General features: G+C 31.2%; 5 protein-coding genes across 9 annotated transcripts; 2 read left to right on the top strand and 3 right to left on the bottom strand.

Annotated features, from left to right (window-relative positions):
* Positions 1-39,850: 39,850 nt before the first annotated feature.
* LOC126768763 (uncharacterized) lies at positions 39,851-50,886 on the top strand. Of its 2 annotated transcripts, none has more exons than XM_050487056.1 (9): positions 39,851-40,156; positions 43,416-43,468; positions 44,015-44,266; positions 44,348-44,464; positions 44,711-44,752; positions 45,151-45,299; positions 45,373-45,473; positions 45,565-47,778; positions 48,039-50,886. In XM_050487056.1, exons 2-9 carry the CDS (start codon positions 43,460-43,462, stop codon positions 48,362-48,364), a joined length of 3,210 nt encoding a protein of 1,069 aa, XP_050343013.1. In that variant the 5' UTR covers positions 39,851-40,156; positions 43,416-43,459; the 3' UTR covers positions 48,365-50,886. The 2 variants fall into 2 exon arrangements, with proteins under 2 accessions (XP_050343013.1, XP_050343012.1); XM_050487055.1 differs by having other exon boundaries at positions 39,851-40,272.
* Positions 50,887-51,695: 809 nt separating this feature from the next.
* On the bottom strand, positions 51,696-57,243 carry LOC126768379 (zinc finger protein 782-like). Its single transcript, XM_050486404.1, is given in 10 exon segments — positions 51,696-51,904; positions 54,283-54,450; positions 54,775-54,860; positions 54,975-55,189; positions 55,501-55,578; positions 55,691-55,875; positions 55,957-56,048; positions 56,148-56,272; positions 56,489-56,628; positions 57,198-57,243. Coding segments are annotated over 10 exon segments (1,344 nt in total).
* Positions 57,244-62,536: 5,293 nt separating this feature from the next.
* On the bottom strand, positions 62,537-68,160 carry LOC126768296 (tRNA-dihydrouridine(20a/20b) synthase [NAD(P)+]-like). 3 transcript variants are annotated; one of them, XM_050486307.1, is made up of 2 exons: positions 68,093-68,160; positions 62,537-63,903 (listed from the first exon to the last, which is right to left on the bottom strand). In XM_050486307.1, the coding sequence occupies exon 2, from the start codon at positions 63,873-63,875 to the stop codon at positions 62,850-62,852; it is 1,026 nt and encodes a 341-aa protein (XP_050342264.1). In that variant the 5' UTR covers positions 63,876-63,903; positions 68,093-68,160; the 3' UTR covers positions 62,537-62,849. The 3 variants fall into 3 exon arrangements, with proteins under 3 accessions (XP_050342264.1, XP_050342265.1, XP_050342263.1); XM_050486308.1 differs by lacking the exon at positions 68,093-68,160 and adding an exon at positions 64,747-64,913; XM_050486306.1 differs by lacking the exon at positions 68,093-68,160 and adding an exon at positions 64,036-64,290.
* Positions 65,306-68,273, top strand: LOC126768298 (programmed cell death protein 2). Its single transcript, XM_050486309.1, has 6 exons — positions 65,306-65,565; positions 65,633-65,812; positions 65,938-66,096; positions 66,237-66,332; positions 66,459-66,758; positions 68,112-68,273. Exons 1-6 carry the CDS (start codon positions 65,386-65,388, stop codon positions 68,262-68,264), a joined length of 1,068 nt encoding a protein of 355 aa, XP_050342266.1. The 5' UTR covers positions 65,306-65,385; the 3' UTR covers positions 68,265-68,273.
* LOC126768308 (transmembrane protein 242) lies at positions 68,096-70,531 on the bottom strand. Of its 2 annotated transcripts, none has more exons than XM_050486322.1 (5): positions 70,331-70,531; positions 68,743-68,844; positions 68,540-68,676; positions 68,298-68,457; positions 68,096-68,217 (listed from the first exon to the last, which is right to left on the bottom strand). In XM_050486322.1, exons 1-4 carry the CDS (start codon positions 70,464-70,466, stop codon positions 68,299-68,301), a joined length of 534 nt encoding a protein of 177 aa, XP_050342279.1. In that variant the 5' UTR covers positions 70,467-70,531; the 3' UTR covers positions 68,096-68,217; position 68,298. The 2 variants fall into 2 exon arrangements, with proteins under 2 accessions (XP_050342279.1, XP_050342280.1); XM_050486323.1 differs by lacking the exon at positions 70,331-70,531 and adding an exon at positions 69,066-69,255 and having other exon boundaries at positions 68,104-68,217; positions 68,743-68,846.
* Between the last annotated feature and the right edge of the window lie 1,558 nt (positions 70,532-72,089).

The following is a 72,089-nucleotide window of genomic DNA, read 5'->3' as shown; positions in this document are numbered from 1 at the left end:
TGGCAAAAGTTCATAACAACACTTGTCAATCAATCAATTAAATATATTTTATAAAAACAAAAATGACTTTATATTCCTTCCTCCTCCTCAAAACGCCAATTTCGTATGTAAGGAATAGGTCCTTACATACGAAATAATTATTAGAAATATTTGCAATAATATCTTAAAATATATATTGAAATATCGACGAACAGTACATGAAAACGAAAAGTAAAATCGACTCGAAAGATCAAAATATCTTTCTTATCGTACCAATGAATAAATGGAAAGTTTTTCTCATAAAAATAAGGCTAATTATTCTTCACAATATTTTAAAAATAATAAAAAACTTGGAGTTAGTATTCATTGATTTTCGTAAATGTTATTATAATTTGAAGAAAAAGAGTAAGAACTGGCTTTATCTTTAATTCTAAAATCGACATTCCGAAAAATAATTATAAAATTAATTCATCATCTACTTGAAGGAAGCATATTTCTTACTAGAGATTTTAAAATCATCACTACATAGTTATTAAAAAACGGCGACCGTTTTTTTAAATTTTTGATGCAGTTTTTATTTCTGATTTGACTAAAAAAAATTTTTGATTAAAAAAAATTAAGAAGTCCTTCAGAATTATGTTTTCTAAAATTTAGTTACAACGCCATCTACAGTTCATCAGGTTGCACTACGTCTCTTGCTATGCCTTTGCTTAACTAGGAAATCTTAGCCGTCAAACACGTTGATGTAGTTTCAATTTGATCATAGAGATGGCGTTGTTTTCGCCGAATTAAGCAATATCAATTTAAATTCACTCACTCATCTACTACACTGCTAGCGACTTTTAAACATTTTAACTTTAGAATGCATTTTTGTATTTTTCTGAATAAAATTTTTTAGTAAATGACAAATATATAATATCCGATAAGAAAAGTATGCAAGTGTACTTTTTTATTATAATTATTTAGTCAGTATTTTAACAGAAAGCTTTGCAAAATATGAAATACCTACATAAATCAAAACAAATATTCTATTCTAAAAGATTCTAACTAAAGTACAAGGATCCCTCGTGATCTACCAACATCATCCCGGCAAGCTGTTAGGACGAGGGCCGGCTAACGGTAACGCGTGTTTCGTTTTCGTAGAGCATTTCTCCGCGGAGTCCCGTTATTCGCCCGAAAGTACTTTTGTTACTTACTCGCTCCGCGTGTTCAGCCGCTCGCTATATGACCGATCGCGAGTTCACCGTATTGAGAACACCGTTTAGTTGCGATTATATTTGTTCAAAACAAAGGCTGCCTTTTCAAAATTCGTAGCTACAATAAATACGCTAAGTTCAGCGAAGAACAGTGACCCCGTCGGCTTCGACAATGGTCGTTGCCGTTCTAAAATATGAACAAATTATACAATAACGAGCATTCACATTACACTTTGAGATAAATTTTAAAATTGTTTTCAAGATAAATCGAATTGTATCCATGATTTTTGGTCGAGAGCTGTAAAAGCAAATGGCCTTGCGAGCAAAGTTTCGGGTCGATGACTGCGTCGCATTAACTACGGATGATGTTTATTTTATTGAGTGAACGTAACCGGCAACATTCGAAAAGATTTGAATAAAGCGGTTAAAACTTGTTTATTATTACTACCGCTTAGATACAGAAGAAACATGAATATGATCAAGAAGTTATTCGGTAAATTAGCATATAATATAACAAAACAACAATCTGTTAATTTATTAATATATAAATAATTTATTTAATAGAAATATCTTCTTAATTTCACTATTTCAGGAATAAGAGATAGGGCTGCCTATAATTACTATAAAGCTGAGCTTATTTATATTAAATTCTATAAGATTAAAACTATAATATCGTATCGATTAAATGTGTCGTAAATTATTGTGATATACAGTATATTTATATACTGAACTACCGAAACAGCCTGTGAATGTCCCACTGCTGGGCTAAAGGCCTCCTCTCCTCATTTTGAGGAGAAGGTTTTGGAGCTTATTCCACCACGCTGCTCCAATGCGGGTTGGTGGAATACACATGTGGCAGAATTTCAGTGAAATTAGACACATGCAGGTTTCCTCACGATGTTTTCCTTCACCGTAAAGCACGAGATGAATTATAATCACAAATTAAGCACATGAAAATTCAGTGGTGCTCGCCCGGGTTTGAACCCACGATCATCGGTTAAGATTCACGCGTTCTTACCACTGGCCCATCTCGGCTTCCACTGAACTACAAAAACTATAAATGATATAATATCTTAAAGATCTCCAAATGTTTATGTGATGAACAGCAGTTGCTTATCAAATTTTTAACTTCAATAGGATTGTAAGAGATAGTTTTTTTCTCATATAAAATTTCGGGATCGAATCCTGTGATATAAAGTTTACTTGGACAAAAACCGAATTTTATATTTCATAAATTATATTTACTTCTTAAATACAAGATTGACTAGTTCAAAAACTATAAATTTAGTTGGGTTGTTTTAAATATCGAAAAATATTCGTCACGTGTATTTCTTTATACTTTCAATGAGAATACTATGTTTTTTTAAGTGACTGGTAATATCCGTTAGTATTTCGTAAAAGCGTAAGTTATCAAAAAGCTTAAAACCAGGAACATACCGTAGCGGCGTAGGCTTCACGGTGGTATGGTGGGAGAGAGGCTTGCGCGGATGACGTAATGCATGCGGTTCGATACTCTCGAAAGGCTGCGAGGTCGACGCCCGCTAGACGCAGAATGGCCTACGCCACCACTCAATTAAATCTTCGTACTAGCTAATCTGCTCTATGCCGTATCTGCAATGATAATAATTATCGCATTTATCTTTGTTTTATAGGACAAGTTTGGGGATACTCATGTAAACGAAATAATCGTTTACAATTATTTATTTATTTACCCAATTGTTTCGCATCAATACGTGTTGAGCGTGCGCATTAATGCTTTAAATAATACAAAAAAAACTGTAAATATACAAATAAAAAGTAAAATATATATTACAATACGAGTATAAGTAAAATCATCTCGATAGCCTGCTATAAACGCATCAGGCAAAAGTATTATTTAAAAATGCGGAAAATAAACTCGCAATATCGGCTACAAGTGAGAGGCGAGCGAAGGGCCACCGAGAGCGAGTTACACAAGAAGGGTTACAAAACTATGGCAATGAACCCGAGTGAACCTGAACCTTGCAAACCGCTATCCGCCGATGGCGACAGATGCCGCCAACGCTTGGCATATTGCTAGTTGCATCCCATTGATGCACATTGTCATCGGTCTGCAATTATTACAAGAAAGCTTACACAAGTTATGTTCCTTGTGGCTTATATTTATCATAGTATCTAAATATACAAGATACATCTAGTTACTCATATGTATATTTTAGTCGGGCTTTAATGTATAAACATATTTTCAATCAAGTCTTCAAATTGTTTTCTATATTTTAATAAACTCTAATTTTTAATTTAATAAGTAGTGTAATCGAACAATATTCTTACTTCTGAAATCTTACACATAATTATTTAACCATATTTTTTTTTATTTTATAATAAAATAAGTCCTAAAACTGAGCCACGAGGCTCAATTTTAAATCCTATTTATTTTTTAGTATATTATAGTATTATAAATGACCTTTTTTTTCAATGTTAAGGGTGTGATATTGTATTGTTTGCTGACTAGATTTAATTTCAAAGTTGACCCAAATAAAACAAAGTATGACGTGATTGTAAGTAGTGCATAATCACTGATACACAATAGGCTTATAAAAAATACCAAAAAAACTAAATTTGTAGTTTTTGTCAAATGTTAGAGAGCCAAATTTTAAAATAACATTATAAACAGTAGTAATAGTATTAGTAATAATCTTAATTTAATCGATCTACGATATTATTTTACTTTACAGAACAACTTTAGATTTGAAACTCCAGTTGTATCCTGATTTTTACGCGGTTAGAAAAGTTAAACAACTAACTGATATTGATACTTATATTACTATTTTATGCCTTACTTATGGCATTTTAGTTTAAGGTACAAGCTACAGACACTGAAATTGTGTTCACTATATAAACGAGAGCGGTCCGGTCTATTTATAATCTCGAAACTCGAAACTCCCTTCGGGAAGTTTTTCACAATATAGGAATATTGACAGTTATGTCACAATATATTTACAACAATATTGTGTATATTTACATTAACATTGATCATTTTGATAGAATCAGTGAAAATCACTGAACAAACGGAAGACATAAGGAAAAGCTTATAACTGAGCTTCTAAGTTTCTGAGTCCTCAAAGACAATAAATAATTCTTAATAAATCCTTCCTGTGTCAAGATATTCGTTGTTATATAAAATTTTACAGATATTTCTAATTATCCATATTAAAAAATGTAAATCTTTTTCTAAAAAAACATTTATAAATAAGGAATATACTCATCGCAATATTATCTAGATGGTAAAAAGAATGGCGTTAGAAATTGTTTCCAGGCAGGATATACATACATTTTATTGCATTTGATTGACATAGCTTTGTAATGGAACTATGGAAAAAGTAGCTACTGTATCTTTCATTTTCTTCTCGGTAAAATGCCGAACCGATTGTAACTTTAAATTTAATATAATCCTGTAAATTTACGATTCAAAAATGTTTGTAAAAACCTATTTGATTGTGATTAATAAATTTAAATTTAATTTTCTTTATTCGAAGAAGGTATTTTTTTCAAGTGCCTAGATTTTTACACGCTTAATTAAATATCTCGTTATATTACTAAAACGACTGCTTCCAATTGCAAGAAGTAAAAAAAGTAAAGTATCAGCCAGTAAATGTCCCACTGCTGGTCGATGACCTCCTTTTTTTGAGACTATGTTTAGAAGCTTAATCCATAGTGCTATTCCATTGATAGATGTGTATCGATCACATGTAGCAGAATCGTTAAACACGTGCAGGCTTATTATAAGATTTAAGCCCGCAATATTTAAATAAGATTCACGCTTTGAAAATTGCAATAATAAAACGTTGAAAATCATGATATTATGTACAATCATTTAAATAACATGTTATTTTAATATGCTTGCATATCAAATTTAATTAAAGATACACCAAACGCATGGATAACACGTCTATGGAGGTACAAATGCAAGAAAGAGAGAAAATACAGTTAGTTTAGTTAGTTACACAGTTTTTATGTGTCTGTTATACATAACAAATATGTAATAAATTTTATTCGAATAGACTCTTACTAATACTTTCATTTTCAAAAGAGTCGTCTTCATTTTATAAGATTTGGAATTCAGACTCTACCGAGAACAGAGGAGCTACTATCAACAAGGTACTCGTATCAAAGTTGTGCTATTATTTAAAATTACTGTATAACAATTGATCTTACTAGACATTTGTTATCAGTAGTAAAGTAATAGAAGGGGACACAAGAATTTATTACAAAATTTTCATAGTTCAGACACAGTTACAAACAAATTGTACACGTCGTGAATTCATCTCGCAAATCGTTTATAAATAACCCAATAACAATATTTCTTATCTGCGTGTTTACGGAGGTGCTGCGAAGAAAGAGTATAGATAAAGTAATAGCTGGATAGTAATAACTGCATAGAATGTATCAATGCCGCTCTGCGCAATGCGGAAGCGTTTTCGTGATGTCGCACTATGACATTCTTGGGTTATGGAATGTTACATTTACCTTCATATTTTATTAAATCTACTTAAAAACTCTAGAACTAGAATTCTATATAACTATAACTCTAGTACTCTCTTTTCGACTCTTTTTGTTAAAGTAGGCTCTTATAAGCACTTTTCAATCGTCATCTTATCATTTCATAAAAAGTTACCACAGTTTTAGAATGGAGTTTTTACCGAAAATTTCCGTCAATCAACTTAGTTGTTTCTCGTTCCACCGATCAAGTTTCATATATAAATAAATAAAATACAATTAAACTATTATAAATCTAACAATAAAATCAATGCATGTTAACTTCGCGTTCTTTTATCATCTATGTAGCACCTATTTTATTGAGTAAACCTTGCCTTGTTTATTAATGTTTCTTTTTAATATGATTTTATATTTATCAATCATCAAAGACACTTCTTATGGGGGAGGCTTTCGTCCAGCAGTTGACGGCAAAAGGCTGAAAAAAAATAAAAAAATAGACACTTTGTACGTACGCGTTAAAGACTTCTCGAATTTATGAAATGTTTATTAATTTTTTATCAAAATAATTAACATAATTGTATGTGATATTCTGTGATACCACCACTATTTACAACTTTGATAAAAATATCTTAAAGGAAGATTTGAAGTTACAAAAAGCCCAAGCAGTTACTACTCTCAGTATTATCGAAAAAGCTTTAAAAACAGATAATAAAAAAAAAATGGTAACATTTGGTGATAATTTTGTAAATTTCTTTCGTACAAGTTTGTATTTAAAAAAATATAAATGCAATGCAGATTTTTCTTGAAGTTTTTAAAAATAACTTTATATTACTTTTAATTTTTACTTTATATTAATTGTACTATGTTCATAACACTCTACAGCAAGTTATATTATGTTATTTATACCTTCTAAGTTTTCAAATCAGCCAATAGAATTACATTAATTACCATTGAATAACCAGTCTATATGTTAATTTTTAGTAACAATTAATTTAATAAATAAAAAAAATATTATTTGTTGTGTGTTTTATCCAGTTCTTTATAAAATTATGAAATTGTAAACACCGCGGTCCATACAAACGACTTCAACGTGTTCCGAATTCACGAGCTGCGCTTGATTGCTTTACGTTTGTTAAGCATAAAAGGATACCGTTCATACTTTTAGCGAACTAGTTAGCCACATTCATAATATCAATTTAACTATCTATCACGTAAGTGCTGCTTTATCCTTAAAATAAATTTAAGGATTTAAAAATTAAAGAATGGTTTCGATGCCATTTGATTTTGCCACAATATCACTTTATTTTTGAAAATCCCTAAAGTCTAAACGCAGCATTGATCTACACTTAACTCTACTTATACCGTGTACTACGACTTCTACGTATACGTATATTGTTGTCGTATTAAAAACAATACTTATATATTATTTTAAATGGGGAGTAACAAACTACCTTAATTTAGTATTTAAAAATACAATAACAAACATTCTGTAGTATAATATATATAAGTATTAAGCTGTCTACAATACATACTTTAAAATGTCGAAATGAAAATCTTATAGATATATATATCAATCGTCAATAGTTTCTCGTAAGCGTATAAAGTTCTGTGTCCAAAAAAACTTTACAATCACATCGCTCTCGCAGTTCAAACCAAGTTTTCAGATGGCCGCAAAATTCCCGCCAAACACGAGGTCGTTGCCCTGCTCTGACATTCTGTATACTATGTATAGATTTTACGAAAATTGTTACAAAATTACATTCAAATTTAAGTTTTATTACGTACACATTAAAAACTACATTCATTTTCTATGAAAGGCTCAATTTACTCGATAAAAGTAAAAACTCAAACTTTTGGCGTTACAGCTCACGTTACAAAATATTCTGTTTGGTCCACGTCGAATATTTAAACAGGTGACATGACATACGCATTGTTTTCGTAAATAAAAAAGGATCAAATATAACATAATTACAAAAAGTTGTTGTTATTCCTACTTTATTAATTTTTTTACACAAAAGAAAATAATAATAAATGAATTATCGTTAAGATAGCATTATATTATAATCACTATAAATTTTAAGGATCACATAACTGTGTTAATATAATAATAAAATTAAAAAAATCAAAGTAAGCAATATTCTATTAATATCGCCATTTGATTGTAACCCCATTAGTTGACCTTGAAACATAAATAAATTAAAACATTTTGGCCCTCAATTTTGATTTTTAATAAATATTTTTCAAAAACATAAAAATATAACTTGTTTTCTATAGTAGTAGTAGAACTAATGCAATACCAAATCATTTCGTCGATATTATAGACGATGTTTCGTTATTTCTTTTTAAAATTTCGCTTTATTGAAGATATCATCAATTTTGAGTAATATATATATATATATATATATGTATATACATATATGTATATATTATATAGGCACATATATAATGCCTGTTGCAAAGTGAGCGTAGATGAAAAGTGAATCAACCTGACGTTTGGTTGCGCGGCCACTCACGTTCGTTGACCTCACAAATTTTCGTTTCGTTGGTTACCGCGCGCCTCTTCCCCACTACCCGACCCCCTTTCCGCAAGTTCATGATAATTCACACTTCACGAATAGGAGCAAAAAAAGGTAGCTATTAAAAATATAATTTAAAACACTCTTCAGAATGTGATCCTTTACAGATATCAAGTACCCTGTCTTGATCTATTTTCATTTATATCAGAACCTACAGAAAAAAGTATAAGCGATTAAAAAAATCTTTTCAGATATGAACGTCATAAATGCTTTGACTGCTCGAGTATCGCGCAAACACCGGATGTGTGAACGCAAAAACACGAAACCGAACTCGTTTTATATAATTTTTTAATTCGAGTCAGATGTTTTCTTTTAGAATTGTAGTGGGTATTATTTATACACTTCCCGGAAATCGCCTAACTTTATAAGCGTTTTATATGGAAAAGAAAAAAGTGTTATTGATTGAATTGAAATGATGTTTATGTAAGCTAGGCCTTGTCATTGACCTCTATTTTGCCAGCGAGCGTTACAAACCGCGACGACAGTTTGTTGACTCGTCACGCTGTCTCATTTTATTATAACACGATTATATACTCAAAACTAGCTACCATAACTAGGAGCTATTTTTACACCCATGTTCATAATTATTTTTATAAACTTTAATTTCACATATTAGCAGTGGCCTTTTATAGTAAGTAAATTCACTTTAAAACAAAAAGGCAACAACAGTAATTGTTCCTTAAACTAAAGTCATTTGATATATGTTTTTCATTAAAATATAAACCTAAATGTTAATAATTTAAAAATATGCCAAAAGTAAAACTGACTGCAACTTACTAATAACTTAAACGTGAAACGCCGTGCAAAATGATCATTATGGAAGATACACAAAATATTTATTGCTATGCTCAATTTAAAAATTAAAAACACCTACATTAAAACGAAGAAGTCGATTCATCATTATTATCTCGAAAATGATTGACTTAAACGAACAACGGTAAGGCGCAGCATATTTTTTAAGACGAAGTGTGACCATCAGATGGCGAAGATAAAGTCATGGTGACGGATTGATAGAATGACAATTTGTGAGTAGGCCAAGCACCGCCGAAGACTCCGGTCGCGGTTCACCATGGTTCAACGTGACACTTTCCGACGTCATAAGCAACTTTCCTACTAGCAATGCGCCTGTGTTGCTAGTAGCGCCGCACATCGCGAACGGTTTCCAGGAGAACTGGCATGCGCCACTTTTCTAGCAAAACAATTAATTTATACCATGACAATGACTTTTCCTTACGCTGTTGTGACAAAAATATATTTATCGTACTCAACGTAATTTATATTATATTTTCTTTTTATTTACTACGGCAATTATTGTTTTTTTTATTTATTAACCGTGTGTGTTATCTTTAGATTTGAAAAAAATAACTATCGATATCGAAATTTGTTTTATTCTGATATGATCTAAATCTTTTTTTAAAAGTTAATCGAATCAATTTAAGGTTGTGCTTTCTTCTGATTGAATTGCAGTTAATATAATGTAATAAGATGATAATGATGATCTCCGCGATTTGGGCCTCGGTGACCATTTTGCACAGGACTTATTATATTACTTATACTTATAGTACACAAGTGGGTGCGCAAACACAAGTGTAATCAATAATCTCTTACTCTCACAATCCAATGTTACGGAAAATCCGACTCCACCTAAAAATAATTCAGGCGCAAAACAGCTGCTTTGCGTGCTTTCCGAGGCATGGTAGTGTCAACACTGTCAACTTTCGGACTGCTATCGAGAACTTCATCCGTCATACGTTACTATACAGGATCGTCTCGAAAATATAGATTCGAACTACAACCCCCAGCAATAAATCTCTCCATTTACATTTGTACTCTTAATTATTTATTCTAATTATGTATTAAATTATTACAAACCTTTTAACAAAATAAAAATATATTTTATCCAAGTAGGCTTTTACAAGTTTACTTTTACTTTTGAACCGTCATTTCATAGGAATATATTATTATATTAAATTAAGATGTTTTATAATGGAATTAGTCTCAAAGTCTTTATTTTCGATTATGATGATCCAATAAAACGAATATGCACATAATAATTATTGTACTCCAAGATACACATAGAAATATACTAAATTTTGACTTAAGATATACATTTCTATCAAACGTGTATATAGTTCCAAGTTACGCGTTAACACTTTGTTTTTGATTTTTATATCGATAAAAATAACCAGCGAAATACTCTCATCTAATATTAAGTCTTTACATATAAATTTGGCGTTTCGTACGGGAGGAATATAAAGTCAATTTGTTTTTGTAAAATTTATTTAATTAATCAAAGTATGCACCATTGTTATCTATGCACTTTTGCCATCTCATAGGTAGTTCATTGATCCCTTTACTAAAAAAACCATGAAATCAAACTCTTTGAAGGCGGTTTGGACTGCCGCATCGGAGTTGAATTTTTTTCCTTGTAAGAATTGTCCAAATTCCGGAAAAAATGGTAATCTGTTGGAGCAAGGTCCGGGGAGTACGGTAGATATCGCAGACATTCAAATTGTAGCTTATCTAACTTAGTGGTTGTTTGTTGTGCAGTGTGTGGTCTTGCGTTGTCGTGAAGCAGCTGAGGCCTAGAGCGATTCACCAATCTCGGTTGTTTAGCAGCTAGTTCTTCTTTCATGGTTTGCAGTTACTGACAATAGATATCTGCCGTAATCGTTTGGCACTAGTCCTCCAAACACTCACAAGTAACTTTTTCTAAGTCAATTTTCGTTTAGGGCAGGATTTGGCTGGGTCTCCAGGATTCAGCCATTGCAACGAGCGCTTTCGATTATCGTATAGTATCCACTTTTCATTACAAGTAATGATTCGGTTTAAAATCCCTTCATTATTGTGTGCAAAGTAACACAGTAGTCGACGCGTGTTTGCAAGTTCGATTCACTCAATTCATAAGGTACCGATCGTTCAAGTTTTTTTACTTTCCCGATTTGCTTCAAGTGTATTAATACAGTTTTATTACTTACCCCGAAGCTCTGAAGTGCTTTGTGATGGATCCGCTTCCACAATAGCCTTTAATTCTTCATTTTCCACTTTGGTCTCCGGCCGTCCACGGGCTTGGTTCTGAAGGTCGAAATTTCCAGAACGAAAACGTACCGTGCCTTCTTTTGCGACACCAGCGCCGCACACACGTTTCTGCAGCACTGGTGCCACGGTAGAACTCGTACTCGTAAATATACCGATATATCATGTTTTCCATTGTGCGGTAATAAGCGACCCCAAAAAAAAAATAATGAGGAAAAAACAAATGAAAAAGTCAGTACGACAAAACGCTAATTTCATATGTAAGGACCTAATAATATAACGAAAATATTACAATGCAAATCTAAGCATTTTTTATTCAAGTACTCTTCTAAGAACTTTGAAATCGTCATTATAGAAGCAATAAAAAGCAATACACTTTATTACAATAACAAAATTAAAATTAATATATTTTTAATGTACGATTAAAAATTACTTTCTCTAATTTATATGGTTTAATAAACGTTCTTCTATTAAACATAGGGATTTGTGTAATCATTTTGGGTAGGTAACATATATATAAACATAACAAGGGGTAATGTTTTGGCAATGTAAGAAATAGTTATCTAATATATAACATATTCCATGATAATGTATTGGTATAATAACCTATTGGCAATTTTTGAACACAAATAATCAGTTAGCTGTGTATCCGTCTGCATTATGCTATAAATAAAAAATATATGACAGCGATTTTGTTCGACGACTTCGGGAGACAATCCTTCAACTAATTAATCAAATCTGAATTGATTGCTCGCGTTCTTCGAATCTAACGATATATACCTAACTACATATAACACTATTTCCGTTAAAAAGCAAGATATAAAGTAGATAAAATAATTGAAGAAACGTTGATTTACTCATGTTTATACTTTTGGCTTTTGCCAATCTGGGTAGGGTAGGTACCATGTACTCAACATTCGTTCTACCTGTAAACAGCAATGCTTTAGGATGTTGTGTGTCTGTTTGAAGGATTACTCGAGTAGTGCAAACACTGGCACAAGACATAAAATCTGCCATAGTTTGCCAGGCATCGGTGGTTTTGTCTGGACAATGGTGATCGTGTTGAATGGTGATCTTGATTTAAGTGATTGATGTCATCATTATCAATTATTATCAATTTATTCGTTACACGCAAGAAAGCACGAATGTTTTTTTCGAAAACCTAAATTGCTTGAGTATGCGAACTACATACGAATCAATTTTTCCGAAACAAATTTTGATATAATCAGCCTTTATAATTGGTTGGTTCGTTAATTTTTGTGTTGAGAAATCTCGCAGAAACCAGTCTTAAGTGTATACATAATAAGACTAATAAAATATAATCTATCGATCGTGTGATTCCGGCAGAATAAAATTGAGCCACCCCCATATTAAGCTTTTTTTTTCAAATCAATCAATCAAAGGTGCAGAATAGGCTTACCACCAAAACAGCACCAACACCAGGCATATATAATAAAATATGACAGTATCTCAAATAATTTCAATGCAGCTCACACAATGCACCGATCCTTAATAAAGAGATAAATCTTAAGGTGATGTTTATTTATTTTTATACATATTTTAAAGGTTATTATATCAAATGATTATTAAGATGATATATTAATTGATCTGTAAAGATTTGTAATTTACTTCCGTTCATTCGGTTCATTTTCGTTGCTATATTATCTTAACGTTCTATAACAAAATAAATAAGAAAATAAACCATCTATATTAATAAGTGGGTTACATCAAGACAATGCAAGATAAAACTAACAATTGATTTTTAAATTTAAGTTATAATCAGGTTGAAAAGTTAATCACAAACATGTTTAAATTTATTTCTGTTAACTTGTATGTACATGTGTACACAAGCACATTTAAATGGTAAAATGTGTTCTATTCTCACTTACTATTTATTTTTATCAAAAAATATATAGTAAGTGAGAATAGAACACATTTTACCTTAATATATATCTCTATATTTTTATCAAAAAATATAATATTAAGTTAAATTCATTTGAAATGTGTAATTATCACTCCAGAGACGGGCTTTAAGAGCTGCAACACAATAGACATAATACAAATACGGGACAAAGTAACAGTAACAGCCTAGTAATGTCCCACTGCTGGGCTAAAGCCTCCTCTCCCTTTTTTGAGGAGAAGGTTATATATATAAGGTTATATTATATAAATTATATAAGTATAACCTTCATACGGGACACATTGACATCAAATTATTATTTTACAAAAACAACAAAACAAACAACATCATGATTGTAACTTTTAAATTCACAACATATTTGTCATACAACAATCATAAGAAAAACATATTTAATTAATGTAAACTAAGGAAGTTAACATGTTGACTGACAAAATTGCTTCTTTAATGTTAATCAGTACGAATATAAAAGTTTTTATCTTATAAATGTATTTATTCTTTCTTATTCATACATTCGTTCGCGTTCAGTTATTACTTGTGCCGTCAGCCTGCTCACCCAGGAAACGGTTGCGTATCTTTCATAATGCGGTCATTGCCATTCAAACATCCGATAAACATTTGACTTTTTAAAACGAACATTAAAAATATAAAGAAGAAAAGCAATTTGCTATGTAATTTTACATTTTTTTTACGCTATTTATATTTTTATAGTAGAACAAAAATAATTGTTTTGCATTAAATTTATACTAATTAATATAATAAATGGAAAAGATACATTGAATCTGCCTGATTTTTATCTCATCACGAATAACCGGCAGCGTTGAAATTTGGTTTTGAGTTAATTTGTGACTCTAACAAAGACAAAGACATAAATTACGCGTTTTACGGTATAATAGACATACGGATATAGTCACGGGTAACAGCTAGTAATGAATGTATTATACACAGCTATGAAAGCCTTTTAAAATTCCTCACACAAGAAGTTAGGGTCATCTAAATCTCTCCCGTTCGTCTATTAAGTACATCGTTACGCAGCAGGATACCGGAATACTAACGGGACTCGTCCTTTCTTTTTACTTTTTTTGTACTAGGGTAGCCGAAGCATGCGTTCGCTTTTAGTAATGCCCAAACATTTTCTAGATGCACATTTTTGTAAAAGTATTTTAAGCTATGTTATACCATTTTTATTGTGTTTTATAATAACTTATTACTTGTCTACATTAATAAGAACTTTTTAAGAGTTTTTATCAGGTATTTTTATGAAATAATATGTTAAAAAAATGATAACCAATACAGCTCGCATTGATTATTATAAGTGTTTTCAATTTTTATGCAGGTATGATAAAAATTGTATGATAAATAATATATTATATTATATTATATATAATAAGTAATCTATACGTATAGCTCAAATAAACGGAATATCAACTAAAATATACAAATATTTTTTTCAGATGCTTACAAAATTCCTATCACAGACTTAGACCATGCATGGCATGGACCACAGTTATTTTGTGTGATTGATTTCGGACCCGTTAGAATAATATAATGCGCAGTGAGCAGCTACTTTGTGGTCAAACTAAGGGTCCTTTGTTTACTATTCCTTTGTGCATATAACGGAAAGCAGTCTTCTATGATGCTTTGTGACGTCACGATTTTTAACAATAATAAACTTTTGCTGTCATGCAAACTCCGTTACAAAGTAACAGTTTCTAGTGTAAACCGGGACTGATAGTACATAATACCATTTCTTAGAATAGGATTGTCGCCCAAAACAAAAGCAGGAATGATAAATGACATATCATAAATCCCGAGACTGTGACGAATTTGAGGTTTAGAATAATATAAAAGGTAGTTTTGTGCATTAAGTTTACAAAATGAATAAGGTAGCCTCTGTGGTTGTAAGAAAATAAAAAAAAATTACATGTAATAGAAAATAGAGATTTTGTAAAACAATTTAAAGCATAATTTAATAACAGAAGCTTAAGGTTTCTAATTGAAATCATAGTTCTATTAATAATACACAGCTGTGTATAACATGCAAAGTTTAAATGAGGATCCAAAACTTCAGCAATGGCATCAATTGTCAGACATTTAATTATCATAACGCTAAATCTAACAAATGTCGACTTTTTATGCAACAAAGTATTCCGTTACGGGACTTTTTAATGAAAGGGGATAAATATAAAGGATGCAGAAAAAGCAAAAAAAGGTCTGTGATTACTTAACCCATATCCGGTATTTTGACTATGGAGCATATGGCCCTGTAACCCTTTGGCCCCGTTATATCGATTAGTTAACAGTTGTTTCATTTGTGTGTAGAATAATTTAATTTTTTATTCATTCATATTAACTTTTTCCATTTCGCCAGGTGATTCTTTACCAAAATGCTTTTAAACCGACTTGCTTTATTTGAATTTGAATTTATTTTTGAAGACACAAATTTACTAAAATTATTAAATAGTACAGAAAGTTGTATGCAAAATGAAAGTAAATGAAATTTAAAGTTGTATTATATTTAACTGATAACTGGAATTAGTACTAAAAATATTTTTTTGTGATTAGCTGATTTTAAATGATTTATTTGAATGTATTTACGATTTAGATAAGAGGACTCAATTCAAAATTAAAACATTTTTAATAACATACACACATTTGATCTCAATGATTTGATGTTGAGATCAGAGTATTTAATTTTTTTTCAAGGTGTGATTGAGTGGTATGCTTAACAGATAAGTTATCTAGTGTGTTAATTTTATTTTCACTTTTCGCCATATCGAGTGCGTGGCGAGAGAGCCGTGACGGGTAGTTGTCGATGTATCGCCGATTCCTGGAATCGACGCTTTCCATTGCCGACTGAACTGCATCTTCCCGAGGAAATGCACGCGGGTTCGTTGCACTTACAAACTCATAACCCCCTTTCTAAAGCACCGATCCAATTATGTGCACTTTCGCAAGCCACTACTGTCACTCGCCTAGATACGAATAGGAAACTCGACGATGCGCTTGCTCGCCCACCTGCTCTGACGCCGCTCTATGTCTATGTTATCTATCGTCTACCAGCCCTTTGAGTATTTGCATGTAATGCCCCGATTTGGAAACCCTTATACGTATTTTCCTTTTTAATAGTACATTATTATATATTATATATATAAACAATTATATACGTGTCCAAGTATAAAGCACACTTCGTGATTCGTGTTGCAAAAAACGTCAATCTTATCCATTGAAATCATAAGAAATCCACTTCCCGAAAATCAGTAAGAAGTTTTCAACTTTTTCCGGTCATAATTAATGCAATGTAAGAAAGTTTTTCCGCCGTAATCACGCTCCGTAGCGCACGCTAATGAAAACGAGACAGGGTATCGAACTCGTCTGCCGACGTTGTCATAATATACTGTCTATGTCGTGAGTAATTTATAATTATATTCCATAAACTTATATAGAATATGAACTAATCTTTTATACGCCAGATATCATTATTTAAGGACAAAAAAGTGTCCCTTGTAAAAAAAAAACTTTTTTTTTACAATACATGAATATATATTTAAACTTGATAAATACAAAATTGGTTTAAATTTGATTCATAGGATAAAAATATATGTATCGTTATTACGAAATATTTTGGGTGTCTTAAACCATATTAACTATTTGTCCTATTTAGTTACAGACAGAAACAGACCAGAAAATACTGTCATCGAAAGATATTACCTAATCCTGTTAATAATTTATAAGACAAACCGTAATCTAAATACAAAATTATGTATTTAGTCAATTGATTTCAATAAGGAAGATAATCATCTTGCAGTTCAATATAACAGACATTTTCTGTTTTAATCTATTATATAGTATAAGTATTTTGTAAGTAAAGACGATAAAACGAATATTATTTTTCGATAAATATATCAATTGTGAATAAATGAATTGTGAAAATTGTGACGTTTCACATCACTCAACTAGACATGACAGGCTTGTCCCACATACTATTTCCAGAAACTAGACAGGTTGAACTTGTCATAAGTGATTGCAAAGACGGAGGGGGGATTAGAGTGCATTGACACACTTACCTACTGCACACTGCACCGGCGAAAATGCATTGGCGGCGCGTCGTCACTCGCATCTGTGAACACAACAACCAATTTTATTAGACCTCCATCACTCTATCAGTCCAACATAATATCGTTTGTTTAAGGTTCAATTTAACAAATGTGCAGCTAAACCAACTTTGGAGGCATTATATTACTGATGCCGCGGAAAAGTGGAATGAAGTCCACACGACGATGTGGTTTTCACTTACAAACTTGAAGTTAGAATTTGTACAAAATATAGTACTTATAATTTGTATGTATGGAATTTTATACATATGCATATGCGCTATATTTTTAGTGACAAAAATAAAAAAACATAGATAGAAGTAGCTTAATCATATTATAATGTCACCATCATATTGGTGTTTTGAAAAGAAGGATGGAGAGGGTCAAAGGGTTTTTTATTTATAAACAAACATGTATTACATTTTAAGAATTTAATTTAAGTCGTTCGTGATAAAAGTAGGTAATAAGGTAATTTTATTATGGAATAATATCAACTAAATTCTTTTTGTACTTTGGATTACATTATTTAATTATTGACTAAATCAAAAGTAATATAAGCGCGTAGAAGTGCACTTGACACAGCGCGAGGTCAATGACTGCGTAGCTGCGTAGCATTACTATCGCTGCCTAGATTCGTAGCTTACTCCCAAATTAATGTTAAATCGAAGAATTATAATTCATCATAAGCGTAGCTGTTTTATATATGATAAATTATTGTATTCATATATTATATGTTGATGAGTTCTACGCCGGCAAACGTGACTTTAATAATTGGTATCCGTAGAAAACAATGAATTCTATAATCTACAAACTTAATTCAAAAGCTACTTAATTTATTATACAATCGAATCGAAAACTATTGAAAGTAAAAAAAAAACATTCGAATAAACACTGGAACGTCGTTGATACGATTTACATACAATGAATGTACAAATTCTACAGGAAGATATTTTCCTTATTTTTAGAACAAGAAATTCCGTTACCACCCAATTGTGACACATTCACGAACGAACCATAAAAACTCGTGAAAAAAAGCCTCTCATGACACTTCCATTTACATTTGTCTTTATCTTCTTCGTAAGTAACTAACATTTTATTCATTAATATGATAATACATAAGCGAATGGAAAGGCTACTTAAGAGTACTAATGACAGCGTGGCACATGGGTGCCAATGCATCTCGAGATGACAATGAAAGTACAACGCGTTTCTCGCTTGCGATAGTTCGCGGCAATAAGGCCACCCGCGTTCAACGGCCCCGATTGCGCCGTTACGCCGAACGCCGCTCTCGCTGATCGTCACACTATCCACTGATATAATATTAACACTTCAAGAAGATTGACAGAAGAAAGACATTTTAGAAAAAACTCTAGACTATATCAAACATGCTTGGTACGACGACGACGACGAAAATTGAACTTCAAATGAATAATGAGTATGATTCAAATGATATTTGAATGTGTTTTCATAAATTTGAACAAATGCAAGATATTAGAACAACAAAGAAATTAGTAGTTTCCTTCTAAAGATATAAAAACTGTATAAAAATATCCTTTTTCCTATTTTCCATTTCAAAAGTGATATCAATTCTTTGAAATAAGCATATCACAACAAACATGTACATAAACACGTTCGTCATTGTAACTTTCTACATAAATACAAATTATTTAACGGTACCTCCACAAAAGAACGATTAATATAATTTAATGTAAAAAACAAAACATTGTACAAACAAACTGAATAAACACGATTGTTGGAGATTTCAACTATTAAGTAATCGTTGATAATAACGTTTACAGCGAATTTTTCGCATCTTGCTAGAGGTCGTTAACCTGATATCCGTAGAGCCTTTCATTTTCCGTTTTTGGATCTCACGTTTAGTCACAAACTAGTTTCCTTCATATTTTTTAAAAACTGGTTATGAAAAGTATACAACTATACTGTCACTATATTTTAAAATAGAAAATTGATTAGTATAAAATATCAAGAGTGAATAAAAAAAGTTGTTATATTAACATAGTTATTTTTTAAATATATGCAAATCCAATAACACTTTACAATAAAGACAGCACCACAAATTATATTTTGGAAATATTTTTGAAATTTTATAATATGTTATAATGAAAAAAAGTATAAAATCTCAATTTAAAGTTATAATTTATTAGATCATACTTAACAAAACATTTCTTGAACTGGTTTTTCGACTAAATTTCAAACAGAAAAGTATACATTTTCAAAACAGAACTCAGGAACTAAACAACTGTATAGGAAATATCATCGTGCACATGTCTGCGTCCAGGCTAAGGTGCAATTTATATTCGGTCATTCTTATTTTCCGAGGGAATAGAAAATCCCAATAACTTTTACTATCTCGACCAAGGATTTATTAAGCCAAGAATTTGCAACTTTATAAAACACTAAATAAATGAGGCAATTAAAATGCCGACAATTTTTAAAATAACAATGTAAAGTTTATTTCCGCTATGCTAGTCTTTAGCATCTTTTAGCGGTTAGCGTTTAATCTTAAAAGTAAATTAGATTTTCATAATTGTCAGACAAATAGTATTAGTAGCTAAAAGTGCTGATATAAAAACTCAACTGGTCTTCGTAGAAAGTAATAACGGTGTAACCAAATACGTATGCGCAAGCGAAAGAAGGTGGCGACCGATCATGATTCATGAAACTTGGGTCGCTCTGTGACATAATAAACAAATTCATATTATTTCTTCGTCAGAGTAAAAATACCATTTCCCCATATTACTCATTCTGCTTACCATACGAGTCATCATCAAGTCCGAGAATCGAAACTGCATCAAACGGTATTTTATATTATCGCTGGTGTATTGTATAAATCTATAAAGTTACATGCTAATTTGTAAAATATACAAAAATATTAATTATTTAAATGTCATGCTTTATTGTTAAGTCTAAATGTCACCGTAGATTTAGTTAACATAAACAAAAATATTATAATTATAACTAGATAAAGCAACTAAAACTTTAAGTAGTCCTTGAGAATCATACGAGAGGGATGACAATGGAACGAGATTACTGAATCGTCCGCCAACGTCACCGCATCGGTCACTGCGTATGTAGATGATTGCAGCAGCTTTCCGGTAATGTAACAGTCGCGTATGCCTGTAAGAATTCTGCTGGAGGTTCGTTGAACTTTTGCGAGTGCAGAACGCAGCAGTAGGGTGGGGGAGCTACACTAGGTCACACCCGGCCGTCGGCACACTTACCTTGACTCGACGCAATCGTCGCCGCCGTACGCTCTAGCATCGCATAGAAAACTAGGCAACACCCTAGCAGTTTCTCGTAATTATTTTTATGCAAATATAACATTATTAGGTATATTGTAAATCGATAATATAGAAATTACAAAAAAATAGGATTCAATTATGACCATATTACTAAAATCGGGTCAATGTCTTCTCATGGCTTTTCTTTTACACAAAACGAACTTCTACCTCACCTTACGATCTAACAACATTCTAATTAACAAACATAAAACTTTACGTATACATTTTAAGGTCACAAATCTCATAATAGTGAGTTATTGTTATCGTTTTCTAATTATTTATTACCTTTTTTAATAAAAGACACAATATTTTTCTTGTAATATGTTGTTAGTATTTGTTGGTTGAAGAAATGATTTAAATAAAAACTAATTAAACAATTATATTATTATGAATGTAGAATCAGAATATCAAATACGTACTTTTCGTTTTTTTTATGTTTATGTTTAACAAAACCTTAATACCAAGAGCGATTAACCAATGGACGTATTATATTAATGTGCACAAGTGTATACGTAAACAAAGATGCACTCTTTATTCTTTGTCATAATCCGATTGGCCCGCGATCCGGCTTTACGTGCTTTCCGAGGCAAGGTACACCCTTTGCCTCTTGCACACTATCAAGAATCTTCGACAGAAAAACCCAGTAACTTTTTATTGGCCCGACCCGAGTTTGTATGTATACGTTTAAACGTACATCCAGGCAAATTTTTAACGTTTGGTCTTATGATTTATTCCATATTCGAGATTTGTATTTCCAGTATAATTGATCAGACTGCCTCGTTGGTCTAGTGGCTTGATATAAAGCCGCAGACCCGGAGATCCTGGGTTCAATACATTACCATGCAGACGATAGTACAGTGCATGGAAGATATCATAGACGCGCAGTGGACGGGCAAGCAGAAGTTGAGGAGAGACGGAGGGATCTTGTTGGTGAGCTCTATGGAACGTTACAACTTATTGCCCAATGGGGTTCTGATAATCTTGTTGAGTTCAACGCCAAAAAAACACAGATGTGCGCTTTCACAACGAAAAAGTCACCATTTACCACTGTTCCTTCCCTCTGTGGCACTACGCTGATGATACAAAGCAAAATTGGCGTTCGATGCGACCTCAATCCAAAGGATTATATCGAGGCTGTTATCAAAACAGCCTTATGGAAACTCGGGGTTCTGAACAAAGTGCGGCGTTTTTCCAAGCTACAACAACTGCTCCTGTTATACAAAACGTCACCTCTGGGATGGCTCCGCTGAGTACCTATTGCAGGCCTTGGATCGGTTGCAACGACGTGCGATTCACATTATTGGCGACGATAATGTCGGTAACACCCTCGAGCCTTTGCAATTGCATCGAGAGATAGCAGCGTTAAGCGCTGTCTATCGAATGTATCACGGCGAGTGCTCTGAGGAATTATTCTCCCTAATTCCTGCTTCCCCTTTTCTTCACAAGTCTACGCGTGCTGGCTCTCGGTGCCACCGCCTAACTGCGACTTCAATTCCATCGCGCATGAAGAAATTTGGCAACTCTTTTCTATGTCGCACCACTAAAAAATGGAACTCTACTAAGTATACTAGACGGCTAGTATAGCCGTCGTCGCGTTTGGCCTCCACTACCACTTACCATCAGGTGGAGTGGAGTCATTTGCTTTCCTGGTATATAAAAAAAATCCCAGGTCAGGCCAATAAAAAGTTATTGGGTTTTTTTGTCAGAAAATTCTCAGTAGCAGCCCGGAGTCTGGAAATTGGTATTGTGTACACTCCCGCGCCTCGGAAAGCATGTAAAGCCGTCGCTTCAAAAATTATTATTCATAAATAAAAAGCAATATTAAAAATTTAAAATTAAGTAGTAAAAAAAATAATTTTGTTTATGCTTCTATCTATATCAAATCGCTTATTATTTCCAATATACGATGAATGTTGATCCGGCTTTATACAACAATTATTTGAGTCTCAAGTCGATTTCTCGATATAATAAATAAAAGATATAAGATAAATAACAATTTTGCTTGTATTAATATTTCCTTTTACTTATCTCATAAATTTAATGCTTTTATTTAATATGAATTAGTTACTAAAACATTTTGATGAAATAAATTCATATAAAAATAATTATACGAAAATAATCTGGAAATCTACTAATATCTTTCATTAACTTTTATTGTTTACTTTTAGATAGTTTTATGATTAAGTTACCTCTTATGTCTTCATTTCTGATCTCTAAAATTATAATAGACGGTGTACCGTCTATTATAATTTTAGAGATCAGTAAAAATAAAAGTTAATGAAAGATATTAGTAGATTTCCAGATTATTTTCGTATAATTATTTTTATATGAATTTATTTCATCAAAATGTTTTAGTAACTAATTCATATTAAATAAAAGCATTAAATTTATACCTATATATAATTAAACCTGTTTACAAACAGGCATTCAATTATGTACAGTACTAATCGTATGAAAAAGAAAACATTTAAGGGTACAAATACTCATCTTATGAACAAATATCTTTTACCAAAACATGCTCTGGAGACGAAATGAAATTAACCGTTAAAACGTTAAATTAAAAATTGTGATTGTTGTATAATTTTGAAGCTAATACTTGCATAGTATATAACATTCGTATAAAAATAACAATAATTTAGTATCATAGAGCTTATCTAATGATAGGGCTAGAATGTGCCTAGTCAAACTATTAAATAGATTTGACTCCGTCAGGGCTCATGTAATTTATTTCAACTGTATGGGACATTTGACTACCTCGTTGTTCTAGTGCAGCTATACGCAACCTACGGTCCGCTAAGCTAGTGTCATTAGCCCTCTTGATGTCATTTTATTTTAAACTATTTCAAATTTTAAAGGTTTTTATTAAAATCTAAAACTAAGAAATCATTACCTAAATATTTTTTCTTTCTTTTCTCGTGGGCTGTCCACGGCACAATGACTAACACTTGTTTGTGGCCACTATAAAGAAAAGGTTGAGTATCGCTGGTCTAGTGCCCTGAAGCCCCGAGTTCAAACACAGGTCAGGCCGATAAAAAGTAATTAGGTTTTTCATCAAAAAATTCTCAGGAGCAGCCTCTAGTCTGGATGTTGGAAATGTGAACACTACCGTGCCTCGGAAAGGACGTAATCCTGCCCCTGAACTTTTTCCGTCGTGTCGGATATGGCGTTCTATCAGATTATAAAAGTTTTCTTTAGTTTTTTGAAACTATTATTTCAAGATTATTCTTTTATGTTATCTCAAACTTATTTTATGTTCACGCAATTTTACTATAAAGAAACAACATAAAAAATAGAACTGAAAATGTGGTAGAAATTATTACGGTGCAAAGACTTTTATTAATTTTAAGCCTTTCGTGTTTATTTTTTTATAAAATTAGGGAGGCAGACTGGCAAATGGGCCACCAGATGATAAATATTTACTATCTTCTTCTTCAATCAACTTCTTCTCAATATTAATGAACATCTGGACCACAAACGGTACAAATATATAATAAAGAAAAGAGACAATTATTAAAGTTTCACCAATCGTTCATTTTAGTGCCACGTGTTTGTTTTTTATCATCGTTGTTCAGTTTCCAAGAGCTGCTTAAGAAATATAGTAAAATATTTTTATAACTGGATGAAGTTACGTGAATTTTTAAACAAGCAATTTTTAATATTAAAAATATAAATTCATTATTCAAAAAATGTTGATTAAATCCAAGCAGTTAGATAGTACGAAACTGTGAATTTAGAGAAAACAGGGCCGGTCGCATTATCAACAATTAGTTTTATGTCCACCAGTAGAACTTACAACTGCATAGATACAGAATAATATAAAAAACCATCACAATCAATCAACTGTATCTCTTCATGTGCAACATCCACACAGAGGAAGTAACAAGTAGTAACAGGCTCATTAAACATGAACATTTCTACGAACTGTTTTAATTTTTAAACTAATTTTATACTAGTATTTATGTATTTTTAAGGCATAATCGTCAAAGCGGTAAGAATAATAAAAATTAAAGATTGTTTTTCTAAATGCCTTTTAGATGAAAAATGGTAACGAAATAATAAAACATTAAGCTATTAAAGAGATTTTGAATCAATCTATTTAACAATTTATACTTAGTTTTCATTAAATTGTTTATTTGTAAGAATTAACTATTATTTTATTTAAAAACCTAAGTGTAATGTAAACATTTATAACCGATGTTAATTTAACATTTAATATAATCCTGTAAAATCGTTTTCTTCATCATTTCTCATATTTGGAAAAGTATATTATGTAATTGATATAATAGTAACACGAAATAAATAATTTAAATTAAAATATAACTTATGTCAGCAACATGTAATATAAAACCGACCCAGGTACTGAGACAATAACCGCCAAACATAACTGCGTTTTTTATCTACATAGGAGTAGGAGCAACTTTGAATGTCAACTAGCGATTGCTAGTATACACAAATCAAACAAGTTTTTTGTATTGATCTACGGGTGATCGAACTCTACCTGCACACTCGAGGAGCTATTGCCAACGCTTATTGCGAAACAAGCTTAGAAATAGAATCTTAGAACTTTAAGGGTGAAAACATACATACCAAGTAATATTTAAATGAAATTTTATTCAAGCATTCATTAAATGAAAATATAGTGAGTGTAGAAAATATTTTTAATATACATTAGATACCGTTATAATCAAGATGTCATTTCATGTAAGCTTTTGTACAAAAACATATTTTAGTGGCTCAGAAAATCCCAAGTATTATAAACACAAAAATGGTAAAAGTTAATTTAAATCAGTCATTATTATTTTTAAATAATTGTTTCGAAAAAGATAAGACAAATGTTATGTTATATCAATGTATTAATTTAGCTTTATGGCCATTTATACAAAAGGGTACACCTTTTAAACAAATAAAAAATCTATAAAAAATCATTGCAAATTAATTGATACTGTTGGAACTATCTTATATTTTATTCTTATTTGAGTTCAAATTAATATAAAGAACTGAACTTATTATTACAAATTGTTAGGTGTTTGCTTAAAATTTGTGTTATTTTGTTATTTTACATCTATAAAAATATATTTGCTCAATGACGCTCATAAAAAAATAAAGTAACAGCATGTAAATGTCCCACAGGTGGGCTAAATCCTAGACTCTTTTTAACGGAAATGAATTTTGGAACGTACTCCACACTAACTGTTGCTATGCAGGTTGGTGGCTCGTGTAAGAGATTTTCTTCTGCCACGTGCAGGTTGCTCACAATGTCATCCTTTACCACTGAGCAATGGCAAATATTAGATCAAACAAGGTGTGTAATTTGAAAAGTGGATTTATTAGAATATACGTTTTGTGTAATAAATTTGTTTTATTTATTGATAACGTTATATATAATATATTTTCTTTATAAATTATATATTTGTATATACTCAGTTTAATTGAAAGCTGAGATGTCTCAGTGGCTGCAAAACATGAAACCTAATCGAACGTCAAACCCGAAAAAGCACGACTGAGCTTTCACATGTTAAATTGGTGTTTACTATGCAATTTAAATAACAGAAATTTTTAAATAATGAAGACGAATAGTAATTGCAATTTCAGAACTTGCGACTCCCTTCTTGAGGTTTTTAACAACTTTGGAGTACTTTAGAAATTTTAATAGAAATAAATCAAAGTAAAAGTTATCTTCTAGTATCTTGACATATCGTGAGGAAACTACATATAATCTAGGATCTACATGTATCGAATGAAATTGTGTCACGTGTATATCAGTCCGTGTTGAACCAGCGTAGTGAATTAAGCTCCGCAACTTCTCTTTAAGAGACAACCTCCTCTTCTCTATTTTTTTTTGCTACTGGTCAAATAAGTTCTGTGACCATTAGAAGGACAAATTACAAGCTGTTGCTTTACTTTTATTAAATATTTAATTGCCAAAAGAAAATAATACACCATGTAAATTAACTAAGCATTACTTTGTTTTAATTTCGGTAGCATTTTAATATTCACAAACACAAAATTATTTAAGTATGTTAATTTTTTTAAACTGCTTCAAATGTTAAAAACCTCGCAACTATGCGGGTACTTAGTATAGTTATTATCTGCGAACGCACAACAATGTTTATGATAACATTTTCGTAATATCGTCTTATTATAAATATACAAGGAACATAGAGAGTGTTTAGATTATGATGATTTGAAGTCTAAAAAATACCACGTATAAAAAATATGATTTACTAAAAACAGTAGACCTTAATTTGTAAATTAAATTATTATAGCTAGGATATATTAAAACTGTTTTAGTCCAGTTCTTCTAGCTTTAGCACTGACTTTTATATAAAATACTAAAAATATGAAGTGTCTTTTTGTAATAATAAATTTTTAGATGTATGAAATAGTACGTTATTAAATAGTAAGTTAAGTTTTAATTATATTTAATAACGACATAAAAAGAGATAATTTTACTTGATTTTTTTACATTTTATCTTTGAACACCAGATAAAATATATTCACAAATTGTAAATATTAATAATATCCCCGAACAGACAATGCCGTAAAACATTATTATACTCCTTCTTTCCCTACAAGAAATAAAGGAATTTAATATTAATTATAAATCGCAAAACTATTGTTTTTCAAAATAACTATTATTTTTCGACAGCCAACATTAACGTCGACAGCGTCTTATAATTGGCTAATAGCTGTAGCACTCAAAAGAGTTCAACGCACGTCCACAGCCACAACTAGCCTCACGACTTACACAATGGCGCTTTTTGTGAAGCCTCGCTTTTGGTTATGACATCACCTTCAAGTTTATATCATAAATTCTATGTACCATGTGCTGTATTATTATCACTTCTTATTATTTATTATTGTTAAACCTATGTAGACACGCTAGCTTTTAGCTTTGTAACTTCCTTCCATTTAATTATTTATAAAAAACATAATTTATTATGGAATAATATAATAAATACATTATACATTAATATATCTTCTAATCATATTAACGGCAACAAAAATACATGATATTCTTAATTTCCCAAGATAATTTATAATATAAAGTCTATACTTATTTAAGAAATAAAATAATATATTTAATAACACATTTCATTCAAAAAATAGAATCCAACAAACACAAGTTTTAAGTCAAAGTAAAAACATATAATTCAGAAAATATTGAGTCCGGCGTAATTAACCCGACAAATATACGAATATATATCCCAAGCAGTTTTTTTTACTTACTTATACATATAGCTCCTATATACCTAGCGATTTAAGGCATCAATTATGGTGGGAGTTGCAAAAACTTAAGGAATTTTTTTAATTTTAAATTTTAAATTTGGAGGCTTGATGGCCGGTTACGTAAGTTCATCTAGTCTCAAGGCCGAGGACGTTGCACCCGAATCGCTGATCGCGTCCTGCCCGTTCCGAGTTTGGGCGCTACATTTTTTACCAACCAAAGATTTTGTAGCCCACACCATTCTAGTTTTGCTCGCACAGATATTTGATTATAAATAGTTGAGGAAAATTGTCCAATACAAAGCAACTAATCGTTTTGCTTGAAAACCTACAAAACATCTATCTTACATTAAGTATTCTATTAAAACCGACGATAGTATTCATCTTCGAAATATTAAATCCCTATGAGTAAAACTTTAAGTCCACATAAACAGACGACTGGATCATAAATTAGTTAATAATTCGTAACGAAGGTAAAGGACTCTGACAATATTATTTGAATAGACTATCCTTTTCTTCAACAAACAGCTACCGTATAATAAAACTCTTTGTTATTCTGTTAAACAAACGTCTTAGCAAAACGAGATGAAGAGTTTTGCGGGTTTTCCTAAGAACTAATTTAGAACTTTAAAAACGTTGTCGTTATTGTTAAATTATAAGTAACAGTTTTATACATAACGGTTACATTTATGAGCTTTATTTTTTATGTTTTATGCCATCAGTAAAATAAATAGTCAAGCTTGTTACAAAAAAACTGCGATTTATACTACTCAGTTTCCAAGGTATGAAACCATTTTCTAGCCATTAAAATTAACACTGTTATTTTAAAAAACTCAAAAAAAAACATATTTAGCCTCCAAACCTCAAACAATCACAATTTCTGTCACAGGAAACGTAACAGATTCAATGTCATTGTGTTTTTGTCGTCGCAATGTGTGCTGGGTTGGATGAAGAACCGTTATGTTTTTTATGCAACAATTTTATAATGGCCACCCTTTAAAAGCAAAAAAACGAGGGTTCCTCAGGTAAGCAAATCTGATCAAGGCCTGCGATTAAGGCTGCGATCGATGTTACATAATGTCTTTTGTTACTCTCACATGTAACAATTCTGTTATTGCTAACTGTAAACCTTTATTCTTATCTTATATCCATCACGTCAAACTATTGTAAATTTCAAGAATCGTGATTATGGAAAAGAGTATGACGTAAAATCGTTTAACATCTGTCGATCGTCACTGTTTGATCTCTTGATATTCTACTTTTAACTGTATATTTGAAACTTGAAATTATTATTTTAATGTGCTTTTTTCAAGTCTAAAACAATTCGAATTTAATTAAATTCTAAATTTAAAATATGAAAATTAAAAAATACGTTACAAAACATACAAAATTAAAAACTACGTTATTATTTTGTAATATGAATAAAAATTAACAGATCATAACTGAAGATGTAAAAATACGTGAACAAAAGACGAAAAGTATCGTTTCGTATATTTTAAAGGTATATTAATAGTTGCGACTCAAGAGTATTAAAGTTCTTGTATTTAAGTTATTTATTATAAAAGATGTTTGTCGGTTATCATCATAAACGTACATTGCAATAAAGTAATGGACAGATAATTAATACATATGTATATCCTCCTCTAATCGACGAATTCGTTTTAATAACATTCTCTCTCTTTTTCTCACTATACCTATTATATCCTCGCTCTCATTTATCTGACTTTGAATGTTAAATTTGAATCAATAAAAATTAAGAACACAGATTCATATATGACACATAAAAAAAAACTTATTTATTTAAAGATTTACGGTCACTGATGTTCTGTTGTCAATCGTCACAGCAAACTGAACTAACCTACTAATGTCGTGTGTACTAACGGCTTACATACTTGTAAATAAGAAACATTATCGGATTAGGATTGTATTTGGATTCCTATTTAATGTTAATATCCTACGTCTTTAGATAAATATAAACTCAAAAAAATGTACATGAAAAATGTATATTAAAAAGTGAGTATAATACTCGCAAAAAAATTTGCAATACATGCACATTTAAATAATCATATTGTTTATTATATAAATACATAATGAATTATATACGGATATGAATACAGGTATTTTATTGAATATTTTAAATAATTTGTGGTTTGAAGATAATGCAGACGTTTTAGACGATATGTGGCAGATGCAGATCGTATCACGTCTTCCAAATAATCAGAACTACATATATATATATATACTTATATCTATACTAATAAATAAAATGTATGTGTCTGTGATTTCAAAATGACTGCTTTTTTTTAAGTTACTATGGTGGCTATTTGTGAGTTTCTAACCCAAAACGATCATCTGTTTGCCGGGTTAATCTTAAAATACAAATACAAATAACTTAATTATTATAAAGGGTTTTCTAATATGGCGTTTATTTTTTACGTCATCAAAATCGCTGAGTCTATCAAAACTTAAAGTTCATGTAAGTAAGTATACTTTATGTTCACTGGCTTAGCTATATCTATACAAAAAATAGATTTGAAGTGTATTTTTAAGTTAATTGGCTATTTGTGACTTACTAATGCAATGTTTATATATTTTCTTATTTTAGTTTACCACTGCTACCAAATAATGTAAGTATTTGTTATCATGTATAATTCTAAAAGACTAATCGTCCTCTATTTTCGTCACAAACTGAATTCTACTCTGGCGCAGGCACGGTTTTGCTAGTAAATGATATATATGTATTATTTAAGTTGGTACAAATTGTATTGCAGAAAAATAGACACAAATTTAATCAGTTACATGACTAGCACGCGAAATATTATATCATCTTTATTTTTTATTGCAAGCAGTGATATGGTATTTTTCCTGCGTATCAAATTTTGACAGTTTTTTTTTCTATACCCAACAACTATCAACTAAAATGTCTGGTAACAATGCATTTATTCACGCAATTAATTATGAAGATGAAGATAGATAAACTAATGTTTTTTTTATTCATTCAAGGAAGAACCATAAAATAAATGAAATAAATGTATTCTCAGATATTAATATGTTAAAAAGAAGAGTAAGAGAAAATGAAAATAATTGTTTATATAATATAAAAATATTTTTATGTCATATTAAATTTGCTTAAAAAATGATATATTACAGAAATGGGAAATACATAGAACAAATATCGTTTGACACTTGTACTAGATTGCCTTGCCGAGATAGAAGTAGTCGTGCGACCGTGGCATTGGTTGCTATCTCGCTCACACGCAGCAGTTCATTCACCCGGGCTCTGAACGAGTGCGGAAGAAGCGCAGGCGGCGGTCCGGCGGTATGGCGGTACGGGCTGTAGGCAGCGGCGGGAAGGACGTCTCCGACCATGAACTGAGCCACACTTTATCAGTTAACCGGAGCTATCGGTGCGCTAACCCGCCTCCGCTCCACCATGACCCTTTAACGTGTTTCAGACTGAAAGCAACGTAGATCTCATATAAGACTTATATTTTTAATAATATTTTTAAGTGACGTGAAGTGTAGTTTTAAGTTTAGTGAAATAACGCTACGGATTATTTTCAATCTGGATATTTTTTCGTGGAGTTCACCACTGGATTATTATGATACAATTGGTAAGTGATGGTATATATTTGTATAGCAATATTTTTAATTATTATTTATATATTTATGATCACAACGTTTTTCGCGTTTAAAAGACATCAACGCGTATCTTAAGGAAAAGTCTTATCCCACTAGATCTTTTGTAATAATAGAAAATTGAAAATATATTTCAAATAAATTTAAATAAAATCAATTATTTCATTAATAATGAAACATTAAGATAAATTTTAAATTATTTCTACTTATTCATTGTAAAGAAAACAACTTAAAAGCAAGAAAATTGATATGATTTTTACATAAAATATTTTTTTAATATGTAATATAGAAATATAATTGTTTTATATAGCTTAACATCCTATTATTCAATTTAATATTTTTTCTCCATAAGTGATTAATTTTTTTTCCCATTTTTGTAATATATCAGGACAAATTGCTTTATGTAATAGTTAATTGAATAATAAACAAATGTATATGATATTGACAACGAATTTATTTTATATACGTTTATAAATAAATTAATTATGAATGTTTATATATCAATAACGAATTTTCAAATCTATCAAATTAGTGATATAGTATTATTATTATTATTAAAACCTTTATTACACCATCACAACGAAAAAAGAAACGACAAACACAAGTAAAAAAAAAAGAAAATCAAAAGTTCAAGAGAAGCGATGTTATATAAAAAAAAAATTGTATTATATTGGTAATATAGTTCATGTATAATATTAGTAATAGTTTATGTTGCTCATAAGAAAATAGTAAAGAAGGGATCTTAGTTAAGTTCAATTATTAAGAATATGTTACATCATAATACAAATCAAAGTGAATAAGCACCCCGGGTAGATTTTGAGCTATAATTACCATAAACATCCATGGCACACATGCACACACAATGTCGGCAGTTGCAAAAAACGAACCTTGAACTTCTCGAGTTCAATTTCAAGGCGAATTCGCACGTGAGGAGGGCTTACGTAACTCACCCCACTCGCGCTTAATGACATGTGCGTGCGACTGTAAACAAACTACACATTATTTGCTTAATTAATACACTTTTTATTTTTTTATTTTATAAACATTTTTTTTTATTTTGTTTACCTCAAAGTATTAATTATTAGTTATATTGTTTGTTTATTAGGTACAAAATATTAATATATTCTTCTTCTGCCTAGCATTTTCCTGGCCTAGTAACACCAGGGTCCGCTTAAATTCGCTAAAATATTAAATAAATAAAATAAAACATTGATTAAAAATCGTTTATAAAGCTTTAAACATAATTATATATTTTATAAAATATCTCAGAGTACGAACTATAACTAATATACATTTAATGTAAAGACAAACAAGTTTAACTGACATGAATGTCCATTATCTTATAATAATTGACACAATGAAGACTTGGACGTGGTCATGTAAATTTACATGCACGAACACAACCAAGGCGTATGTACAAAAATTATGAGAACAATATATAAATGTAGCGCGAATTGGGTAGATAGAACTAAAAACTTCTGCGCGTTCAATCAAAATTAAGCTTAGTGTCTTAAGGTAAGAGACTCAATTTAGAACACGTGCTTCGCGCAGATTCGGCAATGACACTGACTTCGGCCGATGATATAACAGCAGGCTGACAAACCCGTGAAAACTCGGTCATTGAACCGCGAGCTCACAGCGGCCGCGGCCAGATCGACTGCTTTCGCTTGCGCGATTTTGTGTTTACATCGCTCACCATAAAGTTGACTTTCATTATCACTTTATCTTCTTTATGTTAAAGCAATTTATATTTATTCTATAACTCACATCTCTACACCAATAAAATCAAAAATAAATATTAAATAAATAAATAATTTTTTTTTTATAAAAAAGCTAAGTGTAACAGTTATTAAATTGCGCTTTGATCAACCGTAACCGTAACAGCCTGTGAATGTCCCACTGCTGGGCTAAAGGCCTCCTCTCCTCTTTTTGAGGAGAAGGTTTGGAGCTTATTCCACCACGCTGCTCCAATGCGGGTTGGTGGAATACACATGTGGCAGAATTTCAGTGAAATTAGACACATGCAGGTTTCCTCACGATGTTTTCCTTCACCGTAAAGCACGAGATGAATTATAATCACAAATTAAGCACATGAAAATTCAGTGGTGCTTGCCCGGGTTTGAACCCACGATCATCGGTTAAGATTCACATGTACCACTGGGCCATCTCGGCTTTTTTGCTTTGATCAAGCCAATTTAATATATTATATTCGCCTACATATCTCTTTTCCTATTAAAATAAATGGTTGACTGTAATTTAGGCTTAGAACATGTACATAATATGACTATAACAAAGAATAACTACCAAGTTTCTTGCCGCTTGTTCTGGGTAAAACTTATATATCAATTCTGACGGAAGATTCAAAAGTCCTTTGCAAATATAAATACAAGCTTGAATAAAATATGTATTTTTTAAATTTATTTTATTGTTTTTATACTTATCATTATCTTATGGATAAAAGTGAATTATAAATTAATGTTTTTATAGAATTATAATCATTAAAGTACTAATGTTTAAAATATATAAAAGTTTACTCGCCAAATTGTTAAAAATTTTGTCATTTTTAGTCCATTGAAGATAGACTAATTTAAAAATATCGTTGATTATAAAAACTGACTTAAATTTTAAACATAAAAATAATTTTAATAAATAAATTTCGAAAAATAAAAATAATTATGTAAATATAAAAAAGAAAAATAATATTTATAAAATTATATTGCTATTAACTATTTAGAGTAGAATTTTCTCATTTTTATTTCTTGTTTTGTCATAATTATTTTTCTAATCATAAATAAAGGTAACATTATACAAAATCTAATTGTCTAAGATAATAACATAAATAAAAACATGACAATGTAATCGAAGCTCGAAGCTAGAATTACTAGTTTGTATACATTGTAATGCGTACGTACAAATAAATTTAAAAATCTAGTCATCCGACGAGTTCACTTACGCTTACGTAGGAGTGCCAGGAAGGTCCTTGATGGGTAGAAAGTAAATGCTTCGTAAACATCGCGGGAAGAAGGGACGCGCGGGAAGTGCGTGAAACCTGTTCAAGCAACGGTACCTTGGTATGCCCCGGGCGCGCACGGACCTATTATGTAACAAACATTTTACACTTCAACAAGCTTTGTCTTATGTCACATGTCACATATTGTGTAATTTAAAAAATACAGTAAAATTGACTGTACTTTTCTCTTCGTGCATTAATACTCAGTAACTTGGCATATTATATGAGTTCGTTCTATTCATATAATATAAATATGTATATAAATGTTAGTAGTTCATTACTTTAAACTTATATTTTTTTAAATGCTAACTGAAAGTGTTTTATATTAAAATAAGCCGACCCACATACATCTAACTTAAACAAAACATGTATGGAACGTGGTTTCCGGCGGCCATAATAGCGGTTACCGCACCATAGAATCGCATAAAGTACCGTTCATTCAATTGACACCCCGACTCTGTTTAATGCACATTTTTATACAGATAATTATTACATTATGCAATAGGGAAATACTTAAGAGGTCTCCTACACGCGAAGCCTTCGAACCGTGTCATGTCGGTACATTGACTTTGCTTGACATTAAATCAATGAATGGACACACGTGTTAAACTTGATTTTATTATGTCTTTCTTTCGAATTAAGGGAACATGTCATATTTATATAACTCTTTACTAGCATTTTCTCGACTTCATGTTTATCTCAATTCGTGAACATGTTAATATTAAATTGCTATAGAGAATCCCGCTGGGTTCTGATTTCACCCTCCTATTTAATTTTTTATCGCTTCGACCTAACGGTAGCATTGGCCGCATTGGTACCGTATGTAATCATTTCTTACATTATATTATAAGATTTATACCTGTTTAACAACAACGATCTAGAAAGTTATAAGTAACACCTATTAAATTAAATTAAAAATATGTTCTTTATATATTAAATTAAAAACCATAATATAAACTCTTTGCATTACAGTTAAATAATAAAATATATGCTCACGGCATTGATTTTTTAAAAATGGACACTGTAAGAATAAATAATAATGATCGAACAGTGAGTTCGAGTAATATTTTCGAAGAGGCGAACATGAGCAGAATCAATAAGTACGTTTTTTTTCCTTACAAATCTCATCATACCGTAATATATTTAGAAACCATAAATATCATTAGTGACTTTACGAAAATAATGAGCATATGTATATTGAAAATTTATGCAACACTTAAAATTTCTATTCTTTAGCTATTGTATCAAGGATGGCACAATAAAATTACGTATGAGAACTGTGTAGATCTTAGACTATAAACCGATTTGAAAAGGATATATGACTCAAGTTTCAACGAAGGCTGTACAGTTAGAAGCTAGAACTTATTCTCTACATTTTGATTTGTCAGACTCATAAATATGAATAATTATTCATATTACAGAAATCCATCTGATACGTAATATTCATAAATATAAAAGTAATCTTCATAGTAATAAGTTATTGTATACTGCAGATCATATTTCTTTGTCGAATCTTTTCAAATGAATGTAACGGTACGTCCTCACAAAGACGTCGTTTTTATTTTCCGGATTTAATCCTCTACCTGCGATTTCGGTAAACACTTGCTCTAAAGTTTTTGTTATTTTTTTGCCGTCCATAGATTATTATAAATTTGCTTTATGGGGTCATATATGAATAATATTGATATACAGATTTGTTTACGTTTTACTACATATATTAATTTATACAATCTCTAACATCGAATTATTTGATAATTTGCTTGAATTAAGTGACAAAATAGAGCAAAGTATATTTAGAAGCAAGTAACAAAGGAAAGTAAACCGTGGTCGGTTGGATCGATGAAAGTAAAGGCCGGTGTAGACGGGTCCCGTTAGCCGGCCGGGCCCGGGCTCACGGAATACTAAGCGCTGACATACTGCGCGGCTTTTGACCCTAGCTACATTCTAGACTAGGACTTCGCACCTCTATACACTCGATTTATCATCGAAGTGCTAAACCACTACAACATTACACTGTATTTGCCTAATCGCAGTATTAATTTTTCTATGACACATAAAATATAAATGTATTTTTAAAAAATACATATATAATTTTGAATGATACTGCAGCTTAAAATACTTCATTAACATTAATTAAAATAAAAACTATAAATTCATTTTCGATATTTAAAATTCTTCAAAACGAAATTCTTTAACAAAAGAAAGAATTAAGAAAACTTCAATATATCTTTTAAAGTTATTGCGTCATTGTACTTACAAAAAATTCTAGAAATTGCGCAAAAACATCAATGCGCTTTTTCCGTAAAAACCAATGTTTTGTTTCATATTACCTCGTACACTTTTTAACGATATTGTTTTATTATTTCCCTTGACGTTAAAAAGGACTGCATTTGCCGTGCAAAAAATGCAATTTGTGCAAATGGTCATTTAGCACATTACTTTTATAGTAGTCATACACCAAAAGACTCGTTATTTTGAAATGGCTATTGTCATTTTCTGACTGCTTTATATTTTCGATGAACAAACAAACGTTCATTGCATAATACAAAATTAACTGCAAAAAAACAACAACAATCGATGCATCTTGAAGACATTTAAAACTTATTTCGTTTTGCTAGATTTGTGTTCAGCCTTATATTAACTAGTACTTAAGTTTGGTGCGGATATAGGCAGGCGAGGACAACGACCCTACGCAAAATTCGCTGCATTGGGCTAGGTCTAGTGCATGCGCGTATGTACCAGCGTCAACACGGAAACATCACGAGAGGGAGCGAATTATGCGCCTGCACCTGGCTAGAGCAGGAAAAAGGCATGAATGAGTATTAAAGCCTACCCCAAGAAGGGGGAAATCGAGTTTGTACTGTGGGTTGTGGGCACTGCACCTACAGTTATAGACAATCCACACACCATACAGCACTGTAAGATCAATAAAGCGTTTCTTTCATTGAGTATTATGCATGTGTTGAGCATTTAAGTAAACGCTTTTCCCTATTACTTTAAAATATTCGAATTATTATAACATTATATTAATAATATTTGTAATAATGGGTTAGAAAAACTATTAATTTGCATGATTTACTATACAAATAATAAGTATTTTTAATTAATTCTGGTAAAAGAACAATTAATTGTTATTTGAATTGTCTGTTTTACGACATAATAATTGATTTGCTTATTTTGCAACAGGAATACACAAATTTAGTTTTAGGTCTGATATAAGATAATACTACAATGAAATATATTTATGAATAATAATGATCCTAATATGTAAATATGATATGGTAATGCACAATATTTCTTACAAAATCACAGTGACACGAGTAAAAATAAAGCAGCCTCCAAAACATCAATCTCTGAGCTTAAAGAAAATTGGTGTGATGTCAACGACCGCTGTTCCCAATACTCATACAGTAAACGCATTTCGCCGGCGCACACACTAGCGTTGTGCGATTTATTCGCGCGTCGAGCGGCCGCGTGCGAACGGACGAGCGAGACACCGCGCGACGTCGGGAGGCGGGGGTTAGCGCAGTGGGACGACGCAGCTGAGGCCGTTCACCCCGGAAGATTCAGTGTTTTGATACCGCTCAAGCCTCCGTCGACGATGAAAACTGCATTTTCTTTGATGCGCTTCACTTTTCACGCTCCAATTGACTGACAATTACACGATTTTGTATTTTTGAATAGACCGCTAATATTATATTATAAGAATATATACATTCAATTTGAAACCGTTTGAAAATATAATTAATGATCAAGAAAACTATAATTAATTAACAGTTATAAACAAATGTTCCCTGAGAACTATATATAAAGACACTACTATACCTGACCTAATTGAAATAAAAAGTACAAAAGGATATATTTTTATAAAGTATCCGTTTTAAATGAAATAGTTATAACAGATTTTATATTATTTCGGTTATTAAAGTATTTCGATTAAAATAAGAAAGAATTGGACTAGTTATCTCATGTGGCAAGATAAATGTAATGATAAATCACGTTGAATTATTATAACCAAATATTGTGATAGATAGCGTGCCAATAACTTATTATATAAAAATTTAATTATCTTATTATATAAGTTACTAGAACTTGTAAACAACTCCTAAAATCGATAAAGAGTGACGGCTACAGGGCTTCAGACGTGTCTGCAAGGAGCCAGACGTAGGGATAGGTCATGTTCGGTATAATGGGGTGAAATAGGTCCGTGATTAAGTAACAAGGAAAAATATTAACAGCAAAACAGTATTTTAATTGTTGTAACAGTAATTTTTTTACTAAACATTTGTAATAATCAGATATGTTAAAATTAATAAAAATATTATATAGGAATAATAATAAAAAGAATATTATAAATTTAAATAATAATTATAATAATTGATTATTTTTTAAAAATATTTGATTATTTTTTTATATATTATTAGTATTATCCATTTATATAAATATCGAAGGACCAAAACACAACGTTGCCTATATTATATAGAGAACGAACCAACGAACGAACGAGTTTGAAGCTGTTAACAGATTAAAGGCTGTAAATAGTGAAATCAATATTGGATAGTGGTAGATGGCAGGGTGTGGTGTGGCGATGTCGATAGAGGAGGCAAAACGTAAAACCCCTACCACGGTTGGAAGTTCGAGATCACAATAAAATAATGATCTCTTCTCTGTCCGTGTGCGTAAATTAGAGAGGAATAATATTGTCAAGTCAGTGGTTTTAATTCGAGAAACAGAGGTAAGGGTGTTTAAAGGCTGTGTCGTCGACCCGCGAGAGTGAAAGCTTGTTCCGGGGAGGCGAAGGCGAGCGCGGCCGCCCGCCCGCCCTATCATGGCTTTCGCTACCATTCTCACGCTAACCTTTTGCACGTTGCTACTTTACAATACCGATTTCAACTATTTTTAGTTTAAATAACAAACTAAAAATTAAAGTTGAAATGTTTTCATAAAGAGAATACATGAAAATAAAGTGGAGTTATAATACAGTTTAAATATATTGTAACAAATTCTTTAGTGTTTGTCTCCGGTTGTTTGTTTCATCATTCTGAAAAAATATAACCATACGTATGTCAAGTTTGTAATGATAGAAAGTTACTACTTCCGGGGTTCACATGGCATCGTCAATAAAGTGCAAGCGCGGATCGAGAGCACGGTCAGGGCGCGCCGCGGCCGCCTCACTACGGAAGTAATGAACTTGAATGCAGCGCTCGGTCGCACTGCACCGCTCCGTCCCGCTCTAGTCTAATTGGAGAACACTAGGCGTGAACGTGACGTACTCACTGCACTCGCTGTCAAATTCGTCCGCATTCTCCATCACGGGCCGCTTTCGTCGTCGATGCGTTTATCGGAACGAGACGCGAATATGTGTGTCGATTGCATTCTCGGCGTTGTAAAAGTGCATCTAGGTCGGTCGGCATAGCGCGACGTCGGCTTAGTGCGACGCGCTCCGCGGCTAGACGTGGGGCAGGTCGCCGAGCCGCGTTGCATAATGCGCTCTGAGCGCTGCCATCGAGCACACCGCCCGCGAGGGCCCGCTCGTGCATAGCTGCCGCAGCATCCGCACGCCGTCAACAGACACTCGCGATAGCCGCGAGCCGACATGAGAGCGGTGCGCTGGTTTCCACCTCTCGTTCCCTTGCTGACGCTCCGCATACTGCTGGAGTATCTCAAGTCCCTCGACATCGCTCCAGCTTCCTAGACCAATAGGTCTATTTCTATTTAAATCATTTACGCCAAAGACAATTAACATAGATTTTTTCAATGAAAATTCTTCAAATTAAAGTTATTGTTGCTAGAAGAAAGCATTGAACGATGGTTTTTTTGTGAGTATTAACAGACGTATTTATTCCGTTCATTTGCCTTGTCTTTTTTATTTATCTATAAAGTATTTAAAATTATTTTAAGTTTATTTATAATTTTATGTTTTAAGTGTAAAAAATTAATCGCTGTAGTGTTTCCTGATAATTAAGGTCCAAGCCGAAGTGTTCGTGATGATTTAACAAGTGTTACTTCTACTAAATTAGAATATATACTGAAAACGAATACATAATAATATAAAAGTTTAATAATACAATAAATTTTTGCAGTAAAAAGTTTGCAAAAATAATGATTTATTAACAACAGTTCTATTAGTGCTCTTGATAAGTTAAAGATAATATAATATAAAAGTAAGTACATATTATATGAGCTAATTTTCAATGAGCACTTCAATAAGAGAAAGATCGATATAGCCATTTCATAAAACATACATAATTTCTCTGTGTCTGTGTATGAAATATATCTTAAATATTATTAGATATATGTATATATATAATACAATTTCCAAAAAAATTGTCTTACAACTATCAAACGATAACATGTCGGCGTATAGATTTTTATGCTTATGACTTGTGTGTCCTGTGTAACAGAAGATTATAAAAGAAAGCAAAAAAACTATATAACGTACACGAGAACGTAGTTACGGACAGTGCCTATAGTCAATATTATAATCTTTATCAAGACGATGCTACATATATATATTTGCGATGGAAACATCTACGTATCATATTATTATTAGACTGCAAGGTTGCACTCACATACGTAATAATATTATGTTTGCAATATCACGGCCAGATCTATATTTCCATTTAACCTTACCAATAAATAATAAATTATATAATAATTAATAAACAAAATTTCAATTTAAAATTTTTTTAAGTGTTAAATAACCATGTTTTCAGTTGTAAATAAAACTAAAATCAAAATTATAATTATTTAACTGTCTATATAAACTAAATGTGTCCCTAATTAACGAGATGTATTCTCGTTAAAAGTAATTAATAATTACTGTATGATAACAGTTATAGATAAAGTAGAGCATACACGCGGTAAACGCTAAAGGGCAAGTTCAAGTGCGATGCGCCAAGGTTGCTTCCTACTGCGCGGGCGCCGATGCGCCATGGACCGCGTTTTATTCTTTAACTCACAGCTGTTATATGCATGTTATTATGCAATGCTATGCATTTTAGTACAAGTCATGTAATTTTAGTATAATACTATTTGATATAAATAATAATTACCTAATAACACAAAATATTATATTCGTATTATATGTGCTTGTTAGTTCATGCACATATTAAAAGATTTAAATTTTCTATAAATTTTATTTTCATTTAAGCGATTAAAAATGAATAAGAAATAGATTTTTATTTAAGTGATATCAAAATAATAATAAAAAAGTCAATTTACTTTAAATTAAATTTGAATGAAAAAGTTATTTTTTTATCTTTAAATATTGACATCACTGAGTGTATATTATTTAGTATAATTGTATTTAAATTAAATATAATGTTTGTAGTATTTTTACGTCAAAATGTAAAAGACTACCTTATTCGGCTTATACAAATTTTGTTCAAAGTTGAAACGCTAAAACATAATCTCTATTGCCTTAGTGAAAAAAAAATGCTGCGAATTGATTGCACCTTGGAAAGAATTGCGACTTTTATAAAATAATATAAAAAAATCTCATAGTTTATATCGTTTGTTCAAAAAATACATTTTTACTTAATTAAAAACGGAAATATATGTGTTGTATGTAATTTTATATAATTTTTAAATCTAATTAATGCCAATCATGAAGGTTTCTTGTATTCATTTGATTAAAACAGAAACTACAGTGTTTGAAGTAGTAAGATAAGAAACATATGAACAAGTCGCGTGCGGCTTGATGTGAGCGCATGTCGCGACTCGTGTTTCGTCACGTGTAATAATTACTTACTTCTCTTAAATCTAATCAGGAAATAAAATAATTGCTCAATCCTTACGAAGAGAATTATTATATCAAGCCAGTTTTGAAAAAGAGATTATTTTGTTGAAGCTATATGACCACTACTATTTTCATTAATTAATTTTATTTTCAATATGTTTCTTTTCTCAATTTTTTTCATATTTCATTATATTCATCAATATATAATATCTATTTTTAAATATTAGCTTTTGTAAAGTACACCTTCGTTTCTTTTAATTCTACTGATAATAATCCTAATTTCCTTTCTCTACACCTCAACAATTTTATATCTAGTAATAATAATTTAATATAATAAAAAATAATGAAATAAAATTTATAAATAAAAACATTAAACGGAGCAATCAATATTCGTAGTACTTACTATTTTTATAACATTTAGAGAATTTAATTGATTATCAACGTTATCCCATTTTGATATAGGTATTAAATATTTATATAAATTGTTTTATACGATTAATTACCGGATGCTTATTCAAGTATTTACTAATTAATTACTTTGAATATAATCAAAATAATTTAAATTTAAATAGTACCTAAGTATACATGAATGATGTGAAAAATAAAATATAATTTTTAATTATATTTTAAACTTTCGCCCGTATGGCGTATTCTTACTTATGTAATGATTCGACAATCGAATACGTTTAGTACGATAACTTATTGTAAAGTTGGAAACACTTTCCACTTTATTCATTGAATACACATTGAAATTTAATAACATACGATTATGATTCATTTACGTATGACAATCATTCAACGATTGCAATAAACATGATATTTCATAATTAGGCTTTAGACACACTTTTGTATAATTTAATGTAAAATTTAATGAAAATAGTATTAATATTGAGTAATAAGGTTTTATTTGAATGATCCTCAAATAATATTTGACAATTCTAATGCTGTAGTTAATTTTGTATACATTATAAATAAGTATGTCAACTTCCGAATAATTTTTAGTCCGAGATTATTTATTAGAATATATATTACATCTTCTCAGTTTTCACGTGCCTTGGCAGTTCTGGCAAATATTCAAAATGCAGATAATATTATTTGTTTCTAAAATTCGATTTTATACATCCGCACAACAAGTAAATAAACCAAAAAACAATATAAATTTTTTTCTATTTTATTTATTGACAATTTTATACATTATCATTATATCTTTTATTGCTTCAGGTATACAAGTTTCTAAAATATAGACAACGGATTTAACCAACAAAATGAGACTGGTAAGTTAAAAATATATTTATTTGAATTAATTAAACATTTTTTGAAAAAAAAAGCTGATAAACCAATTACTTTTTTACATGATTTCTGTATTTTGGTTCTAATATTCTGTATGGTCTAGTATCTTTAAATTTAGAGGAATTTTTGGGAAAAACATAAACAGAAAAATGGGAAGTGTCGGTGCGCAGTCGAAAGTGCGCACTTGTAACAAAACTGGGTCAGTAGTAGCGCCGCCCCTTTATTGAACAGCGACGTCTTTGCATCACTTAGCTAAAATAAACTTTCAAAATAGCATGACAAGACTCAAAATAGGTTAGCTTGCCTGGAGATGCAGACGACTGAAAAGGGTGGAATGCAATTCGTTTGCATTTTTGCAAATGACATATAGTAGCGCATTTGGCACTAAAGTGGCGCAATCACTAACATTTGAATATGGTCAATTTTGAATATTTAATAATTCAATTGAATATTTTAAACGAGATATACTATTTTTCATTTTTTTTATTTAATGAAAATCAATATATAATAAAAATATTTAATGTTTATAGTCAACAAGTGAAGAAATCCCGACGACGACGGTTGGTCGTACAGCGAGCCCTAGCGCGAGCGCTGTAAGTGCAGTGGGTGGATCAGATGCGTATGATGTGACGCGCATGCGGGAAGAGGAGTTTGAAAGGCTCACAGTGTATATAGTGCCCGATGTTCCCTGTGAACGCGGCCTTCCTAATAGAGCTGAAAGAACTCTCCCTCGCAGTTTAGCACTTAGGCCTTCTGCAGTACTATCCACACCTAACACACCGGTATATAAATACATTTATTTTTAATTTAAATAAATAACCTTCTTTTGTTTTTTTGGTTTATTATATTATTCTATTTTTTAGACTGAAGGCGTGTGGAGTACAGGAGTTATTCCACGTGGCACAAGATTTGGACCATTCGAAGGCACCCGTACACCAAATAAGCCAAATGACAAAGTTTCTTGGAGATATTATTGGAGGGTGAGTGAAAATAAATTTTATATAAATATTTATACCTTACTTTGCTTTACTTTATCAAAAACCTATTGATATAAATATAAGTATGGTTGCGGCTTAATTTATCTTTCCTATCCACAAGCTGATTAAAATAGCCTTACACAGCCTTTAAATATCTGACACGAATGTGCTCCAACAAGTATAAATTGTTGGAAATATATATGCTCTTCTTAATTTCTAACTAACCTATTCCTCTCTATTTTGGGCCAGGTACAAGAAACTGTCAGACATCATACTTATGGAAATATTAAGGTGAGTCTGGGCTTATTACTCTTATTCTGGTGATGGTCTTTATTTAGTTATAGAAAAATGTATTTTATTGTCTAGGTATTATAGTATTAAATATTTGTATTTGTTACAAATATTTAATATAAGACAAAAATAAGTATCGAATAAAAACAAAAAATAATTATCATTATCAGTCGAGTCCTATACTGTAATGACATTAATTATATTTCGTCCTTGACTTCCCTTCATAACAATTGTAAGCATATTGCTATCAGCTGCACGCGTACTGTAAATATTAAACACGTGCCATGTGTTTTATATAATATGCGTATAAACACTTAATACAAAATGTCACAACGATTCACTTCCTTATTAAAGTTAAGAAGTCTATGTTGTTAATAGTTTCCTATTAATAATTACAGATATTCAAAGATAGTGATTATTATTACCTGGATGGTTCAGATACGAGTGTTGCAAACTGGATGCGATATGTGGCTTCAGCGTATTCTTTATCCGTAATGAATCTTGTTGCATGTCAACACCAAGAACACATATACTTCTACACTATCAGGTATTAAAATATTATTATTTTTATGCTAAATTTATGAAAAAAAAATTTGGTTATTTATTTAATTTTTTTTCAGAGATATTATGCCAAATGAAGAACTTATGGTATGGTATTGCAAAGACTTTGCAACAAGGCTCGGTTATGATATCGATCCTGAAAGAGCTACATATTCTATCTGTGAGTAAACAAGTACAATATTTTGCATATTACAAATATATTATTTGTTAAAAACTTTTTTCAAATGCCTAAATATTTTTTACAATTACAGGTAAAGAAGAAACCATAAAAAAAGCTTATGGCTTGCCACCTGCACCAGTACATCCTGAAATCGCTTTTAATCACATGAAATACGTTCTTGGACTTACAAATGCGAAAGAACTTTTAGAAGCCGAAATTCCAAGTAGGCGGAGGAAAAGAGAAGCAAGTGACAAAACATTACATGAGAATACTAACGTACAACCACGAGATGAACAAAGAAATATGATCAAATGTGAACGATCCTTTATAAGAAGTGACCTATCTACTTTACCTCACAAAAGTGATTCAATCATAAATGAACACCTATCAGTATCACCAAACGGTTTAATGCAACCCCCTTCGCCAGTTAAAATTCACCATAGAGATAATCAGACTTTAATTATTCATCAACATAAAGAAAGTACATCTCATCTTGTAATACACCAACTCGAAAATCAAAGGCTTCATGGCAATAGGTCACCCGCCCAAAATCTACCAATGCGAGAATTACGCGGGCCTTCGCCTTTGGCACAAAGTAATCAGGAAAAACTTGGCAGTAAATCACCTGTTTTCACCCATTGTGTACCAACGCATTATGACCATCAACTAACGCCTAATGACGGATCAGTAAGATCAGATGAAGGTTATCACAGCAATGGCTATCACGATGAGTTTACTCCTCCCGAGGATTCAAGTGACTCAGATGTAGAAAATTATGTCCTAGATTGCTCAAATAAAACAAATGAGCCTAAAGAAACGGTGATTGTACAAAAAGTAGATCAGGACATGCACCGTAATGAATATAGAAAAGTTAAAATAAAAATGCCAAGGGCATATCAGTATCAAAATCATAAAGAAATGGACTGTGAAAGTGAAAAAGAATTAATAATCGCGGAAGAAGTAATGAATACCTCGCCACAAAATTTATCACCACCTCGACGAGACCCAGCAACGTCTACTGTTATAGTTTTGGAATCATCTCAAAACACAGTGGTGCCTATAAATAAACCATACTATGAAGATGGTACTGTATCACCATCACCACAGCCAGCTTTCATGAGATACACTCCACCTGATACACGTATTCTTGAAACTATACTCACAGGAAACAGAATCGATACAAATAATAACGACTCTAATAGAAGACAACCAAATGCTACACCACCACCATCATCACCAACTGAAATGGCATATTCATACAAAAAAAGTCAAAGGTATGGTAATGCCTGCAGTCCTGATTCTAGTTCAAACTTAACTCCCTTGCCATCGTTACTGCCATTACCACAACAATTACCACCGCCAAATTCAGTTTCTGTTTATTCTTCATCACCTCCTCATACGATTCCTCATACTACAGAAATACGTGAAATAAGAGAGATAAGAGAAATAAGGGAAACGCGGTATGAAAGCCACTATCCCAATTATTCATATGGCTTGTATTCACCACCTAACTCTACAATTATTACTCAACTTGGTTCTCCACCGACCACTTATTCTCCAGTTTCATCTACGCATCAGTATGAAAGAGCACAAAATAACCAAAGTCAGTCAAATCATTTTCCTTCGTCGACAAGTGTCATAACTCTTAAAAATTGTTCACAACTGAGTTTGATAAATTCGAATGTGAACGGCCAACTTATACCTCACCACAGCAGTATGAGCCCAGATGGTACATGTAGTTTAATGGTTGCACCAATGAGTCCAAATTCGCAATCTTCTCGTGGTTACAGAAGTTTACCTTACCCATTAAAAAAGAAAGATGGAAAAATGCATTATGAGTGCAATGTATGTTGTAAAACGTTCGGTCAGTTGTCCAATCTGAAAGTTCACTTAAGAACACATTCAGGTGAGCGACCATTTAAATGCAACGTTTGCAATAAATCATTTACACAACTAGCTCATCTACAAAAACATCATCTTGTACATACGGGTGAAAAACCACATCAATGTGATATCTGCAAGAAGCGATTTTCATCTACATCCAACTTGAAAACTCATTTACGTCTTCATTCAGGCCAGAAACCATATGCATGCGACTTGTGTATGCAAAAATTCACTCAATTTGTACATTTAAAGCTACATAAACGATTACATACAAATGATCGGCCATACGTTTGTCAAGGATGTGACAAAAAATACATCAGCGCATCGGGTCTACGTACTCATTGGAAAACTACTAGTTGCAAACCAAACAATATTGAGGAAGTTTTAGCAATCACAAATGCGGCAAACACCGAATGTATAGGTAATTATATTATTGAATTTATTAGATTTTCACCAAACACTAATTCTTGTTTTTCACAAAAATCACTAAATTACTTTTTGGAGTTTCTATAATTTGTTATTGTTTTATAATCAATAGTAATATCACTAAAAACTGGATATAACTATGTGTATTCGCGAGAGCAACTGAACGCAATGCACTTTCTCTCCGTAGGTGAACCGCGACTTTCACTTGCGCTCTCGCTGAACGCGGCCGATTTCATTTTCGCGTGCACTTTGCAGGTACCGTCGACAAAGACTGCCACGAAAGAGAGGGGCATGAGGCATATGAAGTGCACTCTGCATCGCAGGGAGGGCTGATGGCAACCGGTGGGGCGCGTGTTGGTGTGACACATGGCGAAGCTCTCATGGGGGGACAAGCACACTCCACGACGCCGCATCTAGCCATAGGACATGAGCAGCTTTCACCTGGCCCGGGTGGGCCACAATATAGAGCATTGTTGCCTGCTGTTGCTGATCACGAGCAGCAACATTACGGTTCTTCAGCTGGTGAAACGCGACCGAGTGTCATAGAATCCAGTCAACCACTCATCATAGAGTGCACCTGAGCCTGTCATGTACTGTCGCCGCCTTTGTTGCGCACACTCTCATCGGACGCGTGTTTCCCCGCCGCAATATGTGATTCCAATTTTGTGATCAAAAAAAAGTATTTGTTAAATGGGTTAAGACATACGTGTGATTAACACTACAAATGGTCTTATTCAGTGGCTATGAGATTACAATACGAACGTTAAGTTGTAAACATGTATAAATATTTAGGCTTAGTATGATATGTATTAATAAGTACTGAGTACTTACTTAGGATACATCCAGTTCAGTGAATAAGTGTATTTTTAGTAAGTATTGTTCTTATGTGTTAAGGTCTACAGCCCTTTCTTTACGCTAATGCTCAATTGTTTTTTATCAACTATCTTGTAAATAGGATGTTCAAGCATCAATTTTATATAATTTATGACTTTTTTCATGTAAATATCGTGTAAATATATACATACGTAGGTAATATATCAGTATAATTATTATTAATTAACATGGTATTATTAAAGCAGGAACTATTAATTATTCGACATTTTTCTCATCTTGTTTAGATGCAAGACATCGTAAGCAACGGGAATTGCTAAAAAATTCACCAAAGAAGGTCTTATCGGTTGTTTGTAAACATTAGTTTTATTCTTCATCGAGTACATATATATAAATATTATTTTTTAAACTTAAGAATTTAAAGCGGATCCTTTATCACAATTTATGTTTTCTATCAATTTTTTTTAGAAATTTTATCTCAAATTAGTGTTTAAGTGCCAAAAGCGCGATTATACGTACTTTATTAAGTTTTAAGTTAACCTTATTAAAATATTCAAATAGTATTTTCAAAATGTTGTTCCTAATGAATTATTAAAAAAGTACGCGCGTATATGAATCAACTTAATTCTAATGTTATTTAGAATAGAATGGATGAACTTTGTACATTATCCCTACGCTAGAACAAATGGTGCTTCACATCGTAGAGTAGTCGCTCGAGTCAGTCGCCTAAGAACTGACCGACAGTAACTACATGTAATTATTATTCACCGAGTTTACTAGTTACTATTTTATATTCCAAATTTCGATAATTATGATTCTCCTATTCGAAAAGGCTGAGATAAATATGTAATGTGACGATTGGCGAATGTAACTATAATTCTGGTTTACATTATGTGTAAGTAACTATCCGTCGTATCACAATAATTTAATATGGTGTAACTTATACGTGATGTACAACCGAGCGATAGCTTTTTGTATATTTCTATTGTTCTTAAGATAAGATTTTACACGCAATCACTTATAAAATTATTATCTGTATATTTTATACCAAGCATTTACAGAGCTAAAATTTTTGTAACGAATGCCGTTAGAAATAATTTGTCAAATTATTAATATTATAGACAAATATTATTCAGTAAAATAAAATTATTATGATTTCGACGTTGAACAAATTCTGACGCTGTTTTTTATGCCTAAATATATAATATTGTTACAACAATAAGTTTGCTAATTATTATAGTCATGTGGTTATTTTTAATACATTTGAATTTAATATCTCAAATTTTCTAAAAAAAAAAATATAGTTTGTGTTTAAAGTTAATTGTTACATTGCTCATTAAATTTATTAAAAATGTTTGCTGTTTCCAATATTGTTTATATTTTAGCGACTATCATGTAAAGCAATAATATTGTATATCTTACTAACGTCGAAATCATCTAGAGTAAAGTACGGCACTTCCTATAGATACCTAAATTCTAAGGTAAAGTGTAACAGTTTACCTAAATATTAATAATTAAAAATAATTGCTATTGCATAATCTTGTTAATAACTTCTCACCATTCCTTGTATTGTTCGTGTTTTCTTGGATTTTATAGAAACTTATGTATTTTTGTACTTTGTATTTCAGTTTAAGTAAAAAAATGGTAAAAATTATATTTCTACGTCGACAGAAGGATATTTATATAACAATTTAATCGCACAAATATTTCTACACCAATAGCTAACGATATAGCATTAACGCATAAATCAAGTTAGCGTTAAATAATAAAATGAATATAACTTGTATAACTATTCTTCTGTTAAAATGATAAGCAATAAAAACAAATTAAGAACTAAATTAAATCGATTAATCTAATCGTCCTCGTGTTTCTTCAGTTACAACCGATGTAAATATAAACCGCTCTAAATTACTTTCAATATCATTTATATAGATATTTTATTATAATTAATCAGTCATTTTACTAAAAAAAAAAAACAAAATATTGTATAAAAGTTATACCTAAAACCTAAGAAAAATAGATCGTTCTTACATTATATAAGTACAATACCATACTTACGGTATAACAACGTAAGCGATACGTAATATCATTGTATTCGACAATTTCTGCTCTATATTTATAAAACAGAAGACTCATATGTCTCGTGATAAAATAATGATGTAATATATATGCCAGAAAACTAAATACTCACTGTAAAGGCCTGTAATTTTGTACACCTCAATGAACAGTTATTTTAAAACACCAAACAAATTAAATCAGGAGTAAAAATTGTTATTGTAGTTTTATTGTTCTATCCTTTAATGATTCTATGAGATTTAAAAAAAGTTACTGATAATTAATTTTATATATTAACTCACTATACAATTAGATGAAATATAAAAGAAAACATCAGGACAATCAAATTGCTTAAAAAATACATAATACCTAATAATATTAAGTATTGTTTTTCTACCAACCCGCATTGGAGCAGCGTGGTGGAATAAGCTCCAAACCTTCTCCTCAAAAAGAGGAGAGGAGGCCTTTAGCCCAGCAGTGGGACATTCACAGGCTGTTACGGTACGGTACGGTATTGTTTTTTAACCATATAACACATTCATCCTCACATTCTAATATATTTAAAGAAAACTAATCGGCGTACGCTACAAAAATATCGGAATATTGTTAAATTAATTCATATTAATCAAATACATAAAAATCTATTTAATAAATTGTATTTATTTTCTACACGTTTGACAACGTGTATGCAAAATTTCATGATAGTCAGTCGAGTAGTTAAGACATGAAAGTGTAACAACAAAAAAATAAAGAAACTTAGTATTCATAATATTAGGATGAGAATGAGTCTAGATATCGGCAATAATGTTTTTATGTTCAGAAAAAAAACATTATATAAAACTACATCATTTTATTAATAATGACAAACAAGATTTATGTATTATAAGAATATTTTTATAAAATAAATAAAATATTAGAATACAAAGTTAAACCACATTTATTAGCTGAAAAATATTAATCTACAATTAAATATTATTATCTATGATTAAAAAACTTTAAATATTATTTACACATCTTTTGAAATTATTATGGCAATGAATATGATACATCTTCGTTTGTTGGTTGTGCGTTACACTTCTTGTAATGTGTCCTCATGTTCGAAGACTGGGTAAAAGCGAGCTTGCAACGTGGGCAAGAGTAAGGCTTATCTCCAGTGTGAAAATTCAGATGAGACTTAAGGTGATGTTTCTTTGTAAATGTCTTAGAGCAAAGATTACAAATAAATGGTTTAACTCCTGAAAACATAACAAAACATTTATATAATAGGTACTCATAGTTATAAAAACATATCGAACTTTCATTGTATTATACGAATACATCTAATAAATAAGAATTCAGCACGATAAGTATATATGCCACCGAATTTAAGATAAATAATTATTAATAATAATTTTACAAAGCATAATAGTTCGATATTTCAAAATATTTTTTTTAGGTTAGTATCATTTAACTGATTTTGCATCGTAATATTGAATGCATCACAGCACATGCAATATCGAATCGTTCACAGTTCACAGCAAATATATTTATTATAAATTGACAGTGCTTTTAATTATCTGATATAACAAACTAGCTGCTAGTCCCATCTTCGTACGGGTAAAATTCTTGCTAAGTTTCAAGACTACAGAGTCTAGAAATCTAAAAGTTTTGGCAGTGTATTGACAGTCACACAGAACTAACAATTTTTTAAATGACAGTAGATTACCAGATAATTGTATTATCGTAAATTGTGTGTTGTCGTTTTTGTCCCCTAATATTTTAAATACATTTATAATTGTTGTAATTATCTAAATCAATATTCTGTTCAATTCAAATGCAGAATTTATTTAAATCTAATTTTGTTTTACGTATAAATCCAAGAAATATTTTAGCTTAACCTGTATTAACACAGTATTCGTAGTTTTAATGTAATGCGATAACCATTTGCAGACACACCAAATTTATGTTCGTCTGTCTAGACAGGCTAACTTAACGCATTCTATAAGTCCTTTACCATCCCCTCAACTGTTTTACTATAGTACTTACATTCCAATTTCATAGTTTTAAACTTGTAAAACTCATATTCTATTACAATACATGTAACTTACTGTTAGTTACTGGCTTAGTAAACTTTAAAAAACCTTGACATGGCAATTGGCAAATATTCTTTTCCGTTGAATTATTTATGCCAGCATATTAAAATCACATATGGTTCCCTCTTAATAACAAGTTCAATATTTCAAGAGCATATAGCTTTATTATTAATTACGATTTTTAATTAATTTTACCAGAATTAAATAAATGCATGTAGTTAATTAAGACTAACGATTATCATGCACATAATTATGAGTTCTAAAAATTTAGTGGAACAAAAATTTAATGCCGGGCTTATCGTTTTGCCAAACTTACAATAATAGTGGACAATGATATCCAATCAAATAAATCAATAGCTCCCTGTGAGAAATAACACCATAACACAAACTATGCGCTCGATTTTCTTTATTGCATTATTATGACAATTTGGACTGCCTCGTTGGACTAGTGGCTAGATATAAGGCCGCTGACCCGAAGGTCCTGGGTTCAATTCAAAGGTTGGCCCAATAAAAATTTTTTGGGTTTTTCTGTCAGAAATTTCTCCGTAACAGCCCAGGGTCTGGAAGTTGGAAGTGTGTACACTCCCTTGCCTCGGAAAGCACGTTTACTATTCGATTAATGTTGAGCTGCTTAAAAAACCCACTTGCGTATTCAATTTTATATAAAATCAATTTAAAAGAATAAGGGTATTATGTGATTAAAAAAAAGGCTTTCAATTTGTTAAATTAAACTGAAAAAATACGCGTACCCACAATTCTTTCTAACTCACGCCCCATACCGCCATATCCATTCATTAGCACCCCGGGCTTCGAAGGGGAGAACTTATATCGCTTGCGCAAGAATTAAAGCATTAAAGTATTAAAGCAGTAATGAAACCGTTTTTACATTGGATAGGCAGACTGACAAGTAAGCTACCTGATGGTAAGTGATCACCACCGTCCATAGACATTGTTATTGTTAATAATATTAGACATACTTCACATCGCCAACTAAGATGTTATGTCCTTGTGCCTATAGTTAAACTGGCTCGCTCACTCTTCAAACCAGATGGATCATAATAATGTTTTTTTTTCTATCTTCATTTATTTTGAGACTTTTGTCCATTTGGACATGTTAGACCCATCAAGTCTTAACCTATACAATACTCAAATCATTCATTAAAGTATAAAGAGAGTCACTAACGAGAAGAAGCTACCATATCATGTATGGCTACCACAGCTTCCGAAGTTGGAAAACGCAGCAATTACAAAATAATGGTAGATATTGCTGCTTGGCAGAAGAATATGTGTTACCTACCCATACGGGCTCGCACAAAGCCCTATCACCAAGAGAAATCTACCTCAATTTTAAAAATGTTCTAGATAGCTTCTAGTATTATCCTTTACACTCACAATGATTAAAGTCTCCCCGTAATGGTTGTGATATGTTAATTAAAAAAAAATCATTTAACATAAATATCAAACATATAAATCGCTTTATTTTTACTGTTTTCCCAGCTTGATTGCTATTAGCTGAATAAGCAGATAAATTTTTACTATACCTGTATGCAGCCTCAAATGTAAGGTCATATTGGACCTATCTGCGAATCTCTTGTCACAATACGAGCAAGCGTAAGGACGCTCTCCGCTGTGCGTTCGCTGATGTTGCTTCAATAACATTTTCCGAGAAAATGCCTTTCCACAGTTATCACACACGTGCGGCTTAATACCTAAAAACATAACAGATGTTTGAATCTACAATTTTCATCATTATTAAGTACTACTTAGTATAAACCTACGTATTGATCTAATAAATATTTAGACACTTATATGTATATACAGCTAGATAGAGTCTAAAGTTTCATTGAAATGGTTATTGATTTACGAAAATAAATGTAAAGTTTGTATGAACAAATTGGAAAACCGCTGATCGCAATCGTGAAATGTCAGAATTTCATGAGCGAGATACCAAAGTGAGTACAGAAGAACTTTTTTGTAAAAGCATCCACAGAGTAATTAATCAGTGATAAGATAATGTTATTCTGTCTACTTACCGGTATGTGTACGTACGTGCATGTTATAAGCAACTCGTTGATTGAATGATTTCGGGCATAAAGTGCATTTGTATTCCTTACGATTCCTAAAAAAGTCATAAATCTTTATAATTTTATTATAAGTAATAAGTTGACTAAATTGAATAAGGCTTTAATAATTAATTAATAATTGTATCAAAGTTAAGGAAAACCTTTATTACCAATGAATTTTCATATGACTACTGAGATATCCTCTGTCATTAAAGTATTTCCCACAGACGGGACATGTTGTCGCGAACTCCTTTGTGCCGCGATGAACTGACATGTGATATTTAAAGTTTCGTAATTGTGAAAATGACTTTTCACATTCCACACACGTGTAGTAAGAAGAATGCTGTCTCATTTGTGTACCAATTGCATCGTTGTTCGAGAAAATCTAAAACTCAAAACGAATTTTTACTATTTGTTACTAAACGATAAGATTTTCTATTAAAATATATTATAGAAATTAAATATCCAATATTACTTTCAATAAACCTACATATATGCTTTTAAACTATTAAAATGAAATCAAGCATCAATGTCAATCAAGCGAATATAATATTGACGGATTTGTAATTACAAAATCTGTGCGAAACGATTTTTAATTTTAGTCTACATATTGAATTTCAATGTATATTGTAAAATGTTTATTTCACGTGTATGAAGATAACGCTTATGGACATCTTAATTTTTTTATAAACATACCTTTTCACTTAAATTTGTTGCAGTAGCAGTCTCAAGAATGTTATCATAACAATCATTTAATTGATGTATTTTATCCAGCTGAAATAAGATTGTTTATCAGAACTAAAAGCCACTAAGCTAAGATTTACTTTAGGAAGATATTTTTGTCGGATGAATTATAATTATATTCTCAGAATTTTAAAATTTTTACCTTTGGCTGTTCCACGTCATGATCTCTTCTACGTAAAGGTCTAAAATTATATGGTAATATTGGCCTCCACGGACTCTGCAGTACTTGGTTAAGAATTGTTACTTTAGTTACGGTATTTTTCGTCTTGCTCTTTAATTCTTGTTCGTTTAATGTTTTAAAAAATGGTAAGTTATTGCATATTTGATCTTGCATATTTGATAACAATTTTGAATTTATTTGTGTTATATTGTCGTAGAGAAGATATTACTTTTTTGTGCTTTTTATACAAAATATTTTCATCTTAAAATCATTATATTTCTGCATTATAGAAGTATCTGTATTGTTCGTGTGTAGTTTAGGTTGGGCCGAATCCTTAGATCTAGAGTCATCAAATTAAGTAAGTTTCATTATGTGTTTTAGCTTGATCATCAAAAGTTATATATTCAGACTTGGTTGTTATCCGAGATTTTTTGAGAGCGTCTTGGATCTTAGAATCTCTGCATTGGCATTCGTCGAGAGCAGAGATGTCTGTTTTTGATAATGTTCATTAGATATTGCTGGCACGCCTGAAGCAACACCGTTATTTTTTCCATCTAGAAATATCTTAACAAATACATTATGAGAAAATGACTACTTTTGTCGGCATCCAAATTCAAAATTCATATCTGTCACTTCGTTTTTCCTTTCTATTATATTGAAAAAAGATGTATCTTTCTTTATATTATAAAACAGTTTGCGTTCATCATTTGCACAATAGTTATCAAAGTTGTAATGTTCGTTTTGCTCTAGGCTGCAAATCGTTGACAAATACTATTCAACAAAAATTGCATTGTTTATCATTTCTAGAAACATTTTCATTTGGCTTTTTTAGAACATAACTTCACCCTTATATACATAATAGAGTACCAATGACAACGTGAGGATATCAAATTCGGATAAAACTATTAAAGTTAGTGTTGCTTCCAACAGGCAGGATAGTATTACGTTTTAAAATTTATCATAAAGTAATATGGATCAGACCAAATAATCTTGGTTAAAATAATAATAATAATAATTTTTTTTTTCTAAATTATAGTTGTCTAATCGCTATTAGCTTTAAGAAATGGGCTTACACTAGCCAGACCGAATCGTGTGATCTAAATATTTACCCTATCCACCAAATATACCACCTACCTAACCTACATTACACGGTACCTAGGTCGCACCACTCGCCGGAAGAAATGTTTGTAAATAGTTTTTGACGGCAGCAATTTTTACTTAACACGCAGTTACATGGTTTGCAACACTTGTTACTTAATTTAACTAAAAATAATAATATTGAATAAATATATAATATATGACGTGATGTAAAATTCTCGTTACATAACCACACTAATAAAACCAACAGAGAAAATCTTACTTCTCTCGTAATTTATGACACAAATATTTTGTATTTTGAAATAACACTGATAGTTTAATACTAATTACTAATTTAGTACGCAAAAAATATATATACGCGAACGAGACATTTTACATAAGTACAAATTACCGAAAAACGGAGAAAAGACTAGTTCAACATTTTTAAGTAGCACCATTCGTGAAAGTCAATAAGCAAATAAGTCTGATCAAATAAAGGAAAAACTAAGTTGAAGCGTGCGACCAATATTTGATGAAGCTCGTGCCTCCAAAATGCCTAATAGTTAAAATTATACTTATGTAAAATATTATGTACTTATGTGCCGTTACAATGATGTTTGAATTCTTGAGTAGGTATTCAATAATTTTTAAGAAAAACGCTGAGTATCTTGGTCTTTTACCGAACAGGATTTTTATTAGTAAAGAAACTAACTGGTGATACACTGGTATATAACTTTCTATATAAAGACAAGTCACATAAACGGTAAAATTATTAATTATTTTATAGCAACATGTTCTTCAAATCAACATTTTCAATTTTTAAAAAAAAAGAGTATCTTGGTCTTAGCCCAGTAATGGGATATTTATTTATTACATTACTAAATTTTTTAGGCAACCTAAATCATTAATATTTTTTATTATATTAGAAATTATGTGATATTTTATTCATTACTTAAGGACGCCCCTGAAAAGGCAGTGTTGAAGCTTTATGCTTTGACTATTCACTAAGTGAAATTATTAAAAAAACCTTACTGGAATCAATTAATAATTGTAAACATGAAGACACTATTTTTTCGATTTTTTTTTAATAATTATAAAGGAAATAGATTTGGCCATTCCATATCACCACTCGCACAATTTATTTATGTATCTCTTTAAAATAATATATACGCACATACTATGGAACATCTATGTCAATACTAAATTGAAAAGTATATTATTATCAAGATAAACAAATATTTTTAAAAAATAAGCTTTTATTTCATGTATTTTCTATAACAAGTAAAGTTTATTATGATTAATTGTATTGTCATGCAACACCAAAAGTTTAAATTCAATTGCAACCACTCATTGAAGTTAAATAAAAGTTAGTAAAAATATTCTTGACTTAAAATGATATAAAACTTAAATTAAAAATAATATTTTCATTCTGAAATTTGTATTATTAAAAATAGTAGATAAATACTTACTATTTAGTCAAAATATTCGCCAGCTTTTACATAAACTTGACTTCACGACTTTATTGAAAAATTCGCTTCACTGTAAACATGTCACGTTTGTCCAAAGAGGTATCATTTAATGCGTACATATTGTCGAAACCTACTCGTACAATGATACACCGTACCTACTCCTACCAACCAGTAACGGCCTAACAGTCATTTGCATTAAAGCTTGAAAATACAAGCTTTTAATTATACCTTTATTATACGCCAAATTATACATTTTAGTATATTTTTTTATTAAGCCGCTTATCTGTAGATTTTAACTACAGGTAGCCTTAAAGTTTTTAGAAAGTAAAAAGTGCTACGAGTATTTTATATGGCACTGTAATGAACAAGAAATATAAATTAATTTTTATTTCAGAAATGAATTTAAATACGAAAAATGAATCGATACTTGGGTCAATAAAAATACGCTACACTGGATATTTTATTTGTCATCATTACCGATACTGAAATAAACGTGCTTCTAACTTTAAAATTATTTTGATAAATTTCAGTATATGAATGGTTATGCCGAACTAATATCGAGCGATCAAATTAGAGATTCAATAGCAAACTAAGACAGCGCGATTCAGACTGATAGATTTAATATCACCATCTATCGCTACCGAGTAGTAATACACGCCATTATACAATGATTTTTAGATGAATGCAGATATCTTATTAATACATGGCAAGTTTTTTAAGCTATTATTGTTTATGTAACGCTTAAGGTAACACAAATAAAGTTGAACGAATGTCGAATTGATGTAACTAATATTTCCTAATATTATTATTATTAATATATTATAACTTCTGACAAGAAAATCTTATTTTAATTTAGTTAATTATGTGCAGACATTTTTATAATATACAAAAAAAAACTAAATACACGTTACGAATTTATAGCAAAAACACGCCGTCTAAAAGATTGTCCTGTGGCATTGTACCCAAGACGCTGGCCCTATTGCCTCTCCTGGTCACCCAGTAATATAATTTATAATTATCATTCTTCATTTTACTTATGTGTCTGCTTTATCCAGGTTGTAGGGTACCAAAATCTCAAATTTCAATGTTACTGTCGAGTGACTTATTAAAGCTGAGGTAATGAACAGACAGACGTTATAAATATCGCATTTATTATATCACTAGCTGACCCATGCCCACTTCGTTGGGCGGCAAACATTGTTTGTGGTTCGGTAAGTATTTAGTGCTATGATTTATTTACTGACTGCAAAAAGTCGCGTTAGCCAAAAATTAATAAAATTGTCTTACGTATTTGATATTTAAAATTATCTCTAAACTATGCAACCAAAAACATACTGAAAAAAAAGGATTTTATCCGAATAGAATTTCGTTGGTGATAAAACAATTTATTTCTAAATAGATTGACGTTTTATAAAAAAAAATCATCTAATAGAAATATCGTTCAATATTGATGAGATTACGACACGTTCGCGGTTCCACACCTATGACATATTATCTCTTTAACCATTCGTCCAAATTATATGCAGTAAAAGGGAACAGTCTTTTGTTTTAAGCACTTGAAGTTTACTTATTTTAATAAGAACTCATCATTGTTGATAATATGACCAATAAACATGATCTAACGATTTAAATATTATTTTTTTAATATAAAAAACTACTTTTTGTGACCTAAATATAAAAGTGAGACATATGCTGCCGTTGACTTTTGTGTAGGCATTATCAACTTTTCTCTAGAACTTAATTATATATCTCTCTTCGCTAAGGCAGCGTTTGTAAGAAACGTTCTCTTTCGATCGTTTTTTCTCCGACTTACTTTGCAAATCCGACTACCACGAAAAAGTCTTTTTATTTTTCGGGTTAATATATAGCCTATGGCACTCACAAATAATGTGACTTTCTATTGGTAAAAGAATTTTCGAAATCGCTTCAGTAGATCCAGAGATTACCCCCTACAACCTCACAAACTTTACCTCTTTATAATATTAGTATAGAAGTATAGAGGATATACCTATATCTAAGCTAACTACTTTAATATAGACATAACTGTAAAAAAAGTAACTGATCGCTGTATCTGTGCATGGAAAATACCCAAAACAATAATTGTTAGAATTTTCATCTGTTTTTCTGTGCGTTTGTGCACGCTAATCTTAGAAACGGCTTAACTGATTTGAGTGTGATTATTATTTATGTATTGTGGCAAACTTCACTTAAAATTTAGTTTGTTTTATTGACAATCGTTTATAAATTAAAAAAAAATATGTCAATTTAATGAATCCCACATAAACTTCCTCCCCCCTGAAAGCCGGGTAATTTTCTGAAAGTTTCCACTACATGAAAAAAGTAGCTTATTAAAAAAACTGAACATATTACGGATTAAAAAACATATAACAATATAATATGTAAAACACATTTCATTTGTTTTTCGATACTATATATTTAACCAGCTATTGCTCGTGTCTTCGCTCGTGCGTAAGTATAGGTGAATGATGAATGGTTGTAGCAAAGTATGTGATTTATATAGCCCAGACGCCCGGGGCTTAAAAGATAGGGCATAACCCTGGGCCCGTGAGGTGGGGGCCTCGCGTGTCCTATTTCAGACGGCCCTGAGGAAGACGGCAACCGGCACTAGCGAGGAGTGCGAAGGGGCGAGATTCGCCCCCTGATGAGAGCTCCGCTGAACCACGAGCGGAGCAAAGCACGGGAGAGGCCGCGGATGCGTTATATCAACACGATCCCGCAGCCTTTTTGTGGGTAAGAACCCCACGTAACCCGGTTCCACCCCCATGCGACCCGGGCACCTTTCTGAAGGTTTCCACTGCGAGAAAAATAAAAGTATGTGATTTAAAAGTAAGAAGCATGAAATGTCATTCTGGTTAGAGAAAGTATATTACAGCGTCTTTTTTCAACAGTGAAGTAACAGTGATGCCTGTACTTTGACTTAATATATTTTATAGTGAACTAAATGGGCTGAACCAAAATTTATTTTATACGTATCTTCCAATCTTCGATGCTGTGGCTCAGATTTCGTCATCACGTCATCGTTAATGCTGTAAATGACCAAGTGCACAACTTTTTTTTTCAAAATATTCAGATTAAACCAAACTATTGCACTCACTGAAAACTTTATTTATCCATCCTAATATTATAAAGACTAAAACTGAATAGTTTGTTTGTTTGACCGCTTTAATCTCAGAAATTGCTGGTTTGAATTTAGGAATTATTTTAGTGTTGAAAAGCCCATTTACGAGGAAAGCTATAGGCTATATAAAATCGCCCTATCTATATCCGGGTGCGGCGAAAACCAATGATATACCAATACCGTAGACAGAGAATCAAATAATATCAAATGAAAAAAGTGTGCTTTTTTTAAGTTACACGCGGACTAAACCGCGGGCGCAGCCAGTTATGAATAATTTTCACTGTTACAATTTTTTAACACACGTTATTAATGAATTCTCAGAAATTATCACTGTTATGACTAAATAAAAGATAATATGACATGGCGTGAAACATTAAGTGGAATATAACATAGTCAATTTGTGTCATAAAATAAGATAACATCTTTACTTTCTATGAAACTTTTGGTAATTTTGGTACGAAAAATATTCAATCTTTTTTAAAGTAGTTTAGCTGATAGTACGTCCAGTTGAAGTACCATCTTTAATTTTTCAATGATTATTTTGGCGTATCGTTAAAATGATATTAAGTTGGACATTATAATTCAAGTTTAAAATAAACTTAAAATAAGCATCAATAAAAAATGCATAAAATAACAACCAACAATTTTTTTTTAATTTATACTCTTAATTGTAGCACCATAAAATTCTTAACTTATAATACTACTGTTACACGATCATCGCGTCCATGGATTGCACTATATTCGTAAAATAATAATTTTCAGCAACTGGATTCGTTTTTGTAAATGTGCTTAAAAATCAATATTAATTGATTAGGTATATATAAAGAAAATTGTACCACAATCTTTGAAGAGTACTATGCTTGCATAAACATATTTTCTCAAGGGTTAGAAAAGTTTTATCCCGTTAGATACTGATCTACTACATTAGTAGTAGTAGTGTTGAGGGTTTATAAATTAAAAATTGACAAAATAAGTTTGGATACGCATGTAAAGTACTTGTAATGCTACAACAGTAACTAAAACCACAATAAACAGTTTAGTCCCTACGTGTCTCGCACTCTCGCATAAATAGCGTAAGAAGTTTTATTATGTGATTATTATTTTCTTAATTCATATTAAAATATATGGGAGAAAGTGAAAATATAATAAATATGTATATTTATTTATCTGCTGATGCACTACTATAAACACAAAAACATCTCCAAGCTTAATTAGATGCATTTTATTTTATAGAAAAATCCCTCCATTCTTTTGCAAACTTGTGGACTCCCAGCTAAAATTATGAATCCTATATTTTATTGATGAAATTTGGCATTTGTGTGTATAATTTTGTAATCAACCTTTTTCTGTGGTTTAACTTATTATAATAAAAATTTATATAACTTATAAACAAGGTATTTTCATATGATAAAATATGCTGTTAAATAAACTTAATTTATTAATAAATATATTATATTTATTCATCAAATATATTACTGTCCATATAATCAATACCATCATTGTTTACAACAAATGATGAAAAATAATTTCCATCACTTGCATTTTGATCGTATTTATCACAAATACAATAACAAACACTCTTGCTACAACCTCTACATTTACTTGAATGTTTGGTTGTTATTTTATCATCAAAATGGCAAGTTACATAATCATCAATATCACAGATAACACTATGTGAAATGTCGTAATCATAAGAATCCAATACATATCTTTGTAAAAATATGTCAACATTTTCAAATGTGCCAAGATTATTGAATTCTTGCTTTTGTTTTTTTGTCAAAATTTTCTCAAGCATAAAAACTAAGTGATGATGATAGCACTGAAATGTTATTCTATCTTCACTCTTATTCTTCATGTCCATCCAAAGTCTTATACAACTAAGTGGGGTCTTATTAGTCCCACTGAATAAAGTAGGATTGCTTAATATACCACTAGCAGCCATGACTCCACTACATTTAACTGTTTTATGTAGCTGATCTGCATCATCCAAGGTCTTGATGCCACCATTTGCAATAACTGGTATTCTTACTGTCTCACATACTTCTCTAAGGCTATCTACATTGATCATATCCCCACTTTTTTGTACTGGTGTACGTCCATGCACTGTTAAAAAGTCTATACCACATTTCTCAAGTTGCTGACACATTGTAATAGTTTTCTTCAACTCATGTAAAATTCTTATTTTAACAGATACACTAAAGTTGGACGGAAAATTATTTCTTATTGTTCTGAGTAAATTATGAATAATTTCTGGTTGGGACAGTAAAGCACACCCATATCCATCTTTCATTGCCCAACGCTGAGGGCATCCACAGTTTAAATCAACTCCATCTGCATAGGAGTAAATTAATTTGGTTGCATCTAAAAAATCATCAACATTATTGGCTGCAAACTGGACTACCAGTGGAGAATCGTTGACAGATGTTATAAATTCATTTGTTCTTGCTTTTTCATTCTGACAAAAAGAATCAGCTAAGATCATAGGAGTGAAACATAAATCAACACCATAGCTGAAAAATAAAATATCTCATATTAATGAGGTAAACTTTCTTGCTTAGTGGTACTAATAAAAACGTGTTATAAAAACATTTACATTAAAGCACTTTTAACACAAATAATAAAGGTATTTATATATATCTTACTTTTTCACTAAAGTTCTAAATTGCACTTTACTGTATCTAACCATAGGTGCGCATACTTTAACATAAGTATCATTACATTTAGTGTCATGAAATAAATCATTTACATCTATTTTAATTTTCATTTCTAATTTATTTGCAATGCAGTTTTATGATAAATATTTAAAATTATAATCTTTTATAATGAAAAAATAACTTTTTAAGGTGTAATAAATTTAGTAAACAAATAGTGTTGTCTTGATTCATCAAGACTTTTTATTTATTTATTATAATAAAGTAAGAACTCTAAATAAAATACACGTGAGCAGTAAAGCACATTATAACATTGATAATATCTTAACCATAAACAAATGACATGGCACTCATAGCAAAAGCGACAATGTGACAAATAGATGGCGTTGACAACTACCTATTCGTTTCAAAAAGATAAAATTAAAAGCTGAAGCAGACTTAGTCAAAATGTAGTCAGATTAATGATTAACGATAAAGATTACAATCGCAATTGAATGAAATAGCATTTTTATTTTAAAGTAATAATACGGAATTACCACATAGCTTCGCATTCGAGGCATGCAATATATTGTATGTATCGATTTTACGGCTAAATAGTTCTGCTTTTTTACTTTACTAAAATTTGCTAAATAGTTTGCTAAATAGTTAGCTAAATAGGCTAAATAGTTCTGCAAATAAAGATTTTACTAAAATTAGGCATACTAGACATAGAACAGCTGTACTCAACCAGTTGTCCGCAGGCCGCTTGCGGCTCGCCGAGCTTTTGTGGCTGGCCCACTTGATGTTACTTTATTTTGAAATATTTTAGATTTCAAAGGGTTTTATTAACACCTAAATTATTTTAATTAAACAACTGCTTGTGGCCACGGTCACTGCAAAGGGTTTGAAACATCATGAAATATTAAAAAAATATGTTAAAATATACGCGATAACTCTGTTCATAGTTGTTTAATTTAATTTGTAACAATCCCGAAACCTAAGAAAACATTACCTAAGTCATATTGTTTACGGCCTAAGAAAAGGTTGAGTAGCCTTTAGCGCACGTTTTGACAATAGTCATCGATGAAAAAAGTTACGCATAAGTTCAAAGTTGTTATCAAAAATAAAATTAAAAAATCTTTTAAAATTCCACATTTTACATCACAATCATTTATGTTATACGTTATTTTATATTAAATTACAAAAAGTCACCAATGTCGTAAACATCAAACATCTGAAACAAAAATTATCCATTTGTGATATGGCCCCATACCTAATCTGACATTGACATTGACACAAACTAAACTTGAATCCAACACATGTTTTATTACAAAATAGGAATAATAATATTGTCTTTTCAAAATGAGTACTAAATGTATAGATATTGGTTTTGTCGAAGAAAAATCTAACTGGCTTCTACATCCAAAATTTTTCCCAAGTAAAGTTGGTGGAAAACCAGCTTGGTTAGATCTAAAAAATATTCCTAATCCTACAGAAATATCCTGTAAAAAATGCAATGAGCCACTCACTTTCTTATGTCAAGTATGTATTTTTTTCTTTCTTGTACATTGTAATATTATCATGATTAATAATATTAATGTATTTTTAGGTGTACGCTCCCTATGAAGAAAATAACAATTGTTTTCACCGAACCATATTTCTATTTATTTGTAGGAATAGTTCATGTTGCCAAACGAATTTAACTGATAATTTTTTAGTATTGCGTTGTCAGCTTCCTCGCAAAAATGATTATTATTCATTTGACCCATATGAAGAAAATGAAAATGAGGTAACATGTAAAAAAATCAAGTAAAACATACTGCTTTGAAAACAAGTATTACTTTTTCATACAATATAACTCACAAAAAAATATTTAGAATATTTTTATTCTAATTAAAATTGATCTGTTTTCAGCACTTCCCAATGGACAAATGGGCAAAATTATGCAATCTTTGTGGTTTAAAAGCACCATCTCATTGCTCTAAATGTAAAAGAGTATTTTATTGCAGTCGTAAACATCAAATTTTGGACTGGCAAAAGGGACACAAAGAAATTTGCAATGATTCACAAAAAGTAAAAATTAATATTTATTTTGCTATGAGGATTATATTTTGTAAATCTTCCTTTACTGAGAACAGTTATAATTCACAATACATGCTTGCATTGACAAATATTTTGGTTAATAAACTATTTTAATCGTACTATTATTACAGGTATATGAATATGACTCCAATTACTTTGTTGTTACTGAAGCAGGAAAATCAATATTGTTCAAGGAATGGGAATTAATTGTAGATGAAGAGGATGAGGTAAGCTTAATACAGTAGAAATTCTAAAAAATGGTTTAATAGAATATATATAAAACATTAAGAATGTTGGAGGATTGAAATTATTTATATTTGTTAATTTAAAAAAAAATTATTTATTATACAAAGGAAGAAGCTGGTAATATTGATCCAAATCAAGAAATGGAAAAATTAAAAAAACTGATTGAAGAAAAAAAAGCTGGTACTATGAGTAATATAAGTGATAGTGAACTGGAACAATATGCTGGAACATTACCTGAAGATAAGGTGTTTGGTAAATTTACTAAAAGGATAGCTCGACACCCAGACCAAGTATTAAGATATGATAGAGCAGGCACACCACTATGGATAACAGGAAATACAGAAAACAGCATAATTAATGTCCCTAATTGTCAATACTGTAATGGAGAAAGACAATTTGAATTCCAAGTGAGTTTGTTTATATAAATGTACTATTTTAAAAATCGACTGATTATGTGTATCCTACCTTACATATGAAATTAGCGTTTTGTCATACTGACCACTTTGATCTGATACCTCTTTGGTTAAGAATTCAAAACTCAAATTTATAAATTCATTTAGCTGGTACATGTGATTTTTTAAAACAGTCATTCATTTTTTTTTCCTTTGGCGTCGCTTATTACCGCACGATGTAAAACATAAAATATCGGTATATTTACGAGTACGAGTTCTACCGTGGCACCAGTGCTGCAGAAACAGCTCGAAGAATTAATGATGTGTACGGCGCTGGTGTCGCAAAAGAAAGCACGGTACGTTTTTGGTTTTAACGTTTTCGTTCTGAAAATTTCGACCTTCAGAACCAACCCTGTGGATGACCGGAGACCAAAATGGAAAATGAAGAATTAAAGACTTGTGGAAGCGGATCCATCACAAAGCACTTCAGAGATAGCTGCAGGCTTCGGGATAAGTTATAAAACTGTATTAATCCACTTGAAGCAAATCGGGAAAGTAAAAAAACTTGAACGATGCATACCTCATGAATTGAGTGAATCAAACTTGCAAACACACGTCGACTGCTGTGTTACTTTGCTCAACCGACACAATAATGAAGGGATTTTAAATCGAATCATTACTTGTGATGAAAAGTGGATACTGTACGATAATCGGAAGCGCTTGTCACAATGGCTGAACCCTGGAGACCCAGCCAAATCTTGACCTTAACGAAAATTGACTCAGAAAAAGTTACTTGTGTTTAGTGGACTAGTGCCGGTGTCACTACACCTTTCTAAAATCTGGCCAAACGATTATGGCAGATATCTATTGTCAGCAACTACAAACCATGAAGTAAGAACTAGCTGCTGAACAACCGAAATTGGTCAATCGCTCTAGGCCACTGCTGCTTCACGACAACGTAAGACCACACACTGTACAACAGACAACCACTAAGTTAGATGAGATACAATTGGAATGTCTGCAACATCCATCATTCTCCCCTGACCTTGCTCCATCAGATTACCATTTTTTCCGAAATTTGGACAACTTCCTACAAGGAAAAAAAATCAACTCTGCAGCAGTCCGAACCACCTTCAAAGATTTTATTGATTCTCATTCCCATGGTTTTTTTAGTAAAGGGATCAATGAACTACCTATGAGATGGCATAGATAGCAACGGTGCATACTTTTATTAATTAAATATATTTTACAAAAAAAAAAAAATTACTTTAAATTCCTCCCGTACAAAATGCCAATTTCATATGTAAGGACCTAATATTAATTTAATATACTTTCAGTAAAACTCTTACCAATATCTTAATATTTCAGATAATGCCTCAATTATTAAACTTCCTAAATGTAGGTGTAGAATATAACAGCATAGATTGGGGTGTGTTAGTCATATACACATGTAAAGCTAGCTGTGATGCTGGACCTGTATATAAGGAGGAGTTTATAATAAAACAAGACTTAACTAAATAAATATTTTAATGAATATTTAGTAATTCATTTTACCCTAGTTATTTGTGTCATCTTGAACTTTCTTCTTTCCATAATCCTCTGATAAATATAACAATAGATCATTCAATCCACTAAATTCTGTTCGTGACTGTGGTGGATTATTTTTTGGTAATACAGGTAGGAAATTGCCCATTTTTGTTCTAAAATCTTTGAGCTATAAAACAGTAAATTATTAATATAAAAGAAGGGTTAATATATATGTATAGTTTGAAAAGAATCGTAATATAATTACTTACATCTTTAGCACCTGACAATTTCCATATACCATAACATAAGCAAGTTGTACCACCAATGGCATACAATGAACCCCAACCAAGTGCTCTAAGAGCAAGCATTGCACCTGCATCTGCCAATTCAATACTACCATGTAATCCTAAAATAAGAGGATAATTAAACTTAGCTCAAAAATGCCAATAATGACCACCTTTGATGTTCCTACCTTTATTAAAATATTTAGGATCTGTTTTCTTAGCTGCTGATAAAGTAGCACTAAATCCAATAAAAGATGATATCCCAGCAACAGTAGCTAAAAATGCACCAGCTGCAATATCCAAAATCATGTAATAATTAAGTTATTATAATAAAAATTAATCAAATATAAATGTTTATTACTACAATAGTATCTTCTTATTATATATCTTTATTATGATATTATTATTAAAAAATAAATGCAAAAAAAAATTCTTAAGATATAATTTTGCGACAGTAAGGAATATAATACAATATATAAATAATATTATTCATAAAAAAAATCACATAACTTTAATTCGTTTAAGGCGATCTTCATCAGCCATTGTTTAGAATTTATTTGCCAGAAAATATCTAATCTTGATAAATCGAGATATTTTCCTAACTATTAATAAAACAACGGCATATTGTATTTAATGACTTAGTATTACATAAAAACAAATATGTTGTTTTCAAAAATGACATAACTTGAAAAACATGTGAAATGTGAGCTGAGAGCAGCGTCAGCGTCACTGTCATTGTCGTCATCTTAAATCAATCGCAGAGTATAAAAACATGTAGCGTTTTTGTACTCTGTGATTTGCACAGCTAATTAAGCTGTGCTGTGAGGTCCGTGATAATTTTTGATGTTTGACTAACTTTGAATTTTTTTATGGACGTATGAATAAATATGATAAATAACACACAAATATTCTTTGCATTGCAAATTTTAATCTTTTCTTATGATCGATCGTGTCAATGGATTCTGGAAGTCATTTCTCCTTCATTGAAATAAAAAAGAATTACTCTTGCGTCATAAGTATAAAATCCGTCAATAAATAGTGCACACGTAGGCAGAGAAACAAATAGACCAAAGGGCCGTGAAAACGCAATTGAGACAGAAATAGTTTGTCAATGTGTGCGTATAATGTTGCCTTAGTAACTGCATTCCCTGTTTTGAGAGATAAATGATTTTCAGAATTTCATTAAAACAAAAGAGGGTATTAAATTTTACTCTTTAATTAAAACATTTTTTTGTTTTCCAACTACACCCAAAAACCGTTGCATTATTCGTTTTTGTTTCCGTTATCAATAGTATTTCAGCATCTTTATATGGTACTGGATTAGCATTCTCCTCAAATGTTGAAATCTAAAACACTCAATTAAATTATTAATAAAGAATGGTTGCCACATACATTTCTATGTTAACCTCTTGACTTAGAAACTAATAATATTATAAATTAATGAAAAATGTTAAATAATGTAGTCGTTAGGAAATAATAAATAGGAGAACGAATAAATTAAAATAACATATTTACATATATAACGAAGCACTTATTGGACTCCGTATTTATTTGTTTACAATGTCGACGAGTCGATATTTTTTATCGAAAATCGGGACATTTTCTTTAGTTGACGCTGGCAGCACTTACATGATAAATAATTATAGGTTATGAATGATAAAAACTGAAAAATCCTATTATCTTCAGGATTTTAATGCAATGTAAGGCACCGTCATGCTATGGCATAAATAAACATCACTGAGAAACTATATTTAGGGACAAAATAGACGTACTTACGCGTGAAAACAGACGAAGGCAATTTTCTTCTTGCTATTGCTGTAACATAATACGACACTGCACCATAGATAACCTTCGATATGATATAAGGATTGTTTCTCGGCCTTTTCACTGGATTAGAATCGTTTTCTAACATAAAAGTAAGCGAAAATTGAACAAAAAACACAATGAAGGCATCAACGTCAAGTTTGTTTCGCTACTTAAGTAGTTAAAGTACTTAAGTAGCGAAACAAACACCAAACTGGTTACGCGATAAGGGACAAAAGATTTGATAATTCTATCTCTGTCTAAGCCATTTATAACGTAATTTTCGTTCTCTTTCTTGTGTAAGTGAGAAGGAAATTGTCATTGTGTCTATTTGTTACTTTGTCTACGATTGCACATCAACCTTTTGAAAAGAGAAAGTCGCACACTGCCTAAGTTACATTTGTCCATCGTTGTTTAAGTGTAGATATATAGTTGTAAATACCCCAACTTTAATATTATATAAATAATTTAAAGTTGGACAATGGCATTTTCTTCTTCTGCCTTTTTTTTGCGGCATTGTAACGCTAGGGCCCGTTTTCCTTCATCTATTCCTCCTCTTTGCCTGATCTAAAGCATCCTCCTTAGTGATAGCGCTTCTTGGGCCTGCCGTGGGATCTAGGGCCTTTAACAACAAAGTCAAGGCATCAGTTTCGGATATAGTCCGGCGGTTCGCGGCTAATGTGGCCAAACCATCGTAGTCGGCTTTCCTTTTACTTATCCGCTACATCGCGAACTGCGAGGCTGTCACGGATGTTCTCGTTACGAATGTGATCTATTCGCATAACGCCATACATCCATCGCAGCATCTTCATCTCTGTGACGTGAAGGAGCTGGACATGTCTTGTGAGAGCTGGCCACGTCTCGCTGCCGTATAATAGGACTGGTTGGATGATACACTTGTACATAAGACCCTTTAATTTCACCGGTATCCTGCGATCATAGATAACGCCGTGACTTCCCGCTATTTTGTCCAAACTGCGTTTATTTGAACTCTGACGTCGTGGTTTCCACTAGACTCATGTAATACGGCATGTTTAGGAAAAAGAGTTGACCCAAAATTGATAAAACCCCAGATTTACGATATTATATGCCAGCACAAGGAGAGGTTTTTTTCGTGGACAAGGTATTCGTGGTAAGAAAATAGGTTATTTTAATTCAATTACACAGAAATTCAGCTGTTTTAACAACTCCCAATAAATACCGGACTGTTAGTGTTTTGTGCGACAGATATAACGCTCTACGAATTCGAAATTAGTAGATTGTTTATTTCCAAAGGTCGATGTGAAATATTTATTGACGGTCACTATTTTTTCTAGATCGTTGTTTTCAATTAAATCTTGAGTGGCATGCATTTCAAGCATTGAGTATCCTCTCCATAGCTACTTGCTACAATGCGTCGCACTTGTACATAAGATATAAATAATCTGTCTTTTTTCTACTATTTCACCATAAAAAATATTTAAAATTGCTACACAAGAGTTGTTCAAAAACATTTGTAATTATTGGAAATAATTTGGGTAATAATTATTTCAGAACAAAAAGTTAATGACAACGTCCGTCCATTACATTTAAACTGTAATGCATGCTTGCAATTCAGTATTTCTGAATGCTGTCACAGAAACAAAATAGTAAAACTTAATAAATTTAAATTATGGTTATAAATCAATCGTCATAAAAATGGTTGAACGTTTAAAGTCTTGCATCCGAATAACGTTATAAATCTAGTTAATTT

This window comes from Nymphalis io, chromosome 5 (assembly GCF_905147045.1).
Source record: "Nymphalis io chromosome 5, ilAglIoxx1.1, whole genome shotgun sequence".
NCBI classification, from domain to species: Eukaryota; Metazoa; Arthropoda; class Insecta; order Lepidoptera; family Nymphalidae; genus Nymphalis; species Nymphalis io.
Note: the sequence above shows the minus strand (reverse complement) of the source record. Positions and strands in the feature narration are given on the sequence as shown.

Excerpts from the sequence above, each read along its gene's own strand:
- LOC126768296 (XM_050486306.1), bottom strand. The coding sequence starts at position 64,157 with ATGAAAATTAAAATAGATGTAAATGATTTATTTCATGACACTAAATGT. Across the intron at positions 63,904-64,035 it reads TTTAGAACTTTAGTGAAAAA|CTATGGTGTTGATTTATGTT; the intron begins GTAAGATATATA and ends TTTATTTTTCAG.
- LOC126768763 (XM_050487056.1), top strand. Across the intron at positions 45,300-45,372 it reads ATATACTTCTACACTATCAG|AGATATTATGCCAAATGAAG; the intron begins GTATTAAAATAT and ends ATTTTTTTTCAG. Across the intron at positions 45,474-45,564 it reads AAGAGCTACATATTCTATCT|GTAAAGAAGAAACCATAAAA; the intron begins GTGAGTAAACAA and ends TTACAATTACAG.
- LOC126768298 (XM_050486309.1), top strand. The coding sequence starts at position 65,386 with ATGAGTACTAAATGTATAGATATTGGTTTTGTCGAAGAAAAATCTAAC. Across the intron at positions 65,566-65,632 it reads CACTCACTTTCTTATGTCAA|GTGTACGCTCCCTATGAAGA; the intron begins GTATGTATTTTT and ends ATGTATTTTTAG. Across the intron at positions 66,759-68,111 it reads AAAGACAATTTGAATTCCAA|ATAATGCCTCAATTATTAAA; the intron begins GTGAGTTTGTTT and ends TTAATATTTCAG.
- LOC126768308 (XM_050486322.1), bottom strand. The coding sequence starts at position 70,466 with ATGTTAGAAAACGATTCTAATCCAGTGAAAAGGCCGAGAAACAATCCT. Across the intron at positions 68,677-68,742 it reads TCCTAAATATTTTAATAAAG|GATTACATGGTAGTATTGAA; the intron begins GTAGGAACATCA and ends CTCTTATTTTAG. Across the intron at positions 68,458-68,539 it reads AATTGTCAGGTGCTAAAGAT|CTCAAAGATTTTAGAACAAA; the intron begins GTAAGTAATTAT and ends ACTGTTTTATAG.